General features: G+C 36.7%; 4 protein-coding genes, 1 long non-coding RNA gene and 1 pseudogene across 9 annotated transcripts; 2 read left to right on the top strand and 4 right to left on the bottom strand.

The window, feature by feature from the left end:
- Positions 1–8,441: 8,441 nt before the first annotated feature.
- LOC112283679 (uncharacterized) lies at positions 8,442–10,467 on the top strand. The gene is made up of 3 exons (NM_001381861.1): positions 8,442–8,699; positions 9,920–10,065; positions 10,346–10,467. The coding sequence occupies exons 1-3, from the start codon at positions 8,597–8,599 to the stop codon at positions 10,418–10,420; spliced, it is 324 nt and encodes a 107-aa protein (NP_001368790.1). The 5' UTR covers positions 8,442–8,596; the 3' UTR covers positions 10,421–10,467.
- Positions 10,468–14,271: 3,804 nt separating this feature from the next.
- On the top strand, positions 14,272–27,897 carry LOC112283513 (methyl-CpG-binding domain-containing protein 9). The gene is made up of 15 exons (XM_024522269.3): positions 14,272–14,438; positions 16,024–16,067; positions 16,196–16,659; positions 17,003–17,711; positions 17,944–18,019; positions 18,391–18,606; positions 19,040–19,939; positions 20,387–20,653; positions 20,897–21,211; positions 21,460–21,555; positions 21,972–22,481; positions 22,909–23,800; positions 24,039–24,638; positions 24,944–26,994; positions 27,113–27,897. The coding sequence occupies exons 2-15, from the start codon at positions 16,036–16,038 to the stop codon at positions 27,380–27,382; spliced, it is 7,398 nt and encodes a 2,465-aa protein (XP_024378037.1). The 5' UTR covers positions 14,272–14,438; positions 16,024–16,035; the 3' UTR covers positions 27,383–27,897.
- A 251-nt stretch (positions 27,898–28,148) lies between these two features.
- On the bottom strand, positions 28,149–29,662 carry LOC112283517 (uncharacterized). Of its 3 annotated transcripts, none has more exons than XM_073534972.2 (3): positions 29,151–29,662; positions 28,813–28,901; positions 28,149–28,424 (listed from the first exon to the last, which is right to left on the bottom strand). In XM_073534972.2, the coding sequence occupies exons 2-3, from the start codon at positions 28,876–28,878 to the stop codon at positions 28,272–28,274; spliced, it is 219 nt and encodes a 72-aa protein (XP_073391073.1). In that variant the 5' UTR covers positions 28,879–28,901; positions 29,151–29,662; the 3' UTR covers positions 28,149–28,271. The 3 variants fall into 3 exon arrangements, with proteins under 3 accessions (XP_073391073.1, XP_073391074.1, XP_024378048.1); XM_073534973.2 differs by having other exon boundaries at positions 28,813–28,892; positions 29,151–29,292; XM_024522280.3 differs by lacking the exon at positions 29,151–29,662 and having other exon boundaries at positions 28,813–29,124.
- A 1,491-nt stretch (positions 29,663–31,153) lies between these two features.
- LOC112283516 (uncharacterized) lies at positions 31,154–32,730 on the bottom strand (the record flags this gene model as incomplete). The annotated part of the gene is made up of 2 exons (XM_024522279.3): positions 31,154–32,114; positions 32,335–32,730. Coding segments are annotated over 2 exons (1,137 nt in total), but the record flags the coding sequence as incomplete, so codon positions are not given.
- A 2,105-nt stretch (positions 32,731–34,835) lies between these two features.
- Positions 34,836–38,236, bottom strand: LOC112283514 (uncharacterized). Of its 3 annotated transcripts, none has more exons than XR_016503251.1 (6): positions 38,102–38,236; positions 37,627–37,770; positions 36,400–37,428; positions 35,932–36,122; positions 35,615–35,684; positions 34,836–35,163 (listed from the first exon to the last, which is right to left on the bottom strand). It is a non-coding gene; the product is annotated as an uncharacterized LOC112283514 (long non-coding RNA). The 3 variants fall into 3 exon arrangements; XR_016503252.1 differs by lacking the exon at positions 34,836–35,163 and adding an exon at positions 35,232–35,362; XR_012217771.2 differs by lacking the exon at positions 34,836–35,163 and having other exon boundaries at positions 35,412–35,684.
- A 1,044-nt stretch (positions 38,237–39,280) lies between these two features.
- LOC149989125 (uncharacterized) lies at positions 39,281–40,879 on the bottom strand (annotated as a pseudogene).
- Positions 40,880–72,089: the final 31,210 nt, after the last annotated feature.

Consider the following 72,089-nt stretch of genomic DNA (forward strand, 5'->3'; position numbering starts at 1 on the left):
TTGACACAAATTGAGTTCCCCTATCCGATATATTATCTTTAGGTAATCCATGATAGCAATAGATATTATCAATGAAAAGCTTAGCTGTTTCTTCACCTGTGATAGATTTTGTACATGGCACAAAATGTGCCATCTTAGTGAAACGATCTACTATCACAAATATAGAATCATAAGATCTTGAGCTTGGAAGATCTGTGATGAAATCCATAGAAACAGAAGACCATTGTTGTTCTAGTATAGGTAATGGCTGAAGAAGTCCGTAAGGTCGATGACGAGGAATTTTTGATCTTGAACAAATATCACATGATTGTATAAAGTCTTTGACTGACTTCCACATTTGTGGCCACCAAAAATCTCTTAATATGAGTTCCAAAGTCTTATTATATCCAAAGTGCCCTGCTGCTGGAAAGTCATAACGTGCTTGAAGAACACGTAAACGTGCTTCTCCTTCTGGAACATATAGGCGTCCTTCAAAATATAATAGATTATTCTTGAACTCGAACTTAGAAGGATCATGAGACTTGAAAGAATTATTTTCGATATCATGAACAAGAGGGTCTGAGGACATACTGGAATGGATTTGCTTGAGAAAAGTTGAATCAACAGTCAATGTTGATTTCATTGCTCGGAGATGAAATTGCTCCGGTTTCAAGAGGACCGTTCTTTGTTGCTCAAAAGCTGCATCTCCTTCTTTTGGTGCAAAATAAGAACGTCTAGATAGGGCATCTGACAAACCTTGTTGTTTTCCTGGCCGATAAGTGATGATGAACTCGAATCTTGACAAAGACATACTCCAACAAGCTTGACGACGATTCAACATGCGTGTTGACATGAAATACTCGAGGTTCTTGTGATCTGTATACATAGTGACTGGACTAGAAGCGCGTTCTAGATAATGACGCCATTCTTGAAAGGAATCCACGATCGCAAGAAGTTCTTTATTGTGGATCTCATAATTGATCTCGGCTGCTGAGAATTTTCTTGAATGAAAAGCTATTGGATGAAGTTTGTCATCTGTTCCCATTTGTGATAAAACTGCACCCAAGACAAAATCTGATGCATCTGTTTCTATAAAAAATGCCTTGGAAAAGTCAACACGATATAAGACTGGTGCAGAGACAAACGATGTCTTCAAGGCTTGAAATGCTGCTTCCGCTTCTTGATTCCATTGAAATTTATCTTTACTAGTTAAGCGTGTAAGTGGAGCTGCAACTCGTGAGAAATCTTTGATGAAGATCCGATAATAATAGGCAAATCCCAAGAAACATTGGACATCTCTTACCGTCCTTGGAATCTTCCAATCCATGATTGTTTGGACTTTCTTAGAATCCATCATGAGACCATCATTTGAAATGATGTATCCTAAAAAGTCAACTTGAGTAGTGTGAAATACACACTTTTCCATCTTGGCGTACAATCCTGCATCTCTAAGTTTTTGTAATACTTGACGAACATGTATTTCATGTTCTTCGACGTTCTTAGAATAGATCAGGATATCGTTTAAATAGCAGACGACAAAATTGTCTAAGAATTCACGAAATACATCATTCATGAGATGTTGAAAAGCAGCTGGTGCATTCGTGAGTCCAAAGGGCATGACATTATATTCGAAATGTCTATACCTGGTTCGAAACGCAGTCTTCCATTCATCTCCTTCTTTGATCCGTACTAGATTATATGCTCCTCTTAGATCTATTTTTGTATAGATCTTAGCTTGATTCAACTGGTCAAGGAGTCCTGATATCAAAGGTAATGCATACCTGTTCTTGATTGTGATCTTGTTGAGTCCTCGATAATCAACACACATTTGTAAAGATCCATCTTTTTTCTTTACGAATAGAATTGGAGCTCCTGCTGGAGATTTTGAATGGCGTATGAAATTCTTCGCTAAATTCTCGTCAATATATGTCTTGAGTTCAGCCATCTCATCTTGCGATAAACTGTAAATTGGTCCAAATGGTGGCTGAGTTCCTTCCTTGAAGTCGATTGAACAATCATATGGACGATGCTCAGGAAGAATATCTGCATTTTTTTTCTCAAAAACGTCTTGATACTCCTGATATTGACTTGGAATGCCACTTGAAGTCTTTACATTTTCAGAAATAGGTGCAGCATAAATAGCAAAAGTTGATCCTTCTTTTGCTGCGTGTATAAATGCTTTTGTACCTATCAGTACGGGTTTTACTATACTAGACTTATAATTTTTTACTTGGTTAGTAGAACTATTAATAATGCTTTGGAAAAAGTCAAGTTTACGCAAATTCCAATCTATTCGAGGGTTATATTTTTCTAGCCAGGATAAACCTAAAATAACTGGATTGGACGGGGATTTAATTATGTTAAAAGCTATGTAGCTATCATGACCGTCTATTGTTACTTTTATAGGATGAGTTTCATGAGTGACATCTCCAGAAGACAAGGGATGACCATCTATGACTTCTACATGTACTGGTTTAGGTTTCTGTACAAAGGATATTTTATGACTTTTAACAAATTGTTCATCTAAAAAACATGCTGAGGCTCCCGAATCTAATAAAGCAGAGGCTTTGTAATTCTTAGGTCCTAAATATAAGTCTATTATAAAACAAGGAGAGGGTTCTGAGAAGAGGATAGGACCTTCATTAAGAATTGTACAAGGTTCCAGCTGCACGGTCTCTATTGTAGCTGGACGAATCCGTTTTTCGACATGTTGTCTTCTTTGACCGTCGTACCCCTCATTTTATAGTTGTGTCGTTTCTTTGGACAATGTTGAGCAGTGTACTTAGGTTCTCCGTATTGAAACATAGAAAGCATACTCCACACAAGTAAGTTAGGACCAGCAAGGTTGCACTATAACAAATAGAGTGTGGTATGAGATAATTCTTCCCATGCCAACCCTTTCTTTATATACTAGTACCAAGGTACCAAGTGCTACAATCCATATGGGATATCTCCTAGGACCAGCCCTCCCATTGTACTCTAATGTACTATAGACCAGCACCCTACCTTATGGGATGTCCTTAACAACACTTATACTCTATTGACCATTAGCAACTACTTAAAGAGTTCTTTTCTCAACACTCCCACTTTGCTATTGGCAATTAGCTATCAATCCTAATGCCTTACTCAACTTGTTGTGTCCTTCTCTAACTAAGGCTTTTGTCAACAAATCAGCAAACATGTCTTTGGTTTCACAATACATCATATCAATAACCTCCATCTCTATCTTCTCTCTTATGAAATGATGCTGAATATCAATGTACTTAGTTCTTGCATGATGCTTTGGATTCTTTCCAAAAGAAAGACATCCTTGATTGTCACACCTCAATGGAATAGCTTCAAATTGGACAAGTCCAATATCTTCCAATAACAACCTCAACCAAAATGCCTCCATTGCTTCATGACTTGCTGCCAAATACTCCGCCCCTATTGTGGACCTTGCAATGTTTGGTTGTCTATTGCTATTCAAAGATATGGCTCCCACTCAAACAAAGAATATATAGCCCATTGTTGACCTTCAATCGTTTGCATCTCTCTTAGTTCTAAGCACCCACTTACATCCAATTATTGTGGAAAGATGTGGTTCTTTCACCATTCACCTTGTGGTCTTCTCTCACGTGTTGGATATCTTCTTTCATGCAAAGAAGATGAGCCTTCTTGCACCTCTTGCTGCCTTGTATGACTCATGGAGTGCTTTCTCTTACTCATTTGTTGGTATTCTTCATCTTCATTCTCTTCATTGTCCTTGAAACAATTTCTAGCAAAATGGCCTGGTTTTCCACAAATGTAACAAGTTTTAGGAGGATAACGTTGAAAAGGGGAACTTGCCTTACTTGGTCTTGTAAATAGTGTTGATTGCTCCCCAATAGACTCCTTTTGCTTTCTTTTGGTCACTTCATGGGCTAGTCTTGCCGTGACATAGTCCAAAGTGAGGTCTTTCCTTGAAATGGACTCCAATGCCACAATGAGGGAGGAATAGGAGTCCAGAAGGCTTGAGAGCAATGTCATCACAACATCTTCTTCAAGTAAAGGCTTGTCAACAACAGCAAGTTGGTTTGTAAGTGCTTTTACTTTATTTACATGAGCCATGAGATCTTCACCTTCTTCCATCTTCACGGTGAAGAACTTTTGCCTTGACCATAGCACATTGGAAAGATTCCTACTCTCATAGACATTGCAAAGAGTCTTCCATGCATCTGCTGCTCCTTTGCAAGAAATGACATGAGCAAAGTTGGTTTCATCTAAGTTGGTGGCAATTATGCCAAAAGCCTTCTTCTCTCGTCTTTTGAAGTCCTTTTGCTCCTTCATGCTTGCCTCTAATCCAGGTGCCTCTTCCTCCTCACATACTATCTCCCAAAGATCCAATGACGCCAAAAGTAGCTCCATTTTGGCCTTCCAGTGGTGAAAGTTGTCACCTCTAAACTTTTCTACCATTCTTAAGCTATCACTCTCAAAAGATGCCATCTCAAGCTACAAGTAGGTCCAAAAATCTCTTGATTTGGAGTTGTAATGCAAAAGATATGACTACTCAAAGATTGCTGAACTACAAACTCAGAATTCGCTGTTTTGCAACTTTTTGCATACTTTGAGTCCAAATCACGTCTAAATGGTGGGAAATGCTATGTCATGTAATTCTATGGCTTTCAAACATCTCTCTCACATCACCTCACTCAAAATGACTCAATTTCTCATAAAACTCTCAAATACTAGTGTTACTTTAGCAAAGACACTATCAAGGTCTTGCACTAACCTCATACACTCACAAATCCAGGAGTAATGACTTCAACAAAACACTAGTAATACTATACCATAAGATCTCAACCACCAAACAAGCAACAAAGAAAATAAAATGCAAGAACAACTTACTTGGTAAGAGAATGTGGGCCCATAACCTATTGAAACATAGAAAGCATACTCCACACAAGTAAGTTAGGACCAGCAAGGTTGCACTATAACAAATAGAGTGTGGTATGAGATAATTCTTCCCATGCCAACCCTTTCCTTATATACTAGTACCAAGGTACCAAGTGCTACAATCCATATGGGATATCTCCTAGGACCAGCCCTCCCATTGTATTCTAATGTACTATAGACCAGCACCCTACCTTATGGGATGTCCTTAACAACACTTGTACTCTATTGACCATTAGCAACTACTTAAAGAGTTCTTTTCTCAACACTCCGCAATATAAACATAATCCTTCTTGACGACGACGAATCTTTTCTTGCTCAGTTAGGGGTTTAAAATGTACCGCGTCAATTTGCATGTCTTCTACTTCCGAATGTACGTTTGGCAAAGATGTTGATGTTGCCATTGAGTAATAATGTTGAGGTTCCCGTGAATGATTCTCAGATCGAAATTCGAAAAGTCGATTATCACATTTTACCGCAAAATCGATTGCTTGACTCAAAGTTTGAGGATCAGGTAAGTTGAGCATCAATTTCTTTACTTCGTATTGCAATCCATAAAGAAATTGACTAATGAGTGCAGCATCATCCCACTTGATGTCAATTGTAAGTTGTCGAAATTGTGAAGCATACATTGTTACTGAGCGATTTCCTTGTCGCAGAATTCGGATCTTATTTGTTGCAACACGAGTTGCATCGTGTTCACCATACATAGATCGAAACTCCGCCAAAAGAGCTTCCAAATTGTCCAATATTGGATTTCGTTGTTCAAGAAAAGACGAAAACCATGATAATGTAGAACCAGAAAGTAGAGTGCCAATAAACCTGACTTGTGATCCTGGAGTTGGATAGCTTTGCGGTTGAAGTTCAATTGCCAATTGTACTTGATTGATGAACCCTCGAAACTTAGATCTCGTACCATCAAATTTCTCGGGTAAGGCAATTCTTGGTTCTCTAGTGCTTACAGGGTGTTGTACAATTGGAGAAGGAATGTGATTTATTGTAGATGTTGAAGCAGCTCTGATCATCTCTATATCCCCACTTTCTGCTATTCTTGTTCTTTCATGTGTTGGTGAATTGAGTTGATGCATCGCAAGCATTAACTCCCTCATTTGCTCTTGCATTTGTGCCATTGCACTCTTCATTTCAACAAGCTCTGCCATAATGACACTAAGAAAAATTTCTTTGATACTGCTCAAGACAAAAGAAAAGAAAGACTTGATAACAAAGAAGATACTAAGAACAATATCAGTTTAGAAGTGGGTAATCCGCAAACTTCTAATACGCTTATGTCTTGTCAAGAGAAAGGGGTAATCCACTCTCACTCAAGAAAAACAAAGCTCTGATATTGTAAGTGTACTCTTATCAATCTGTCAAGGACAAAGACTCGATGAGGGAAAATATACACAAAAAGGCTATCTCGATATAATAAGTCAAAATATAAACAAGTAGGTATATTAAAAGGAAACTGGAATGGCTATTGCCACAAGACAAGAAACTAAAGACTCTTGAACCTGGACTAGAAGCAAGAAAGGAGTTGACAAGAGTGAAGAAGCCTTCACTCTTGTCTCTATATATACTATCTAAGTAGGGGCTACGTGGCGACGTTCTATAGGACCTCCAATATGTGTTGACTTTGTAGGACACATGCCTTGACTTACAAGGCAAGTTTTTCTACGTGTGGGCCACATAGTTAGCTTGATCTTCAAGCTAACAACATGTGTGGCACATGGCCAACTTTTTGACCACGTTTCTAATCCAAAAAGTCAATTAAAGACACCTATGAAGTCAAAGCAGCGTCTAGGAAGTTTCTAGGAAGCTTCTATATTAAATATTATAGAATTAACTTACTTTTATCTACTTTTACTTACTTCTACCTATTTCTATATGTAATTATTAGCTTACATGATTATGGCCGTGACATGTAGTGGCGATAAAGAGATTAACAATTTGGTAGGGTGAAATGACCAAGAATATGGAGATAATTCTAATAGACAGATTTAAAATTTTAGGCCATATTTGGCATTAGACTCATGTCAAAGTAATGGATTATTATTGTAGTTTCAACCTGAAGACATTGGTAATAGAGTATATGTCCAACAAAATGCTAAGCAACTTGATATATCCATTGAAGGATGTTGAAGTGATGAAAGAGTTTAACTAGACTCATCAAATTAATGTGGCTATCAAAATTGCTACAAGATTGAAATATCTTCACTATGATTGTCTAACCTCCACTATTCATAGAGATTTGAAGCTGAGTAACATTATATTCAATATCTTTATAGAAGTAAGAATAGCCAATTTTGGCATTGTAAAGGCTTTGAATAATATCGAAATTTGGCCTACCACTTCAATCATCACCACTACTAGTGGCTATTTGGCTCTAAATACAAAAATCCAAATCTATGATGGTTTTTTTAACATTGTAGATCTTGACATTGCGGAGGGATGTAGAGAGGAGCAGTTGAACAACTTGGATTGAGGAAGGCAAATTGCTGCCTAAAGTGCCACAACAAGCAATCACAATATAAAAGCATCTCTTGAGTTGTTTGATCCTATGCTTTTATAATCAAGACAAGGAAGAGGGATTGAGATGGGGGACAAAGGTGGGGAACATGGAAATGGATGCAACATGAGAATGAGGATGAAAGTACAACAATTCTTCATCTAGGGTGGATTGCTATAGTAAAAATTTGGATGGCTTTAACATTCTTATATAGATATATATATATATATATATATATATATATTTGACTATAAACTTAATACAAGTTTTTAGATTCAAGTATTTATTTGATACTTTATTGTAAAGTAATTAATTAAAATAATCTAAATTAATTTAGCTAAAATAGGATTTATTTTAAAATAATCATAGAAAATAGAAATTAAATTTATAGCTTATTTTATATATGTAATATTTTACCTTTGTATCTGATTTGAATTAATATACTAATTTCAGATGCTAGTTGCAATTGCAAATCAATGGATGCAAAAAGATGCACACATGCATATTTAAGAACATACAATATGCCCAAAATAGCCAATTTTCAACAAACATGTTCCTAATATTTTCCTTGCTTAAAAAACATGAAAAATGAAAAATATAATAATACATACAAACATACACACACACATATATATATATATATATTGTTTTGGCTTTTGAATGCAAAAGACTAAAACACATTACATGATGAACTTATGTAGATCAGTTGATGTTTTCATCCACAATCTCCATGCAATTTCCTGTTTCAAAAAGAATATTCCCTGGTTTTATGCTAACTCCACCATGCAATGATGCATCAGAACACGAGAAATTTTAAAGTATATGAACTACGCCAGAGGTAAAAAGAAAAAAAGAAAACTAGAGTAAAGCGAAGTAACTTTATTTCCAGCTCAGCGGCAGTCGTTTAACATAGAGGTGGGAAAAGCGGACCAGGAAGGGGCGGGGATCGGGGCTGGGGCTGGGGCAAAGCAAGGGGGGGTTGCACTCCCGCCGCTGCTATGGTGGGTGGACTCACGGCGAACAGTGTGTGTCTTGTCCCTAGAGCTCATTTTCGCTGCGCGACACAGAGCAGTTGGATTCGCGTCGCACAATCCCCACGCTCCAAAGCTCTCTCTCACCCACCATTTGGATCTCGCTTCAGCGTTGCATCGCATCGTCTGTGCCTCGCCCCGTCGCCTCGCCTCTGGACGGCAGCCGGCAATGGCCATGATGGGGTCTCGCAGGCTGGGCGCGTCTCTCTACAGCCGTTTCCTTAGCTCTGCGGCTTCCTCGTCGTCTGCTGCTCCCTCGGCTGCCTCGTCTGGTACCAATTCGCCCCCGCCCCCCGCTTTCGGTCTCTTGGTTTCCTGGCCTATGTTTTTTTGTTGAGAACCCGAGCCTGGGGTTTTGAAATGGGGTTTAGTGATGCGGTGCGTGTAGTGAGTTGAAAGGTTTGTTGGAATCTGATCTGTAGAGTTGGTGGGGGTGGAAGGGATGGATGCTAAATCTGGGTTGTGGGGTATGGCGAGTAAGGGGTTGGAATTTGTGTTTTGAGGAGGTTTGGGATAGTTTGATGATTTGATTGCATTGGGCCTGGGGAGATTGATGCTAGGTCTTAATGGTCACGGTCAGGTCTGGATGTGAGGTGAGAGTGATTATTCGGAATCCCTCTAGTTGTAAATCAGAGATGTTGATTTCGAAATGATTCCCGCATAGGAGCTTTTATCACGTTAACGAATTGAGTTTTGGGTTAGAAATGAGGCATGGATTTTTGAGTGGCTCATGTGATCAAGTAGGGATTTCGAACCTTTGAAGGTGGCGCGGAGGGTTTTCTGTACATTTGAAACAGCTCTTCTACTTTGGGTGACTCTTTGTTCAACGGGAATCTTTACTTAAAATAAGATTGGTATTTTGTCATTCGGAGAAAATGGTTGATACCCCTGCAGGATTTTCAAGTATTTTGGAATTTTCTGCAATTGTATGTTAAGAGACAAGGTTTGGCACTTAACATAGTCACTCTATTGTACTAGGGCAATGTGTTACACCTCCAGGGTTGTAGTTATATGTCCCAATCCATGCGATTCTGTCTAATCTGGACTGCTGCAGTCGTATCGAGGGTTTAGGGTTTAATGATTTTGGTACTTGAGGGATGTATATTACCTGAAAAATTGAATTCATAGGACTCGGGAATTTCATCCGAGGTAGACCTTTGTAGTAACTGTCTCGAATATTTATTAGCTTATCTTTTTTTTTGTACTTCGTCTGTTATGGCTTCAGGGGTAGTGTTTTTCGGTAATTAGCATGTATGACCAGTTGCCATCAGATGTTGCGCAAATTAGCCAACGTCATATTTCAGAACTGGTAACATGCGATAGTTTACTTGATGATCTTGAAGTCTTACGCATTTGGTGAATACCACATTGATTAAAGTGTTCCGTGATTGTCCCTCGTTTCGACATGGTCTTGTGCACATTTGATATCCAATTTGTCGCCCGAAACCATGCTTTCAATCTTGAAGTTGACCCTTTTCTTTTTGCATTTTAGGGGAGATTGGAGTCCAGGATTTTGTGAATTCGATCAAGGGCGCAGAGCCACATGCTGCCAAAATTGCACAAGCAATTTTCGGAGTGCCATCGTTATTGCAAACACGGAGCAGCAGATTGAAGAAAATGGGCATTCCCTGCAAGCAGGTCAGTGTCATTATCATGCTTCATTGTGCATTAATGTTGGATGCTTTTAGCACTATCATGAGAGAATCTTCTGTGAGCATAGTCATTATGTATTGAATTGATTCCATTAGAGGGATCGAACCTCTACCTCGATGGATAAGTTTTTTTTGACAAGGCCTTAAGAATCAGGTTGATTTGAATTTAAGTCCTACTAAGGTAGCCTTTGGTGAGGAATTGAAAATTGCTCAGGTTTTTGTTGTTACAAATTTTGACCAAACAAATATTTGTGGCTTCTCTGCAGAGGAAGATGATTTTGCGGTACACTGAGAAATATCGCCAGGGCATCTGGACACCCAGGATGAGTACTAAACAATGATTGTGAATTCGTGGATCCAAGTTTTGTCACATCATTTTTCTAAATGAGATGGGCTTTTGAATAACGAGTTGACTTATTTGAATCAGGATAGGGTGATACTCTACCAAAGTATGTGGAGGTTTTCTGTCCTTAAATGCCACAGAACCTCCTCCTGTGAAGTACTCCGTTGTCACTCCCGATGTACGTGCCTGCTTTGGACCTGAAGTGTTGCATACTTTGAGCATCTTATGTTTTTTTTCCTTTTCAAGTCATGACTTTATACATCCTCCAGCTGGTACAATTCCACGTCGTTTTAACTTTCCGAGTGGTGAAAACCCGAGTATTTCTGAGTTTTGTTCTACGAATCACGACCATGTGTTCCAGCATGAGTAGAGCTATTTCGATTGAGATGCTACTATCGTTGTTTTTTATTTTGTTATTTCATCGCCTGAGTGCTCTTGCACTCGTGGTATTCGATGTGGAATGTGCACACATGTGGTAACAATGTAACCGATTCTGGCAACTCGTCACTGAGAATTGAAACTTTCATTTTATTGCTAGAGCTCACAATGTAGTCTGTGATCTTCATGTGTCTAATATACTTGGCATATTCGCTCAGGTGAACCTTACAACTTCACCTACATAAGAATTTGGGCCAGTACGCTATTGTTTACTATGATCCTGTGGTGTCATTACATCGTAGAGTTTTAGTACCTTGAATATTACACTTGCTATGATACCGGAATGTCAGATACGTTACACATTTTAAACACATGAACTTGCTGCATGTGGATAAACACACCACATACTTGTGGTTATCCACCTACTAAAGGTTTTACAAACAACTTTAATTTTTTTTTATGAAAAACACATTCAACTAGCTTGAGACCTTATAATTCTCTGATGTCAGATATAATTTCTTGAACTACTGTAATAAGAAAAATTGTGTCGTTAAGTTTTATATGTAGATTTTTTAATCACTGGTTTAATACTCTAGCTTGAACGCTTTCAATTGTTACTGTAAAGTAGCAGGATGAATTGGTATTTATGTTCACAACAATCAATATATCTAGCAAGAATCAACATAAATGAAGCAATTTTAACGTGAATTTTTTTTATCAAAAAAAGAAAAAAAAAAAAAAAAAAAATTGTAATCACAGTTTCAAATTGAATCTTAGTATAAATCAGTTTCTAATTAAGTACGTCCAAGTATATTGTCTTCATACATTAATTTTTCGAGCTGTTTGATTTTTGAATTGCCATACATATCAAGTTTTCACAATTTATCACTTGGAAGCTTGTTTTTATTGTCTGCCTCATTTTCATGTGTAAAAAGTCTTTCAATTGTAATGACAAATTTTACATTTGAAGAATTTGTTGCGGTGAAGATAAAAATTTTATGTTATAATATATATATATATATATATATATATATATATTAAGAGCTATCATTGGTTTCTTAATTTGAACAAAAATAAGATAAACTACTTGAAATATAAACATAATTATGTTATGCATTAGTATAAAATATTTAGTATTTGTAATAAAATTTTAAATACAAAATATAATAAATTTTTTAAAAATATATTTTATTTAAGTAAATATAGAGTACTTTAGGTAGACACTCCCTTCCACCACATGGACATCCCTTGTCATGCACCCTTGCATACATACAATAATATAATTATTACACACACACCCTTGCATACACACAATAATATCATTATTACACACACACCTTTGCTTACACACATTAATATCATTATTATACATACACCCTTGCATACACACATTAATATCATTATTATACACACACCCTTGCATACACACAATAATATCATTATTACACATACATTGATATCATTATGTGAATTTGGACAAAATGTTAATCTAAAAACACATGCAACTTGATAATAAAAAAAATGCATTTTGGATATGTGGCTTTGGGATGTGCGGGCATTTAGGAAGGACTTGACTCCTTTACTACATATCATACTTTAAAGTATACTCTTTAAATAAGTTCCAACTTGCTTTTTCAATTTGCCTTATTAAATGCACAAAAGGGCAAATTTATTGTGATTGTGCAACTTGCAATGAGCTTTGGTGTGGATTTTTAAGAGATTTTTATAATTTTTTGCTCTGTTTGAGGTTATGAAAATTTGGCTATATTACAAGGAAAATATTAGTTGAGAGTTGGTGAAGTATTAAGGTTCCATGCATTGCGTAATACGATCACTTGAGAGGAGGGACTCCAAGGTCTATTGGCCAACATTGCACCTAACAATTTACACAATGGCACCAACTAAGTTGTTATATTTTTGGCAAAAAAGATTGGTCGATTGCAAATAAGGTCACAAGTCTTGAGAAGTGCATGCATTGACATTTTATTTTTTCTCTATACAATACAATCTTTGCTTTCAATACCTTTCATTCCAACAATCTTGCAATTTATGCATATTGCTATAACCCTGTAGATTCATTTTAATCTTATTTAGATATTAAATACAAAATACATGTTTGAACATCTCCAAAAGCAAATTAAAAGAGTGTATTGAAGCCTATTTAGAGAATATATTTCAATGTAAGATGTGTGGCAAACAGACTCAAGTCCATCTAGAATACGTGGACACTCTCTTATTCAATGCTCCAAAACCAAAGCTATTCATCTAAAATTCAAAATTTTTGTTCCCAAATTATTTGGATTTCTAAGTGGATGTCTTGTCAAAAACATCACAATGATATTATTGTTTATATAAGAATGTGTGACATAGGTGTCTATCCAACAAAAGAAAGTGTCCACTTAATGATTATCTAAAAAAAATATAAAAAGTTATTTTTATTTCTAGGTATTAAAATAAAACTATCACATCAATTCAAAAAGAATGTATAAGAACCTATTATTTATTTATAATAAAAAACAAAATTTGAACTAAGAATTAAATATACACATTGTACATAATTACTACAGAGATACATAATTTTTACTTGTGACATGGACATCATCTTATCCAATATACAAAAAATGTGAGTTAAATCATTAGTAACATATTGTATAAGTAAGATGTTGTCAAGTACTAACATTAAGCCTTATAATCAACATTAATGAAAAGAATGAAAGTCATAAATTGATTTTATTTAAGAACTGATACAGTGAGTTTTTAGTTTCTAATTTTTGATCTCAACACAAGTAACCTTGAAAGTTCACGAAGTTACTTACTTGTGAAAATTATGTTTCAAAATGCTATGCAAATAGTGTGAAAAGAGAGATAGAGACGTGATTGTAGACAAACCCTACAACAAATCGACGATTTTGTTTACAAACATACGCAATGTTTCCATCTCAGAATGTCGAATTTTTCACAGCTGAAAGAATACCGACACAAGAGTTTGCGGTGGCAGATTTCCAAGTCAGCTGACATTCCTTAAGGCTTTCTGGTATGGTGTTTGACATTACCTCCGCCAGTCAGTATGCATCAAGAATGTGGTGGAGTTCCTCAACATCTGACCCCGAAAGGAGGCGGCTTGTTCGCTGAAGAAGCTATCAACGAATCGGAAGGGGAAGGGGGGAGTGGGGGGGGGGTGACGGAAGAGCGTTGCGGCAGCAGCAAAGATCCGAAGCCCCGAAGCTCCGAAGCTCCGATAGGGTGGAAGTGGACCAAACAGTGCGTGCCAGGGTTCCTTGAAACCGTTGGAAGGGGATGCCTGGTTCCCGCGCTCGTGGGTTTTCGCGCTCAACGGGATTGCATATCCGCGTGGCGGGTGGTTGTTTCCTACAGACATGGTGCGCCACGTCGGACTGTGTTGGGTCTGGCCAATGATAGGCGAGTGTGGAGTGGTAATGTGAATTGGGGAGGGCAAGGCTGAGGATTAGGGTTTGGCGCTCCATCGTCTCCGTCGCGGTAGCGTCAATGGGCCTTTCGATTTTGTTACTTTTCATTGGATTTGTGTCGCGGCCACCGTTGTAGAGCACACCAACGCATCAGGCTGCCGGAGTTTCTTGTCTGGAATATTTTCCCGACGGAAATGGGAGAATTTAGAGGTCGTTTCAGCTCCCTTTTTTTATTTTTTTATTTTTAATAAATTTGTTTTTTGACCTGAGGGAGAGGGTCCGGGTGGTGTGCAATTCAGAAGGAGGAATGTTGGAAATGTAGTTCTGGTGATTAGTATTTCATCAATGTAGTATAGAGAAGTGTTTCATATGCAGCATTTGTTTAAGGATGCGAATTGGCGTCGTCGGACTCCGGTGGCTTGGGGTTTAAGTTTTGGCCACGCCTCAATGTTTGATATAATGTCCTTTAGTCAATGGTGGCGATGAGAGAGGTTGTTCAAGGGAGATTCATTTTTCGTTTTTTTGATTGTTTCTAGTCTCGACAGAAGTTTTTTTCCTCCCTAGTGATTGCGTATTGGGATGATTAGCTCGGGTGGCATTGCTGGGAGCAGACCTTTATCTGGGAGAAACTCAATTTCGCAATGTTGCAGATGCTCCATCAGTAGCAATTTGCAGACTGATCCAGTTGTTAGGGTAGTCCAGGGTAATTCTTGGATTTGTTTGTGAATTAATGGCAGGATCGCCTTCATTATGGACGAGAGGTCGGCTTCTAGGTTTTTTAAGTTTATTGAAGTTCGGAGTTCGCAGGTGATAGTTCTCAGGTTCGGATACTGTCATTATTGTAACACTTGTATTCATTTGTCTCTTGGAAACGGTAAAATGCTGTGCCTGAATTACTCTTCTACTAAGAAATTGGCATCTCCATTGAGCGCGAATAGACTGAAGTACTCTTGGTCTGACCGTGGAGGTTAGGGTTTTTGCGATCTGTAATCTTCGCAGATATCTAGAATTCCTTTATGAAGCTGGTTATGTAATCGGAAGCTCTAGTGTGGTCGAGGAAGCGCTTTTCTTTTTGCTGTTGATAGTCTAGTTCAATGTTCCCTTATCGTTACATCTCTTTTTGTATCTTTCAAGCATGCTCCAGTACAATTTTTCAAAGAGGTAGTTCAAGCAACCATTCTCGCCAATGCATTTGCAAGGGCTAGTGTGCCTGAAGCGTTGATCTTCTGGTAGAAAGGTTTCAAATCTTCATTTATTATTGGACTAGGTGGCATTATAGACGACTCCGTGTTAACTCTTGAATTTGTCTGTCTAACTCCGAGCTAATGATCCTCATGGACTGTTCATTACGGAATTTTGATAGCAAGAGATTTTGAGGGATTTGTGTTCAGTTCATAAGAGAATTGACTCAGTTTCGCGGTGTGCGATTCATTCCTTTTTTTGTGCCATACTCCTTCGATAGGTCACTGATTTTTCTATTCAACTGTTATCTCTATTCTCCTCTGTTTTCTGGTTATAGCTTTTTGTGGATTACTATAAGTCCGTATGCACTGAATAATGTGCATGCATGTAAGATCATGATAGTAATCTTCCTCTTTCGCCAACTTTTAGTTTCATTGCAAATGTTTTTTTCATGTGGCACCGAATACTTTTGTCACCAGCAGCGATTATTCTTTGCATAGAGTTTTTGTGCTCTTCATACGAGTAGCTTCGTACTCAGAAGCTTGCATTGATTCTTCCTCTGTTTCTAGATGTCCACGTTGTAATTGACTAACGTCATGTATTTGTTTAGCAGTGTCCGTGTGAGATGCGGCTGGACTGGAACGCTCTGATGCAAAGGTGTCCTTACCGCACTTTAGCTGTTATTACCTCCTCTAAAGATGAATGAAGTTCTTGCTTCTGGAAGTTTGCGTGACAAAAGTATTTGTGGACAAAGAAGTTGGTGACAAAGCAGCCTTTGGACACAGAAGTTGGGAAGTAGTGGAAATAAAGCAAGAAGGCGAAGCAATGACGGCCTTCGATGCCATGCATATTGCACGCGAGAGAGGGGACCATGATAGACTTATTGGGAGTACAAAATCTCGCGAGATTTCAACAACCGAGCTGATGCACGGTGCAGGTCATGAGGATAAGTTTCTAAAGGTAGAAATTTTCAATCTGGAAAGTGACAACAGTAGTCGATCTGATCAAGGATCCATAAGAAGTTCTCGAGGTGATGAAGTTGTAAAGCAGACAGGGAAACGACGTAGGCCGCGAAGAAGTGAATCAGAGGGTTTGGAAACACCACATCGAACAACGAGGTCATCCAAATGTAAAGAGGATTCAATTACAAAACCAGCGGGAAAAAGGATGACCGAAATCGGAAGCTCTAGGAGCAGTCCAATGTTCAAGCAGGTCAAATTCGAAAACGGCTGCTCAATAAATCAATCTGGTTAGTCGCATGATCTCTCAGGATACAATCAATATGTTTGTGATTATTATATTCGAGCCAATCTGTGACTACCAGGGGAAGCTTTATCATTTCATTCAGGATTTTCTGCTATGAATGACTTCTAGGTCAATACATAACATTTTAGATGTATAACTTGTGCATGTGACTTTGTCAATTCTGAATAGTCCTACAAATACCATTCAGCTTGCTTTGGCCTGGTAGTATAGAAATAAAATTTTAATGATTCGTGTTAAATCTTCCACATAGACCTGCTCGTTGATCTACATCATTCCACTAGTGTGATAATATTAATGATGCTTTGGTTTTTGGTTATGGGTGGCAGGATTAACTGATGCTGATGACCGCGCTGAGGCATGTGCAGCACTTGCATCTGTCATGGAAGTTCATGGTATTTCCAAGGTAGTGGTAGGGTCGGCAGCTGATTTTCCCGGAGAGGCAGGGGTAGACAGCGTGGAGCAATGTCGCATGTGCAAGAAACCTGAAACTGCAAAAAATACAATTGTTTGTGATGAGTGTCGGCAAAGTTATCATTTAAGCTGTGTAGTGCTTAAACCTAAGCAGGCCGTAGAGAAGGAGAACGAGCACTGGCAATGTGAATTCTGTGGTCCGGAGCTTAAGCGGCACGGCTGGACATTAGGCAGGATTACTTCACAGTGGGCCCGGAATCAGGCAGATTCAAAAAGGGACGGGTCTGAGTCACACCTTCAATATGGTGTTGTTTCATCACCTGATACTGATGTAGCTGTTGAAGATTATGATAATGGAGCACATATGCTGATAACACCTGCCAAAAAAATAGGAAGTGATAGTGGAAGGGCTGGTGATGTTGAGAACTTAAGTAGAGTGGCGATCAAAGACATGGAGCCTGCTATTTCTCTTTTTAAAGAAAATGTGATGCCTGTAAAACGAGGCAGAGGGCGTCCAAGGAAGGAGTCAACAGTTTTGAAGGATCAAAGCATTGCAAGTGCAGCGGTGGATTTGGGACCTCGAGACAATGGGTTCAGTGATCAGCAACCTACTCTTAACTTGGGGTAAATTCATCTTTCCCTGTTGATACGCTAATAATAGATTGTAAGTTAGATGTGTGGTTATTATTATTTGCACTATGTTTACTTAGTAATGCTGTTGCATGTAACCACTATGAGGTTCACGTAGTACAGATTATTAACGAATTGTTGGCCAATTTGTTAAGGGCTTCATCAACGTATAGCGTTCAATTTCCCTTGATAATCATAAGTTTAGGTCACTATGTAATGTGGCCAGATCTTTAGGGTCATCGGCTTGTCGGAAAGAACTGAAGAAAAGGATCGATTCAAATGCACAGAATGCAGGTCAAAAGGTATGTTGTGGTTGCCCTTAACTCAGTAACTTATCGTGAAACTTTTACTACCAGTTGTGATACTCGTCACACTTTTGCCTACTCTCCTGGAGTTTGAATGCTTAGAGAGAAGCTGTTTCGTAAAGAGTATTCTGATTGAGAATTCATTTTAAGATACCAACCAAACTTGCACGTCTGGATTCGGGGTTGTTGGTGGCTACTTGAAGACTCATTTCTCGATCATGTGTATGGACATTTAGGGAGTGCATCAATGCATTGAAAGGTTCTATGTTTGATGCTGCAATATGATGTAATCTGGGGCATCATTTTGTATCTGAAAAATTGATGCCTTGGTAGGGATTCGACTACTAACTATTCTCTGTTAATGGCAGCTGGATTTTCCAACAAATCCTGTAGATTCATTGGTTAAGAGCTTTAAAGCCGGTACAGAGACGTTACTAGATATCGGGCCTGATGCGCATATTGAGGCATCTGGGAAGCCCTTTGCGGAAGACATTCCAGCTGTTAAAGAAAATCGCAAGCTTCCGCCTACTGGTGAACTTTTCACGAAAAGAATTCCCGCCGAACTTGTTGGGGATACTCTTCAGGTATGATACATCTTATCTTGAATTTTATAGGATTTTCACCCCACCGTTTCTTCCTTCGTTTGCCAACCATAAGTTTCAATAATCTCTGTATCCTAACTCTTCGTCCATTAGTTGAGGATCGTGGTGAGTTCATTAGGAGACCATTCGTATTCTACTAATAAGTTTCGAACTGTGGCACAACTTTAGTTGCTTGATACAATAGAAGATGTTTTCTGAATTTCTATTCTTGTTTCGTGACCAAGGTTTGGTAAGCCTCTAGTAATGCCCATTTCAATTTCAAGATTCTGTTCACCGTCACTTGAATCATCCTACTCAATTTATATTTCTGTTATACACTTCTGCACTCTATGAAGCGTATTCATCAATTTTATTGTACAGGTCAATTTACTAAGAATCTATGATTTTTACGGTTGTCCTATATGTATGGTGACAGGTTTGGGAATTTCTGTGCCGCTTCTCCGACGTCCTTGGTTTGACATCTCCTCTAACTTACGAGGAATTGGAAACAGGTTTGATAAGATTAGGACCTCCTGTGGCAGACACAATTTCAGACGTGGAAGAATTAAATTCTGTCGACCCTAGGAACAGGGAATATACGGGAAAAGTATGTACCGAAGCAGATCATGATAGATGCGATGAGCGAGTTACAGCAACAGCTGGTATTTCGGGGAATTTTCATGTTCAAGAAACTGGTGTTTCGCCTGAAAGTCATATAAATTCTGTTGTTCAAGGTGATGATTTAAAAGCCAAGGGTTCAGGTTTTAACAAAACTGGTATGTTAGCCAGTGGGCATAGGCAGGATATGTCCATAGGTGTGGAAGCTGGGAATCTGCCACAAAGCACTACTGTACAGGAGATTAGAGATATGACACCTATTCTGTCTGAATCACTGGGAGAAGAGGTGTCTGCGACAGAGAGGGCAGTGGCATTTGCGGATGGCACGCTCAATGAGCACTTTGTCACGATTTCCAGCGTGCACATATTACTTCTAAAGTTACTGCTTGCTGATCTGCAGTTTCAAATAACTGGTAGTCCAAACGTGTACAAATCTGAAGAGCCAAAGAGAAAGGGACGTAAGCCCCTTTATGAGGTTCCACAAGTTTCACAGGACATAGTAGTCCCGGAGTTCCCAAATGATCTGCCCATAAATGATGTAACCTGGCCAGAACTTTTACGAAGGTATTTGATCACTCTTGTTGAGGTTGAGAAGTACGGAGATCTCACGGAATTGAGACCGGAAGAACGAAAATGGTTGCTGAGATGCCTTCAAGGTGATGGTGGTGTACCATGTGGTGCACTCTACACAGTTGTTGGTGTTGAGAGTGATGCACAGGTAGGGGAATAATATCTTCATCAGAGCTGTTGCATAATCGCAGTAGTCTCTTTACCTATCGCAAGTGCTTTCAGCTAATAACCTATCACATTTAATGATTCTATTTGAGTTATCTGGTACCATCCTGGTACTATATTTATGTGTTAAGCAGTCTGAAGTACGTATGTGCAAACACAATATGTATATGTGTATCTATATACCTTCTTTTTTGGGGGGATGCTAGAATCATGGTATATCGTCTGAAGAGTCCTGGTCTTCAGACTTTCTGAATCACAGCCGCAAGGTCCAAATCTCTTGCATGCTTTTGCAATTTTCGTGGATGGAAAACTTCTGGATTCTTTATAAGCGTAGCAGTTCATTGTTGCTTTCTGTTGGTGAAGCTCGGAAGTCAATTTCTGATGCGCAGGACATTCATGTTACTGAAGTCCCTGCCTGTATTTATTTCAGGTTCTAGCTGAGGCTGAGAAAGAACTGGCCACAAAGTCAGATGGAGTGAACGAGGAACTAAATGACCCCGTTGATGGTTCCGTCAAGCTCCCCCCATGGGTAGAAGTCTTAAAACCTGTAGCGAAAATGGCCACGAATGTGGGTTCTCGGATTAGAATCAAAGTGAAAGAAGCCCTGGAGTTGGGCCCTCCGGAGTGGGCTAGAGACACTTTGGAATGGTCGATAAGCAAAGATGTTTTTAAAGGCAACGCTTCTGGTCCAACCAAGGTATTTTTCAATATTCTATTTTGACTCAGAGAGTAGTGGTTGCACCGACTATCTGGAGCCTCGATGATGTACTTCTTATTAGCTGCTGTATCTGATCGCAATATTATTTTTAATAGTCAAAATGCAAAATCAGTTGATACATGTGAACCATTGCAAAGCTGTGTTTTCATTCATGAGTCTTGGAATATTTTCATCTTTTCACTTTTCATTGAATGACTAACAGGATACATTGTAATCCTACAGAAAGCTGTTATTGAGGTCTTGAAGCATTTTGATGTTTCTCCTTCTTGCGAATCCCCAACTTACAAGACAAGGACAAAGCGGACGATGCCCTCAGTGGATCAGCTCATGCAGCGCTGCCGGGTTGTTTTGCGGACAGTGGCAGATGCTGACAAAACTGATACCTTTTCCATACTTATAGGAGGCCCGGAAGGGCATGGTTCTAGAAGGCTGCGGGGAATGGTGGCACGCCCTCTCGATTTTCGAACTATTGATGCCCGCCTTGCTGCCGGGGCTTATGGTGGATCTGTTGATGCGTTTGCGGAGGATGTGAGACAGGTGTGGTGCTCAATTCTATCCTCTAGGTTTCTGATAGCCAGAGGTCATAAACCTTAAAAGTTCAATGAGCTGCGTTTCATGATCTTTTCTAAGATATTAATTTCTAAACCTTGGAAAAGAGGGGTTCGGATACGAAGATCAAACAAACTGCTGTTTTGGTCGGAATAGGATGTCTGTTCGACCTTCTGTTATTTCCATATTTGAAATCTTTGGAGCTTATGACTGATCCAGTGCCTTTACATGTTCAGATATGGAAGAATGTCGCGTCATTGCAAAAGGGAGGTGAAGTGATGGAGTTAGTATCTAATCTATCTCAGCTTTTCGAGGATCTGTTTCAGAAACAGGTATATTGCTTCGCCATTCAGTGATAAGTGGGAGGGAAAGCGCTTCTTTTTCTTACTGCAGAAGCTTATTACGTCGCTGCTCAATCTCTTGCCATGTTAAATGTCTATTTGCTGCATCATTAATGCCCAGATTTTCATTACTTGCTCTCTATCCTTGAGAATATAAATACGTCAATAGTACATTTATTGTCATGGTTGCAGTACATAGTACCTGTACCTCAAAATGCATGTAGTGAATTCGTTTGTGGTATTCTCAGTATCATCTTCATTTGTTCTGTTATTCATTATGTCACTCCTCTTTTCTTTTCTTTATTTAACCCTGGAGGCGAATTCCTGTGATACGCAATGATTTTCGTCCCAAATGTAGTTCTGTTGGTAGGAATTAATGTAGAAGAGTTTCATGCTATGTTGTGCAGGTCTTAAACTTTTTGAGTGGCATCTCAGAAGTGAAAGCGGAGGAGTCCAAGATTAATGTAACCAATGCTGTAGAGGAGGGTAAAGAGAATGCTCCATTGACGAGATCAGCTACAGCTGAGAAGCCGGACGAGAATAAGCTGCAGGCGGCTCCTTGGCAAGACACTGATACTTGCAGAGTGTGTGGGGTAGACGAAGACTACGAGAGCATCATGTTGTGTGACAAATGTGATGCAGAATATCACACCTACTGTCTGAACCCACCTCTTGAGAAGGTTCCGGAAGGTACTTGGTTCTGTCCCGAGTGTGTTGCACTTGATAAGGGTTTCCCAGGCAGACCATCTGGAAAGGACGGGGAAGTAGTTGAGCCTGAATCTCTGGAAGGGGAGGAAGAGCGCTTTTCTGCAGACCGAAATACGGAGGATGCACTGCAAACTAAAGGAGAGAGTATTGCGGAGAGCCTTTTGAAGCAAGTTGAGCTGAAAGAATATTGGCAACTTGAACTTTCAGAGGTGAGCATTTCTTTTCACCTTGAACATCATTTCTTATTTTTGACATTGATGAAGATGATTCTTGCTACATTTGGCTTCGAGTTTTACGGAAGTAAGTACAGTTTCTTGCGAAGTTATTTCATTCTGTGTTTTTAATTTTAAAAAATTAAACTTTGTTAAAAAATAATTTGAACAAACTAGTTTATAATAAGAGGTGAGTACTATTCTGTAATAGAAAGTTTAGCAAAGTTGTTCCCCACAAACATTTTGGATTTCTGTAATGTTTATTGATACTAGAATCTTTGCAGATTTTAGCTTAATTATCTCTATTTTTAACTTCATGCCTTTCTTGCTCTTTCTTTTGCCTGGATATTGGCTGAAGTCTCAGTAATCCGGCACTGTGGTCTACTTTAATTAAATTGAACTGACTGTTGGACACAATCATCAGAGACTTCACATGTTGAAATTTTTATGTGACGAGTCGCTGAAAACTATTGAAGTCCGTACGCACTTGGAGAAGAGCGTTGATCTGGCCTATGATCTTCAGCATCAACTTAGTAGTTTACACGCACAACGGGACGGTACTGTGATTACTGTTGAAGAACAAGGAGGGCAAAAGAAGGAGACTGCTGAAAGCTTGAAATCGCGATCACACAGTGTGAAAGGTGCAGAAGCGAGTAGTGTCGATTCCTGGTCTAACCGGTTAAGACATCATTCTTCTGGCGTCAGAGCTGCTGAAGATATCACTCCAGCTTTGCCACGACTTCTCAATTTTGATGCTGATAGTAAAGAGGATGAGAATTCATCTGAGGAGGACACCACGACGAGAAGAGTTCCCAAGTCTGAGCAAGACAGCAAGCATGATGTTGCAACTATTAATGTTGCCATCCATGTTAATCATAGATTGGATGAGGTGATCAAGGTTGCAGATGCAAGCCCATGTGCGATTATTTCTGACAAACTAATTACTGATGTTCCTCCTTCATCTGATCTCGCTATTTCAGTTAGTGCCACTGTCACTCCGAAGAGGAAAAATAATGATGTACATGAAGGTGAAAAATTGATGGAAATTGAACTGAGGGACGCGAATGCACCAGAGAGGATAACGACCAGAAACAGCAAACGTGCAAAATTAGAAGAGCACAATGAAGATGGTCAGCCTGAGGTTGAGGTCACGAAAGTCTCAGCAACTTTAAATCAAAGAGAAAACTCTGCTGTGAAAAAGAACAAGGAGACCGAGGACAATCACATGACTGATCAAGGTGGCATGGAAGCTGAACGAGTCGCTGGAACGAGTGTTGGAGTGGACGCTGAAAGATTGCATATAAGTGACAGTCCAGGTGAATGGATTATGTAGTTTTGGTCATTTCTTCTTTTGATTCTTGCTGGCGGGCACGCAATAATTTTTACATAATGGACTTTTTGAGAATATGCTATGCATACAATAAAATCTTTGATCCTCCTTATTTAGCTCATCAAGATTTTATTGGTATTACTAATTTTGGTTACTACTTTTAGCTTCGTGGGATTTGCCAGTGTGCACTCAACCTGTTGTAATTTTGTGATCTATGTGATTAGGTGCAAAGAACACTGCTGTTGATAAGGCAACAGATCTGTTAGCTGAATCGGGACGGGGAATATCACTACGATCTAACCGCTGGATTCCTGCACTTTCCAGCTCATCCGATGGTAGTGTCAAGACTGGGATACCTGGTGGTGGCCTTCCACCACGGATACCAAAACGGAAGCTTGAAATGCTTTCGAGTTTGGAGACTCAAAAGAAATTTAGGACAGATGGTCAAAGTATTCCTACTCTTGGCGAAGTTATTGATGATCCGCAGCGTAGTGAAGATTTCTCTGACCTCCCGAGACCGGGACCCTTGCAGTCACCAACAATTATGGGCTTGGTTCCCTCGAATGATCTCGTTAAGGTGGACGCAGAAAGTATCAAGTTAGAATGGAAGCTGCACAACACGACTTTGCGGCGTGACCACCTTGGCACTGACGATATTGGCAGGCATTATTGGGCACTTTCTGGACCAAATCAGACACCTGTACTTGTGGTTTCGGAATGTGATGTGAAAGATAGAGTCGAATTTGAATGGGAAGAGGAAAGTGCTTTCTTATATGTAGAGCAAAGTGCAAAAGGGAATGACCATGTACATAACACATCGAGTGGTACGATTTTTGCTCACTCTGTTCATTATTTGGTGAAAGTAATGCATCTTAGAGCATAATAACGTTACATAGAATCTGTGTAACTGCACGGTTTTCTAGAGCATCTTGGAGATAGAAGCTACTAAATCAGTTGCTTATGCAATATTATTAACCTGAGCATTTACTAGGATATATTGAGAGTAGAAAGTTATGAGGCTGCAACACTGGAGGAAGACAAAGGTATTAATTTTAGCAATTAGTCCAATATTAAGCCACAATTATCGTTTACTTCTATTTGATGCTAATGTTCGTGCTCATTTGTGCAGATCATACTGCGGATAGAACTAAGGTGAGGACGCGTTGGTGGGTGTACAATACGGAGGCATCCATCGACTCTCTCTTGGCGTGGTTGAATCCTTGTGTCAAAGTGGAGCAAGCTTTGAAGAAATCCATTTGCCATTGGCGGGAGTCTGTGCTTGCTAGATTTCGTGATGTGTTTCATAAGCCAAATGAGGAGGAAGTGAGTAAAAGCCTTGTAGGACACTGCACCAATGAATCTTTTAAAAAAGGATGGGATGCTGCTCATAACTATAAGGCTGCTTCCAAAAGGTTTCCTGTTTTAAAAGCAACCTCTATTCTTCAGATGAGGTACGGTTCGGGTAGTTTCTCCGATGGAATTGTGCAAAAGAGAGCTGCGCTGGCTGTGGAGGGAAGAGTAATCCGATGCAGCTGCCTAGAGCCTCTGTGGAAGTTCAAGTGGCACTGCCAAGCGTGCCATGAGACTTACGAATCTTCAGCAGCGCTTGAAAGTCACATGAACGCTTGTCCTGTAGCTACCGAATCCCTTGGTTTGAAGAAAGGAACTGGAAAGGGAAGCAAGAGTCTCACACCGGAGAAAGGAAAGAAGAAGACTGGTTCCTCTGAGAAAGGAAAGAAGGACAAATCTGCTACACCAAAGAAGGAAGGAACCAAACGATTGTTAGGAGAGGATACTTGCGTGCGCAGTTACGAAGAAAATTCTTTGATGTCATGGGAATCTTCAGAGCCATCACTTCACAGGCATGCAACTAGAAATGTAGCGGAGGTTTCTCATTCAGGTGAAGCAGATGGTGACGGCAATTTCGGTTTCACGGACGATGGTGTTGATGATGCTTTCTTTCTTTCTGACTTCCAAGATGATGCCCACAACCCAGCCGTTGATGACATCGAGACTGAAGATTTTAGTACGGGATTTGGATCTTTTTCATCTGTTCTTCAAGATGATGAATGGGAGGCTAATCTGCGGCCGGATAGGTCACAATTTAAAAAGAAGAAACATAGCTTCGGCAAGAAGTCTTCTAAGCTACTTCTCACTCCTGATACCAGTGAAACGGCTCTTGCAAATTTCGACTATGCTTCTTTGCCAATGACTTTTGCTACACCAGACTCGACCCGGGACAGAATACTTCAGATTGGGTGTATAGCAGATCAAGGGCCAACATTTGCTCCGGCTCTGCATTTTGCGCCAGCATTTGATCCCTCTCTTATGATTCAGCCATGCTACCCCGATCCAAAAGATAGTGCTACAAATGTAGTTGAATTTATAGGCTCATATCCACTTCCATCTTCGCAGAATAACAGTCTAGCGGAAGAATCAAACACTAAGGATTTTTGTGAGGGAGGCCTGGATGCTGTGTCGTGGTATGACCCTCAAACTTCAGGAGAGGCTCCTCCTGACGTCGTCTTTGCGCCAGACCTAGAAGACGCTGAGGCTGTTGTGCATCCAGGACCAGAGGTTGCCTGGGATTTTAAATGGACCGAATTAATAGGTCTCCCGAAAATGGAACCTGAAGGGAAATATGTTTCTCGCCTGGACGATGGGTGCGGCCTCGATGAAAATGTAGCAAAGAACGCCATTTCAAATGATGACCTGCAGCCTATTTGTACCCGCAATACCAACAAAGATGAAAACGATTCTTTGAATGGCGAGCTGGAACCAAGCCGTACAGTTAATGTCTCCAGTGTGGAAACAGATCTTCCTAAAGATGAGCTGCGACCAAGCTCTGATTTAGAACTTCCAGACTTGGCTCCTGTCAGTTTACCTGAGTCAATGCCCCCTCAGAATTTTGAAGCGCCTCTCGAAACTGTTGCAACTGAAGCACCAGCGGTTGTTCCAAGTTCTGTAACCATGAAGAAACCTTCTAAGAAATTTGCTGCGCCAGAGCCTTCACTTCGTCCTCTGGTTGGAGAACAGTATGGTGTTTTAACAGGATTAAAAATGAGGCTGTTGGATATGGAGGCAGCTTTGGGAGCGGACGCCCTGATACCCTCGAAATCTGCTCCAGCTAGGTGTCGAGCGTGGCGTTCTCTTGTTAAATCTGCTCAATGTATATACGAGGTAATGTCTTTTTACTTAACCGGAGTGCGAAGTTAGTGATACCTGATATCTGTCGACTCTCATCAAAAATATCCTTAAATTGCATTTGTAGCTCATAGATTTGTTTTGTTCTTTGCAGATGACCAAAGCCTTCATCATCCTCGAGCAAATGGTACGGGCAGACTGTGTGAAGAGAAGCTGGTGTCATTGGTCGTCGCTTTCAGTTGCTGCTAGATCTGCTACCCTCTCCACCTTGGCTTTGAGGATTTTTGCTTTCGATTCTGCTGTCACTTACAAGAAGGATCAAGTGATTGCTGACGATTTACGACGGCCAACTACGGTGAAGAAGTTCAACAAGAAGAATCATGTGCAAGTGCCCTTATCCTCCAAGAAGAAGAAAGTCAACTAGGTCAGCTGAGCATGGCCTGATGTTATTGAGATATTTGTACTTCAATTTGCCTAAACATTTCTGGTTGTGCGATTCTCAGTTCGTCTCAAGATTGGAAGGCTTTTTTGTGGGATCCTTAGTGTGTAAATATAGTTGCCACATTCCAGTGACATCATTTTTTGCAATGAATGCTGGCTGTACCAGCTATTCTTACTGCTTGCGCCAAGTTATAGGGCTTCTTACTGCTGTCGTTAAGCTATATCAGTGACAGCTAGAAAACCAGCCGTTTTGAAGCCAGCAGGTCACTTGCATCCAATTAACCCCTATCAATTAATCGACGTGATATGGAGGTGCTAGTTCAGTAACCAGAGTTGTGTATCTCACCTTCATAAATTTTTTGGTGCTAGTTTCTCGTACCTGATTAACTGTAAGGCTTCGTTGTAGGAAAACACTCTGGTTTTGTCATGACGATCGTTCATGTATCAAAGAGAATTGATGCCAAAAAAATTAACCTGATTGTTAATATTTCTAACTGAGATTCTAGTCCTGCTTGTCAACTACCTCTTCAACTTCCATCTATATTAGTCCATCTATATCAACTTCTAGTTCTTAGACATACTCCATGTTTTGATGGTTTGCATTTGTAATCCTCGGCTACTTGTGACTCTTGTTACGCTTGCATCTCAGAATTGTTGTCTCTACGTTGATTAGGATAGTACAAACGACTGTGAAATTTCGTCTTCTCCAGTTCAAATGATGTGACTTGTGAGTAAACGGTGAATAAGTCTCACCATGAAATGAATAAATTTCACCAACACGATTGATAACAATGGTCATTTTCCAGCTCTTCTTCTCAAGTGTGCATCGATACAAAACATGTCCCTACTTTTTTGGATAAGTGGTGTCTGGACTAAGAAAATGCATACCGCAGAGTATCAACTGTCGAAGCTTTTACCAGGATTCTCCTTCTAGTCTTATTTACCGATGAACCATATAGTAGCCTTGAGTTCGAGCTTGGGTTCTTCCTCGAGCTCTTCTCTAGTTTGAACGTTGTTGCGGAATTCTGCACGAAACTTCCCAAATAGTCAGGATTCTGTTTCAAACAATGATCCAAATAAACCTGGTCATCAAAACAATGCAGCTCATTTGAAATAGACCCCTCACTGCGTCAACTCCAAGTCATATTTCACGACACTCAAGCAGATAGAATATATATATATATATATATATATATATATGAGCAAAGCATATTGTTTGTGCATTGAAATTGGCGGGATTATCAGAAAGCACTAGTTTAAAGACTAAGGGGCTTAAAAGTTGAGGAGTTCCTAATTTTGCACAGCATCAAACATGGATGCACAAAAATAGTCTCGGTAAGAATCGTAACATCTCCGCTGCTCCTTTCTATCCCACTTCCTCGTCACTATCTGAAACTCACAAGGGAAACATACCCGACTCAGTTCCTCAGCTATATTGAAGAGACTCGCTGCAAGCGGACATGCTTCCTCTGCATACATGCCACTGTTCGGGTCTGCGGTATCTATCAAGAAGAGCATTTCGTGAGTCAACAAAATCTGACCAGGAATAGTGAACACATTCAGTACATCCAGGAGATAGGTTAAGATTTTCATCTGGATAGTGAAGGTCTTTAATTCCACCGCGCTATATGGTAGTTGAAAAATTGTTATGATAATTCAATATGACACAATACGCCGGAGTAATTCTTCATATTCGACCACTGTTGGGTTGCATCCTTACATCTCCTTCTCTTTGGATTCCCAGAGCTTACCAATTTGAGCAACAGCTTTGCTGGAGTAGGACTCCTAGGCCCTTCCTCTACCTTTCCATTCTTCGGTTCCAATGTGGCGCTCTTCTTCCTACATGCTTACTTCCCCTCCACGCACGCTCCAACAGATTCAGCACATTTGTAACACACGATCAGGGCCTTCCTCCTAATCAGAATTGCAGTCCATGAATCACAACTCCGTCCGTCTCCTACGCTTCTGCAACATAAAGCTCGTTGACGCCAACACCTGACCACGATGCATCAAACTTTGTCTCCTAGTCGAGTCTGAATGCCTCTACAACTCCAGGATAGGCAATTTAGAGGTCACAAAGCGCCGCACACATCGGCCATTCCACGATGCACGATGAGCATATGAATTCCACGATGCAAGCACAGTCCGAATTAAAAGTAAAAGTAAAATAAAATACGAAACAATGTACAACCAAAACTTTCTAGAGCACAATTGCAGTACAAACCGAAATTCGTGTGAACTAAACACAAACACAAACACAATCACCTTCGACCATGAACAGATCGGCGTTGCGAAATATACATATGAAGAACAATTCAGCGAAGGTGACGACGTTCTTTCGTCGGATTCCCTGACGTCACTGAAAATGACCGACCGACCGACGAACGAGCATCGTCTTCTCAACTGTCGTCGTGAAACTCCTTCCTTCTGAGTTCTGGCGATAAGAGACTGCGGAGCTGGATCATCTTGAAATCTTTTAATTTCCTAGATGGGCGGAAGTCAGGCCTAATGTTTAGAATTTAGGGCTCGGTGCAATGGGCTTGAGCCCGTTCTCCCGAATGGGCTCATTCTTACTAAATCATATTGAAGCACACAAGTTTAAAATTTCAGTGTTAGGCTCTTCACAAATTTTATATCCTTAAGACATGAAAAATAAAATAAAGAAAAACATTGTGAATTTCTATACCAAAAATATATCTTCTAAAAGTATCATTCAAAACTAAAATTAAGCAAACATCATACTCTAGTTATAAAGCACAGCCTAATTCATACTTCATATGAAGTAGACCATTTATTTCTAATTCTTATTTTGATACTAAATTCTTCTTCTTTCTTCTTTTTCTATCTTTTTCTTTTTCCTTCCTAGAGTTTTGAGTTAAAAGTCTAACTCCATTTTTTATAATATAGTACTTTGTTATGGCATCCAAGCATCAAACTTTGGTGTGTACTTAATAAAAGGATCATTGGCTCTAACATCTAATTTTGGTGCATATCATCAACAAATAATTACTAATCCAATGTGGTGGAGTAGAATAAGATTTTCTTAAGATAATGTACACATGTTATGTAGAATAATATTCTATAAGAATGTGATTGTGATTAAGAAATGCCATCCCATTGCACTTTTTGATTCCCATCATACAAGTGCCCATGTTCTTAATAAAGTACAAATTTCAAGGCATTCAAAACTAGAATCACATTATTGAATTAAATTCCCACATGATATCATGATTATATAACTCTTTGGTATCCACAAAGAGAAAATCAAACTCTTATTCTATATCAATTGTGGTCTATTTTATCTGTTGAATTTACATTTAAAAATAACAACCAATTGCTATGCCACCATGCTCATTTTGTACAATGTAAAAAGATGGGTTGTCTTTTTAGTGCATCATTCATCTTTCTATTTGTACAAAATGCTTTTATTTGTTACACATGTCTTTAATAAATAAACCCTGCTCACTAAACTAATTACTTTAGTTTGAAAAAAGCTTAAAATGAGTATGCTTTCAAAAATAAATAAAAAATTATTTTATTGTATTCTAATGTGATGGGAAATACTTGATTCTGTATGTGTTTCTATTTTCTTTTCTTGTTTTTAATTTTTTTAATTTAATGAGAAACAAACGTGTGTAGGTAATTTTAATGGTATTTGAAGGGGAAAAAATACTAAAATAAGGACTGCATATGCAAAAAAAGAAATAAACAAAGAAAGAAAGAAAGAAAGAAAGAAAAATGTTCAAAATGGCAAGAAATTTAAATGTTTTTATAAAAGTGTGTATATGCAAATCAAGGATATTTTACATCTGATAAACAATTATATACATAGATATTGTTTTCTTGCACATAAATCATATATAATAATAATTTTTAAATTTTAAACTAAAATTTCATGCTTAAAAATTACTGTATGTATATATAACGCACATTGAAAGTTTGAAAACATCTTAAGAACTTACATAAAATACATTTTATCTTGAACAACCACTCAAATCAAGGCTTTCCAATGAAGAAAGATTTGTCAATTCATTTGGTAAGCTTGTCAAGCTTGAGCAATATCTTAAATCAAGCTTTCTTAAATAAGAGAGATTTGCAAATTCATTTGGCAAGTTTTTCAAACCTGAGCAACCATTCAAATTAAGTCTTATCAAAGAAGAAAGTTTTGCTAATTCATTTGGCAAGCTTGTCAAGTTTGAGCATCCACTCATATCAAGTATTTTTAGAGATTTTAATTTTGTCCACTCTTTTGATATTATATTTAAAGTTTTGTTATTAAGTAATCTCATGTTTGTTAAATTTTTAAGGTTCTTAAAGCCTATTTGTACTATATTAAGTTCAATAAATCCATCTAAATCAAGTCTCATCAATGTACTAGTTGTAAACAATGTTCTAGGTAGAATTTTACCAAATGTAAATCCTATTAGACTCAATATTGTCAATTCTTCAAATACATTCCAAAACTCTTCATTGCACATTACAGAGGACAATTTTACTTTGCTGCTATACAGATGATGATAATGATTATTTCTTAGTAACAAAAATTTTAACTTGTTTGCATTTTCTACCAATAACATAAGTATTTCAAAGACATCTTTACTTTGCTTTGCATCAATATTACATGTAAGAAATCGTAAAGAGCAAAAGTGTAATCCTTTCATAATAAACTTTCTCAAAATATCTTTCATATTATAATCAAGAATTATATCCTCCAACTAATCAACATGACAAGAGAATAATTAGAAATCACAATCCATAGCTTTATCAAGTACTTCAACCATGTACAAATTTCTAAGTTTTTTATATTGCAACACACAAGTTTTGTAATATTGTTCTTAATAAAAATTCAAATGTCTTCTATTCTATTTTTTTTAAATATTTATTTTATGTCAATAATTATATTCAAGTTATTCTACCACTATTTGAAAGTCTTACCTTAGTTGTTATTCCATGCATTGGCACCATATTTGCATTCCAAATTCGTGTGTCTTTGTATTCTTTTTCTTCTTCAACAATCTTTCGTCCCATATCTTGTAATTGATCATGTACTTTTACTACTCTATCTTTTTCTATTTTTATCATTGATTGATGAACCAACATATCCAATACATTACTTACATCTTGCTCTTCAACTCCACTTTTCTTATTGGTCCATATTTGTATTATAGTCTCTTTCATTGTACCACCCCATTTCACATTGTTACAAAAGAAGCAACATATGTCTAAAAATATGTTCTTTTCCTCAACTTTCATGGCATCAAAACTTATCTTCAAAATAGTCCATAGCTTATATTCACTATCTATTTCATCTCTATCCAAAGGTCTTCCTCTTCATAACTTTTGCAAAGCTCTTTCGCAACATCTCAACCTCTTTTGTCCTCCTAAAAATGATCCCAAAACCTTCAAACTCAAGGGTAGACCATTACAAGATCTTACAATCTCTTTGCCAATTTCAGCAAGTTCTTTAGGTAATTCATCACCATCCCTACAAGAATAAGTTGTAAACAACTTCAAACTTGCATCTTTGTCAAGTTCTCCAATATCAAATTTATGAATCTTTGTAGGGTAGCTTTTTACCACCTCCCAATTTTGAGTTGTCACAATTAACATCCTACCTTTGTTAGACCATAGAACATCCATAGGTACTACATCATTAATTTGACTCTTGTCCTTCACATCATCTAAGATCAATATGAACTTTTTGCTCATCAATACTTCTTTTATCATAGCTTGTGCTTCTTCTAAACTCTTTGGTTTTGATTCAAAGTTTAGTTGGTTCAAAACTTTGCAAATTATTGAAAGAGCACTATACTTCTTTTGAATACCTTCAACAAAGCATGATACCTTGTACATGTGTTGCATGGTATCAAATGTAATCTTTGCTAATGTAGTCTTTTCAATTCCACCCATACCAACAAAACACAATGCATTTATTCCATTCTTGCATAGATGTTTGATGTTTGACAAACGTTGTTCTATACCTATTACATTATCTTTACAATCATGTACTTGTGCAAATAATCAAATCAAGATGTTAACAAAATATACAATTCATGCCATAGTCTCTAAATAAATAATCTAACCACATATTCATATTTTGACAAAACAACTTCATTAAATTAATTTACACATATTTGAATGTGTAGATCTTGAAATCAAACAAACCAATGCAAGGTTCATATCACACCAAATCTCGAATATAAAACTTATCAATGTATCACCAATATGAACATCCTTTGATTTACTCCTTTCATGATCTTCTTTCTTAAATGCTCCAAAATGAGGTGTTTTGGCTACATCAATTCCGACCAAGTATTTTTTCTTCAATGTTGTGAGTCTCTTACAAATGTCCCCAAAACTTGGTCTTCTAGAAGGATTCAAAGTCCAACATTCTTCAATCAATTTACTCAAATCATCACAATTTGAAGGCAACTTTGGTCTTTCACCTTTCTCAATCTTTTTCAATAATTCTTTTATAGTGTTGATACCATCAAATGGATCTTCACCTGAAAGAATCTTAGAATATGTCATTGCAAAAGAATACACATCTGCTTCAAAAGCACACATCTTTGTTGATTCCATTGTACTTTTCAATATCTCTAGAGCTGTGTATCTTAAAGTCCCATATATGTATTTATTTTCTTTAACTTTTTGATTCCTACCCACATTGATCTTTGAACAACCAAAATCAATCAACTTCACAATAGCATAATGTAAACCATTACCAGATTTACCACCATCTATAACATTAAGTAGTACATTCTCCAGCTTTAAATCTTGATGTGTAATTTGCATGTCATGTAAATAACACATTCCACTTACAATTTGATAAATAACATCAATATGAAAGTAGTATGGCATTGCTCTTTTTGCCTCCAATATGTTGCTCAAACTTGTTTGCATCAATTCCATCACCAAATATACGTTTTCTCTTGAATTATTTATCTTTGAAGTCTCTTCATTCTCATTTGTATCACTTTTAGCAGCATAATAATATTTGATCAAGTTTGGATGGCTTGTGATAGCTAAGATACTCATTTCTTTCATGAACATATTATTCAAACTAGCATCCATTATTTTTGTTGCAGTTGCAAGTCCAAACGACTTTGATTCATAAACTTCTCCAAATAAACCTTTATTTATGTTTCTCCCAAGCTCTAAACTTTTGATATTACTTGATACTTCCAAAAAATCCATCTCTCCACCATCTACACGCCACAAGTTCCTCAATCTTGTTGATAGATACTTTACTAATTCACAATCTTTAAATTGAACATCTTTACTTCTATGGTCCAATCATTTGAAAAGTTCTTCACCATCATATTTAACTTCTTCACGAGTTGAAACATCAAACAATACAAGTATAATATCTTTTTTGGACACTTCTTTGATAATAGATTAATTCCCACATCATAACAAGTCTTCAAGTCCCATAATAACTCTCTAAACATTTCTTTGTTTTCCATTTGAAAGATACTTGCTTCACACCATTGTTCTTGTGCACAAGCTTTTATCAACTTGTATATCCTTAATGTCATATACTGAAATTTCTAAAATAGAATTTTATATTCACTCCTTCCATTGCAACAAGCTCTCAAGTCTTCAAATACTTTGATAACACTGCCAAGTGGTTGGCAAATATTTGCATATTGTTTTTTATTTAATACAACTTTTGTCTTCAATAACACCTCCATTTCTTGATTGTAATTATAGCATTCAATAAGCACATCTCCAATATCAACTTCTCTTGCTTTGAGTACAACTCTAATATCCTCCACAAATTTGTTACAAAAATCCATAGTAAGTGCAAATCCCAATGTACAACAACCAAATAAAAACCTCCACATGATTGAGACAAGCTCCATGAACATCTTTACAAGATAGGCCATTGCAAATATTTGGGAAATATGTATAATTTACTTGTATAATAATATGTATAATTTACCAATCACATGAATAAAACCTTAGTGCACAATTTACAACATTTCAATAAATTATAATCACCAAAAAAATATGTGTAAAGTTTGTATGTATTTAAACTATTACACATGCTTCATACTAATAAACTTTATATAGACTAAATAAATCTCTAATTACATTTGTGATTCTTTTTCATAACTTTATTTATTAAGTAATCAATCAATGAAAAGTCCACCCTATGTAACAAATGGCTCAATAGACATTCCTAAACAAATAAGTTTGAAGATGTTCTCACCATACTCCAACTTGAAGATCTCTTCCGTCCTTTAAAGCACTCCTATCTCACAATCCGATGGCACAGAAGCCTAGCCAAGATACAATTGTAATATGTTGTTCAACGCATCTTCTTGCCAATATTTACAATATTCAATCTTCTTAAAAAACCCAAAACCTCTCAATAGTTCACTGGCTTGCATTGGATACACCAAACATGAGCTTATGATCAACCCTATTGTGTGGCTTCCGATCATCACCTCGAGCACCATACTCGAAACACACAGAAAATCATCATAACAATCTAGGAACCAAAAACAAATCCACATCACTACCTACCATCCACGGCTCCTCGCTCTCACGTTGTTTGCATGCGGCACAAAGATGTCACAGCGTCATGTATTTTAGCGCAGATTTGAGCAATTTGAAGCGAGAAGACAGGACACTACAGCGAGGGTTTTACTGCAAGAGGGCGAAAGGAAGTATACAAAGGGACGCAAGGGGCGAAGCTGTAAGGATTGCTTGAAACCCTGAACAGAATGAACACAACACTGATGGGTTGTATCATCCAAGGGACAAGAATGAGCCTACTAACAAACAACGGTGTACCAAAGACAAACATCCAAATTAAGTATAAATGAAGATAATTTACAATAGTTCACTCAAATGTGAATATCAAATCACGACTAGATTCTTGACTGAATTAGTTTTAAAAATAAACCAGATTCTGTGACATATAGTAACTGGTAAAACCAATCGGGATAACGGAATTTATGTAAACAAAGGAAAAGTAACGCGCTTTCTCACCTTAGACTGCGACACCAACTGCTGGAACAATCCTTCGCTTGTTGCTGAAGTTTAACAACACCAGTATTTGTAGCAATCCAATATTTCACAGTTCATCATTGCTTCTCTCATAAGTTGGTTGGATAATCTAAGGTGCGAAGGGCCAGTTTACCACTTCAATTGTTGTCAAAAAGTTTCATTCTAACTCCAATTTGACTGATTCTAGGGTCGTCCCAAAGCGAAGATGGAGAGGCTCCAACACGACGATTTCCACCTCAAAATTCAAAATTCAACAATGAATGCAAGAGACTAGTTCAAGTAAGTCCGAGGTGACCCAATATCGAACCTACTAACAAACACTGGTGTACCTCACTGTATTCAGCACTACACACACACATGCACACAGGGCTTACAATATCTACTCAACATTGGTATCAGAAGTAAGATAAAAAAAAAAAAAAAAACAACAAAGGATTCGCCCGACTTCGGTGACCAACTGCATGAAATAGAAGATGGTGAGATAGAAGCGGAAAAAAATACGAGAAGAAAGTATAAAATAGAAAAAACTAGTATCCAGGATCGCCTTTCCTCGTTCTTCTGTCTATCACATACTCGCCCAGGACGACGTTATCTGATAAGTGTCGTTCCAAACTGGACTTGTTGTCCATGGTGAAAGACGTGGTCTTTCAGAAAGTGTTACAAGTGAATGGAAGCTTCTACTCGTTGGTTGGTTTGGACAACCGCAGTTATGCTTCAGGTGTTCCTCTTCAAAGGTGAAAGTGCTGTTTTTTGCTACTTATCTCGGATATTTGTGACACTTTGCTCTTACGAAAGAGATTCCTACAGTCGATCCCGTGTCATCCTTCTTGCTGTAATTGATCGGTGACACTGGAGAAATTTCTTATCTCAAGGCAGCTGATGCGTTGACTCTGACAACAAGCCCGGTGAAGCTCGTCGGGAGGTTACCAAATCTGAGTACGATGTTCTTTTGACAGTTCAATCAACAGCATTGTAAGCGTAATGTAATCTCCGACTAAAGTTCAATATTACCTGTAGTGGAAGAGTCCCACGTCAGAACTTCTGTTGAGAACACTGAGTCATTCAAAATATATGACACAAACAGATTGAGCACATTTAGTCTTTTAAGACATATGACACAGAGAGATTGCAACTGTGAGTCAAAGAAAGCTCAATCCTCAAAATGGACTAAAAATCTTTGTAGATGAACAAGTTTGAAGATGATCTCACCATATTCCAGGTTATAGAAGTCTTCCGTCCTATACATCATTCGGATCCGCTCCTGCCTCGCAATTCGATTGCGTACAAGTCTAGCCAGGATACGATTGTGATATGCTGTTCAATGCCCCGTCATCTTTTTGCCAATCCTCATCCCTGAAGTCGGAATCACAAAATTAACAAGCAGACAAACAAATATTGAGTACACATCATGCAAGAATGCAAGACAGCCCAAGTCAATAGCAAAAGATTCAGACTTCCGCTAGATTAACATCATAACTTACAGTATCCACAATATTCAATCTTCTTAAAAAACCCAAAACTTCTTGATTGTTCACGCGCTTGCATAGGGTACACCAAACATGAGCTTACGATCAATCCTATTGTCTGGCTTCCGGGCATCACCTCGAGCACCACACTCGAAACAATGAAAGCCATCATAACAATCTCGGAACCAAAAAAAAGAGAAAACCACAGGATTACCTACCATCCACGGCTCCTCGCTCTCACGTTGTTTACGTGCGGTAAAGAGGTGTCACTTTGTTTGCATGCGTCATGTATGTTAGTGCAGATTCAAGCAATTCGATGGGAGAGCACACGCCAGGGTTTCGCAGCGAGAGGGCAAAGGGAAGTGATTAAAGGGTTGACAGGGGTCGAGGATCTGTGGTGCGCTTGAAACCCTGCACGGCTCGGATGAAAAGAACATTGATGGATTGTATCATCCAAGGGACGATAATGAGCCTACTAACAAATAATGGTGTACCCAACTGCATTGAGCACAACACGCACACAGGGCTTACAACATCTACTCAACATCGGTATCAGAAGTAAGATAAAAAAAAAAAAAAAAAAAAAAACAACAAAGGATTTGATTGGCTTGGGTGACCAACAGCAAGTGATAGAACAGAAAGAAAGAAAAACAAACAAACAAAGTAGTATCCTTGATCGCCTTATTCCAAACGATTCGAGTGATTTGATATAGTATGGTTGGATGTTGAGTTGGAACCCTGTTTTCATTGCTGAGGCTTAACTATTTGCAAAGTATAAATGTGTCGTTTTGCCATCATTATCCTCTATTAGAAATATGAATGTATATGTTTCTACTTTGAAATTGTATCGACAATACTTAGGATGTCATGTTAAACTACAACAAGTTGAAAAACCAGAATGAATAGGGACAAGCGTTCTGGTGTTTCAAAGTTTGTCTAGTGAATCACTTTATGCAAGTACAAAATATAATCTCAATACGATCAGATTTTCATTTCTTTTATCATTTCTCTTTGAATAATAACCACTTTTTGTTTATAGGTCGAACAAGAAAAAGATGGGTCATTATTTGCACCTTCCAAAATACACAATTGGAAGACTTGCCACATTAGAATAGGCTAGTATGTTCATCAATGAGAGTACTTATGTGATTGAATCAAGTGTTTAATGTTCCGCTCATCTAACAAGGAAATTTTTCACTATGTGGAATCTTTGTTAAATATGTTTATACAAGCTATGTCAAAATTGAAGAATATATTCTTTTTGTAAAAAAATGTCATACTTAAATCTCATAAAATCTACTATCTTTCTTATATTAATGAAGTATTTCTTATAAGGATGAAGCCTTCTTTTAACCTAAGTGTAGCAATTCCTATTATTAATAGGAATGGAAAATCAGTCATTGCTCTATGCAAAGTTCTATTAAGATAATAGCATGTCTTCTTTGAATGTGATCGGTAATTTTTTACTTCTCAACCACAACATTTTTAAGTGAATTACAGCTGGCAGATACTATGGCCACATTAACTGAGGTTATACATGGATAGTACATCATATGATTTGATTCTATAGTTTGGCAATTTTATATCAATTGGCCTAAGCCTACATTGTTTATTTTTTAGTAGTGTGAAAGAATGACCTCCTTAAGAAGAGGGCAACCCATTTCCAAAGCCGCAAGGCCTATATCTCCCACATTCTACACCAAAGGAGGCACCATTTCAAGAGTTGCAATGCATTTCAAGAAATCATGGAGATGATAACAACATCAAATATTGTTCTATTGTGACAATAAAGTTGATGAAAATTCAAGAAGTATTATCATGCCATGATATATTTAAGTCTATTAGTAAATATATCTGACAAACATTGACATCTAGGTGCATGAAAAGAACGTATCCTTGAGCAATGTTGGTTAATCATACATCATCCACTCGATGGCATCCTTTCACATTAAACAGCCACAGTTAGTAACACCTTTGACCTATTGCAATTAAGACATTGTTCCCTATTTTTCTAAGTTAGCATCCAATGGCACAAACAAGATAAGTAAACTAATTGAATATGAACTCTTTTGTGATGGGATGAAGCTTCACAAACAAACACATTCACCAAGTCAAATAAAATCACAAATGTCTACAACAAATTAAAAGATATCTATTACAAAAATAAAGATTAAAATTTATCACCTTCTCTCAATGGGTTCTAAATTCTCCTATAGCTTGATCGCCAATATGGATATTATAAATGGGCAAAGAAGTCATACAAGTGCAATGTATAAAATAATATCACACAAATTCAAAACTTGTAATTTCTAAGTGTTGGAAGTAAGAATGACAATATCCACCTTGTAATAGTGTCAAATGTATAACCATCGTAGTAGATGATAACCAAAAGCAATACTGCAAATTGAAAAATCACCAATCAATGAACAATCAACCAAATGTAGGGCTTGGAGCTGATTGCAGCCTTTTCCAACTTCCATAAGTTTTTCATTGTCTATTCTTTGATAATACTTTAGCACAAGCTCTTGAAGTTCTTTGCAAAAAAGTACATCAAGTTGGAAAAGAAAATCCCTCAGAAAGAAAATAACAAATCAAAGTGTCTATTTAAGTACAAAACGCGACCGACAAGTAAAAAAGACCCTTCATCAACTGCAAAACATCTTCTAGGAGTATCAAAGTTTAATAATCATTACTTCACTTCAAATTGATATAAGCCTAAACCTCAACATATGACATGAAGAACTGTAAAATATTGATGTTTCATTATGCTATAAAAGAAGTTTTTTCTATCGACAAAAATGGCTTACAACTTGAAGCCTTTTAGTTCGAATGTTATGACAACGATTTATTTCCAATGCTTCAAGTTGGAAATACCACCCGGCAATGGCAACTAGGCTGCAGTCATCCACGTAGTATGAGTCACTCAATGTGACTTTTCTTAATTTTTTGCATCCTCTCTTTATAGCCACTAGACTTCTGTAGATAGAAAATGTGTGAGTTAATAAATGATATTATGACTGCATAAATAGACCACTTTGTACTTCTTTTTTTAAATTTAGGTTTTTATACAGAGATGGTATGTTCACAAAAAAAAATATGCATAGTAGGCATTTTTGTAATAGTTTGTAATTTTTTTAAATTGAGAGATTTAATATCATGGATAAACAAACTTTTGTTCATAATGATATTGTCCACAGAGAAACAAGTCTTGGAAGAAAGCATCAATACATGATTCACCAAAATAAAATTATATAAACTATAAAAAAAAAATGGTTGATGTAATTTGTTAATTATATAATAAATTATATAAATAAGAAACTTGCTAGTCTATAAATTTTTGAAAGCTGTATAAAGGTAAAGTTTACAATAAAGAATAATTATGGCCAACAACTTGCAAAGCTTTGTTACACATATTCACACATTGTAGTCAAAGCATTTACTGTTGTGCACAACCCCAACCAATCACCAATACACCATTCTTCTCAATACACTCGGAGTCCAAAGTAAACTTCCTGAAGATGTTACAATTGGTATCCACAGCCTGCAACTGAAGGCAAATTATGAAGAGGTGGTCAACTGTCAAAACCAAACAATGTACTTGAGGAATATTTGTATCATCAACATGTAATCCAAGACTTAATACATCTGGACTTATATAGACTCTATAGTTTTAAGGCTATGCCAGACAACTTATCAATTGTAGTTAATTAGATTGAGAAAGCATGATATATATAAAAAATGATTTATGTGAAGAATTAAATGACCTTCAATGCCATATTTGTTATACGAGCAAATGTCAGAATTATGAGCAACTAAAGTAATTTTTCACATCCTTCAGCAATTCTTTTTCTAAATATTACTCCACTTCTCATTGTCACCTCTTCAATTAGTTAGCTTGGAGATGGTTGAAGCTCAAATGATCTCAATGTGGCACCTACATTGCAAGAAAAGTGGAGAAGGTCGTACTAGAAGCTCAAAAGTTAGTAAGCATGAGAACTATAGGATATTTTGCAAAGAGCTGGGGTGTTGCAAAAACCTTTGTTTTGAAGTGTTTTGCTCTATGAGCTCCTATTCTATACAATTATAAAAAGAAATTATTAATAATAGAAATTTATTTATATTATGTATACAGAACGACATGGTGTTGTTTATAACTAAGCTTGTTGTAGGTACTGTAGTTCTACAAATGAGCTCAAATATGGGGTGTCAAATTCAATTATTTTTTCTTGATCTTATAACAAACTATTTAAGCTGAACACAATTGTTGTTGGCAAGGTTTTTCAAAATACTTTCATGGATCTTCTATGATATGGAATCTTTTTCTTTAGAGTGGTAGCCATTGTATGTCATCAGCTTATGAGTTAAGAAATCAGATAGGCTTACTTTGTTAACATAGTTAGGTCTTGCAACAATGCATGCCAAGCTTTAGAGGATGAGTAGAGCATATGAAGAGTGACAGATGGAGATGATGCAATCTAAGACATCATTGTAATCTTATACTTCTTCAACACTGCATTGCATTTCCTATTGCTAGTCAAAGTTGAGTTCTAAACTCTGGATAAATATTCTCACATAAAATATTTAATATTATTTGTATAGAATCTAGATCTCAAGAAAGTTTGTCTATAAAAACAATCACTTCAGGGATTGGTATGTTTTTGGATTTGATTCTTGATAATAGACCAAATCTTCTGAAATGTACTACTTTTTTTAGGCATTTGTGGCATTGTGCTCTTACAAGAAGATTTCTTACAGTGGTTCTTATATCATCTTTGTTATTATGATTGATCAATGATATTAGAAAAATTTCTTATCTTGAGGCAACTAGTGGATTGAATCTAAATAATAAGCCTAGTGACATTAATAGGAGGTTTTCAAATTTGATAATAATGTTCTTTTGACAATTCAATTAAGAGCATTGCAAGTGAAGTTGAATGAGGTTTGAGGACTTGAACTCATGCAAGCCATATAAGATCCTTGATAAGTAGATTAGAATTGTAGTATACTCAAAATTTATCTCAAATGATTCTAGTAATTTATTAAAGTATTATTGGATAGGATTGGATGTGATATGTCTTTTTGAAATATGTGATTATATGCGCTATGATTTTGAGCGTGTGCAAATCATTGATTTCTTGCAGCAAAGATGTGAAGTATTGAATTGGTCTAATAACAGTGATCAACTTGACTCAACCGTAACTTTTTTGAAATTATAAACGACATGCGGTAATAAAGTGAAAAGACTATCTTAAAATGCCAAAAATCAACAACTTAGCAATTCAGTAAAGAGGGCAATAGAATGGATCAATGTGAGCAAACCAACAAGGATGACGAGGAAAGATCAAGTAAAAATAAGTGAATAAGATCAAACTAAAATTATACAAGTGAGGCACTAAGGCAAATTAAAATCAAAGGTGAAATGTAATCAAAAGGCAAACAGCAAGTAAACTAGAAAACTAAACAAGGATTTTTTCTTGTGCTTATTAAACAACAAGTTGTGTTACAATCGATTTGAGTTAGAAGCATATTGGAGGCATTACATACTTTACAAGTTTTGATTGAAAATGTGAAAGTAGTGACAATAAGAGCTACAAATAGAATACAATGATGAAGAATCTGACAACAAGGAATTTGAGTGATACTATAGAAGACATCCAAAAGTGTGATTAAAGAATGGTGGAATTTGTAAGAGAACTATGATTAAAAAAGAAGAAGTAAAAAATATGATGTGTAGGATTTTAATTGTTTGCAAAAGAACTAGACTGAAGAGATTATCAATAAGAACAACATTTCATCAATATAAAAGTTTGATAAGTAGACAAGTACAATATAGTGTATATTATAATTGTAGTGTATTAATTTTGAAACAAAAATTACAATTGATACATACTAACAACCTAGTGAGAAAAGGATAATAATATTAGTTGATAAATCAAAAGACTTGCCAAATAGATTTGAACAAAAGAGATGTTTATTGTATATTTATGTGCAAAACTGAGTAGTGTGCTACATAAAAGCTTGATAGGTGGATAAGAATAAATATACATGATTTAAAGATGTATAAGATGCAACAATATAGATATTTTGAGGTAAAATTAAGAAGCCTAAAACTAATTTAAAATATATTAGAATGTATAGGATAATGATTTTTTTTTCAAATGTATTAGATTTCTTTGAATTTTGTTATAAGATCCTCCTTTGAATAAACAAGTGTTTTATTATTGGAAACAATTTATATTTTTTGTTTTGTTGATTTTACTTATTTATTTTTTATTTTTTTATTTTGAAAAATTATAAGTTGTAGCAAATAGTTTTGTATTAGTCAAAGAGGACAAATATAAAACCATCATACAATCATTAGTATTTGTCAAATATTTTTTTTAAACTATCATGTTTATTTAAGTTTCTACTTTTTCTATTATATCATTATAATCTATTATTAGACTCAAGAAGTGAATCAAAATTGTAATTTTTTTATATATGTAATTTTTATCAAAAAAATAAAATTTCTATATTAAATCCAAACAAATATTTTTCTTAAACTTAATATTATATTATGAAAGTAAAATAAGTAAATATATAAATAAATAAACAATATTTAAGTTATATATTTTTCTTCAAACACTTGTCTAAAACTCTTAAAATTTTTATTTCTATTTCTATTGTATTTTTGATACCATTCAAGACTATATCATCCTTATGAATAAATATTTTTATGAATTGGTTATACTTAGAATTTAAATCTTAGTAGATATATATATATATATATATATATATATATATATATATTAGTCAAGATATATTAGTAGATACTTTAATTTTTTTTATTTGCACTTATCCTTATTCTTAATCTAATTCTAAGTTTAAGATAATATATGAATAAAAAATTTAAAATTATAATCTTGTCAAAATTTATTATATTTTTATGAGATCTATTTTTATGATATATTTTTAAATAATTTAATTCTTTATTACAAGGCTTGGAATTATTAAAAATAATTATTTAAGAAAATAAATAAATAAATACATAAAATAATTTAAAATTATAAGTTTAAATATTTATTAATTAAATTTTATTTATATTTATATTTTATAATTATTTTAACCAATTAATTAAGGATTCTATATTCAATTATATTTTTCTAAATTAGAATCTACTTGATTTTAATAAATATTATTGTCTTTGTACCCCTTAGTAACTTTTTCAAGTATAATAAGAAGAAATTGATTAAGGCTATTATTTGTAAATTTGGAAAAAGAAGATAAAATGTTGTGCCAAAGATGATGAATCATATTAATTATTATATAAGATTAGTTATTGTTATTATTAATTTTCGAATCTTATACTTTACTTCTAATTCTTTAAATATCATAATTATTTTTTATATTATAATTACTCTTAGTATAATAATTATACAAAATAAGATAAGATTCATATAGATTTAAAATGATAAAATAACTAGAGATTTATAAAAATCCCATAATTATAATAATATATCAAATAGTAAATCAAGCTTAATTTTTAACTTTTGAATAAATATTTCAGCTACTTCTTTGACAATTTGAAGGAAATAACTCTCATTAAAGAATTATATTATTATAATTCCAATCAAATAGCAAGTAATAATATGCTAATTAAAATATGCATAGAGATTAAAGGTATTGAATTGAAAACAATAATCTAAAACCAAGATAACTATAATATTATAGATAAATAATATAATTAATGAGATTTTTTATAGTAATAGTTAAAAAATAACATAAAATATTATATTTAAAATAATATATCATTTTAATTTAATGACTTCACTTTCTTCTAACCTTACAAAAATAAATTATTGATGCATGTTGTTACAAATTTTTTAGATTTAAGTACATTATAAATCTTTAAATCTTTATTTGATTTATAATTTTTTTATATATTTCTTGCTTATAAAGTAGCTATGATACCTTTCTATTCTTTAGATACATATTTAGATTAAATTTGTAAAGAATTACAAAACATGCAATCTTTAATATAATATCATATCTAATGCTTTAATTATTATATTTGTTTCAATTACAACATATAAATTTGGAATAATTCTAAATTTTTTATATATATTATAATTCAAATAGATTTATTTGATTACTTATTAGATATCTTCTCTATACATCTATGGTTTAAGTAATTTTTAAAATTGTCTTTCATTTATTATTCAATTTTAGTTTTAAATCAATGATGGATTGTTTTATATTCAAGCTTTATATATCTTTGAGACCTTTTCAAATCATAGTAAAGAAACTTATTTTTTTATATAGCAACATCCATTTATGATGTCAAAGAAACCAACTATTTATTATAAATCTAGATATCTAGTTGATTACTATGTGTACTCTTAGACATTGACATTGACTAATAACAATCTTTTGAGAGATTAGTTGAAGCTAATAGTTGAGTCATGTGAAGTAGTTGTCACACTAATAAGAGATTATTATTGTTGACAACTACTTCTAATTGCCATAGAATTTAATTCTAGTTGTCATAGAATTTAATTGTGTATAATTTTAAATGTTAAAAGCTTCATATAATATGAGCATTACTATGAAAGAGAAATCATATTAATCAATGAATATGACTAGGAGTCTTTTCCATAGATTTGTAAGCATGTTATGACAATGAAGAGATTAGATGGTATTGAAGGATTTAATTGAGAATTTGGATTCCTTAAACGATTTCACAACAAAATCAAATGCCCATCATTCACAACATTTTAGAATTTTGATTGATTATTTTTGGAAGTTATGTAATATTGTGAGATCTTTTGATAAAAGAAATTTTAAGATATTCAAATACGTGGAGTTGTGGGATGTAGAATAATTCAAAGATTTGAATTTATGTTACATTATCAACCATTATTCATAAACAAATTTAAACTTCAAGGATAAAAAGTTGATAAAAGAATCCAACTTTTAGAAAGACAACATCATTGAAGAGAAGTGCAGATTGCAATAGTTTGAAGACATAGTAGAGTATTAGTGTATTGATGTAATGGTACATTATATCATGATAGATGAGTTGTAAGGTAGGAAATAACTTCTAAAAAACATATTGCTGAAATAATCCAAAAATATGGAGTTTGTAGAAACAAAGTTTTGCTAGAATAGAATTATCTCTAACAAGAGATTGAATTGATGCATTAGAATGTAGATTGTATTGTTTTTGTATTACTTTGTATTGAAATTCATACATCAATTAATATTTTATTATTATTTTTTGAACATATGTAACAAACTTATTAGATATGGCAAATTGAGGAAAAAAGAAAGATCAAGACAAGAAAGAAAGAAAACATGAAAGCAAATAGACAAATTAGTTTTGTCGCAGAATTGTTTCAAGATTTCTTTGGTTTTGAGCAGTACTATTCAAAGCTATCTATGATAATATTGCAAAGAATGTGGCTAGTATCTCTTCAAGGAGGAGCCACATGGAATTTTCTTACTCTCCACTTTTTCTTTTTCTTTTCCTTGCCACTTTGTTTTGAATGTTGAAAGTTTCATAATTTGTTTTTGGAAGTTAAGCTCTATTTTTTATTCCACCTACTTATGTGATTGTGCTATGGTACTATCAATACCATATTCATATACTAGTTTTTGATTCTTATGTCCAATTTCTTCTTGCTCACTTTGATTGATCCGCATGTTGGCTTCCAAGTTGACTAATGTCTAGGAATGATATGTAGAATGGAGCTTCTCTAAAAATCCAATATATTTGGTAGATTGATTTTCGCTTAGACTCTTTGATTTTATGAAAGGTGTGATGTGATAAGAAAGTAATGCATTTCAATGGCGTGGCAAATTCAAGTAGATTTTTTTTTGTTTGTCTTCTTTTCTTTTTGTGCTTGTTGTTTTTTGTGGCATTTAGATAATTCTCATATAAGAAAATAGTTTGACTAATATTTTATTAGTCAATAAATGCATTCAAGTTCTTTACAATATATAAAATATATTCCTAAAAGAACAAAATCAATAAGAGAGAGTATGAAGATTTGATAAGATTTGGTAAAGAATTCAAGTATAATGATTCACCTATCAAATTATGCAGTTAAAACAATGAGCTCATTAATTTGAAGAACCTCTTGAATTTTTAATTGGATGTTTAAAAATTCTTTAATATTTATAAAAGAGAAGAAACTTGTCAACTTTAATGTCTTGAAACTTCTTCTATAAGAACCTCACATATGGCTTTGATTTTCCATGAATAAGAATGATGTTGATTGCCATTATTATATATCTTTTTTAATTTTTTGATTTACATAAAGCTCAAATGTTATTACAAATTAGTTATATTACTTATTTTTTTGATTTTCTAAAGGACAACATGAAGGCGCCATTGTATTTAAGCATTTGATTCATCACTAGTGATCACTTGTTTGAAGAAGTGCAATAATATCCTATGTAATACAAAACTTTAAAAGCATGAACTTAGAAATGTCAAATATTCAACAACTACAATTTAGCAAAAATATCTTTTATTAAGCTTATTTTATTGATGACTCATCCTAAAAATGAGACTAAATTCTCTCTAAGATCTAAAACCCTTCCAATCTATAATAATATGAATTCCATCACAATGTAGGACAGAGCAGTTAAAAAAAAACTGAACGAAACTGAATAGAATGAAACAATGAAAGCCAAAACAAAGAAAAAGATAATAGAACAAAATTAAAAAAAAAATAAATGCAAACCAAATGTTATTGAGAGAAAGAGATCAAAGCCATATCTGATCAAGTATCCAAATGATCTTATCCAATCTTATTTATATTATTTTCAACTATCTTAGAATTTTTTTAGAATATTTTTAATAGTAAGCTCTACCAAGATAACTGCTCCTTTTAGAAGGTCTAGGCATGGATTCTATTTACATTACCACCATAAGTCCTTCTAAAATATTCTATAGTAGATCCTACATAGGCCACCAATCTAGCCCCAATTCTAAAAAAATTCTAAAAATGACTCCAACTACCTATCTCTATACATCAATAATATGAATATCTTATCCCTTCCTCATTATAATTAATTTTCTTCCACTTATATAGAATATCATAGTTTTTCTTCTAATAATATCTCCAAATTATTTCTTAATAATGGAGGAAGTTCTATGCACGTTTCTATATTCCATCATGGATGGGATAATCTTTCTACAAGACTTTATATTGAAGTTGCAGACATCTATTGCCATGGTAAAGGTAGCAATGTTTCAAAATGTTATCCAATTCATACTCTTATTAATCATCAATTACAACTGGTGGTGGTAGTGGTGGTTGGTGTTGGTCTAAGAAGCACTTTAGTTCAATATGAAACTTCTTGAGCTGCAAAATATAAAAAACCAAATAGATCCAAATATGTGGGAGAAGCTTGAGGCAGTATACAACATCAAAAATCACTACAAAAATATAGAAAAGTGCAAGCCATTGAGGTGCCAAGTCACGGACTTGAGTTGATGTAGCAAGTGGAAGGTTGGCATTAGAAAGTAATACCTGGTCATCCTTTTGAAAGATCTTGTATTATGGGTGGTTATCCACATATTCCTTTTATTGATTCTATGCGGTAAGGAGGCAATGTCGTGCCTCTTTTAAAGCCATTATAAATTATTGTATAAACCCATCTATTGTCAAATTATTAGTATTAATGGAATGATAGAAAGTTGTTGGTATAATCAAATATAGACCAATATTAAAGAAGAATGGTAAATAATTAGTACTTGCTTAAATATTATCATTGTAAATAAATCCTAAAGGCATCAAATATTCATCCTAGTTATTATGGTGAATCGCCACAAATGTCCATAGTATATCTTCCAAAGTCCAATTTGCATACTTTGTTTGTCCATTTATTTGAAGATAAAAGGTTGTGGACATGGCAAGTTATGTGCCTAGTAGGTTGAACAAAGCTTACAAATTCTACTCAATATTGGTATTAGGAGTAAGATAAAAAAACAACAAAAGATTCGATTGGCTTGGGTGACCAACTGCAAGTGATAGAAATTGGTCATAGAAGAAGCCAAAAATAACATAAATAGAAATAAAGATAAAAAAACTAACAAACAAACAAAATAGTATCTTGGATAGCCTTATCTCAAATGATTTGAGAAACTTAATATAATATCATTGAATATTGACTTAAAACACTATTTTCATTGTCGAGGCTTAACTATTTGTAGAGTATAAATGCATTGTTTTGCCATTGTAGAATATATAAATAAATTTTGTGATAAGTTACTGGTTGGTTATTGACAACCTTGACAATTAGACTTATGGTTAGGTAGTTTAGTTAGTAACAGTAGGTTGTTAGTGGAACAAATGGTTAAGAATTCAAAGGGTCATAATCTTTGGAATATGCTGGCCGACGGTCCATCTTTTTGGTAGGATAAAGAGGTTGAAGAAAGAGAGATCAGGATCAAACTGTGAGAGTCGTAAGCCGGGGTAAGCTTGGTACTACCTCAGTTTACTAAAGAGACTTTTGAAGAATTGAAGATTGGTTCTCATGGTTCTTTATTGCTGGAAGAAATTACTTGCTTCAAAAAGATGTTGGCTAAACAAGGTAGATCATTTGCCTTCGAATCTCATGAAATTGGGTGTGTGGATCCAAATATTATAACACCTATGGTTATCTTCACTGTACCACATGTACCTTGGAATCTAAGACCGATTCCAGTACCGAGGGCACATTTACCTAAATTGGTTGAACTATTAAAAGAAAAGATAAAGATGAAAATATTGGAACCTTCATTTGTGCCGTATTCTAGACAATAGTTTACGGTACCTAAGAAGAATGGGTCACTACGGTTTATTCAAGATATGCAACTGGTGAATGGAGTAACTGTCAGAAATGCAGGAATTAGGCCTATTGTGGATGAATTTGCTGAGGCGTTTGCTGGAAGGGCGATCTATTCAATGGGTGACTTGTATTCAGGTTATGATCAATTTCAGCTTACCGAAGGAAGTAGAGATATGACAACAATGAGGACACCACTTGGATTGGTTAGAATGTGCACTCTTCCTCAAGGCGCGACCAACTCAGTTGCGCATATGATGAATGGAATGAATAAGGTATTGAGAGATTTTATTCCAGAAAAGACTATGCCTTTTCTGGATGATGTTCCTATAAAAGGGTGCAGAGAAGGAGACAAGGATGAAACTTTAGATACGAGGGGGTGTCGCAGATATGTTGTTGATCATATACAAGATTGTGAAAAGATTTTAACTCGGCTTGGAGAAGTTCATCTTACATTATCGGGTATGAAGTCCGTATTTGGAGTGCGAGAGGTTGTAATTGTTGGACATTTATGTGGATCTTACGGAAGAAAACCAGATCCGACTAAAGTTGATGTAATTGGAAGGATGAAAGAGGATTGTGATTCTTTAACAGAGGTTCGCAGGTTTTTGGGTGCATGTGTATTTTATCGAATCTGGATCCCTCATTTTGCTCACATAGCGGATCCATTATATGAACTGTTACGCAAGGATTACCGATTTAAATGGGAAGAAAGGCATATTCAGGCAATGCAAAGATTGAAGAAATTATTGATGTCACCTCCAATATTGAGGAAGGTTGATTATAAGTGCAATAGACCACTGATTCTTACTATGGACGCTAGTCCAATTGCCATTGGATGGGCTGTGGGTCAAGATGATTCAAATGGGAGTAGATTTGTAGTTCGATTTGGGGCTAAAGTTTTAAGTATTCATCAGCGTGCATATTCGCAAGTCAAAAGAGAACTTTGGGGAGTTGTTTCGGCTATGAAAGCTGAAAAGTACTATTTGATTAGGGCAGTAGTAGTAATTGAAACAGATTGCTTGCCATTGCTTGGAATGATTATTAAGTGTTCAACGCCAGATATTGCAATGTTGAGATGGATTGCTTATATTAAGTCACTAAATCTAGAATTTAAGCATATTACTGGGAAGGACAATTTAGTAACAGACATGCTATCTCGAGCAAGATACGAGAGGGAGGATGAAATGGTTGAAGACATTGATGACGTTGGATTGAAATTCTATTCAATATCAAATCTCAACAAAGAAGACAAGCTATTTCTTGAAGAATCTTATGAAGGAGAATTATTGGATATTGGTCATTATTTGAATACCTTGACTAAGCAGGGAAATTGGTCTACAAAAAAATTCAAACAAATAAGAAAAAAAACATATGGATTTTTACTTCGAGATGGATTCTTATGGAAGAGACCGAAGAAAGGAATTGGGATGCCACAACGAGTGATAGGCAAGAAGGATGAAAAACTAAAATTATTAAAGGAGTTCCATGATAGTTTATGGGCAGGGCATAGAAGAATCTGAGCTACTTTTGCTAAACTCAAGGAACGATATTGGTGGAAAAATATGTATCGAGATGTGCTCTCATTTGTAGAGTCATATGAAATCTGTCAATCGTATTCTAATATCCGACATTGAGATGGTCTTCATCCTACGTATCCTTTGGCTATTCATTTTAAATGGATTGTTGATTTGGTTATTATGTCGGTTGGGTTATGGCAGATGAGATATTTGGTTTTAGCTCGTGAAGATTTATCAAATCAAGTAGAAGGAAGAGCATTGAGGACAAAATCTACAGAGGGGATTTGTAGGTTTTTGCTCGAAGATGTCATTTGCCATTACGGATGCGTAGGAAAAATCACTGCAGATCGTGGAAAATTAAATGCACAAGAAGCTCGTAAGTTCTTTGAAAGATGTGGAGTTAAACTATCACTGACTACTGCTTATAATCCAGAAGGGAATACAAAAAGCAAACGCGGTCACCCACCGATTGTAAAAGCCTTAGTTAAAGCTTGTAATGGGAAAGTTAAAGAGTGGCCACGACTTTTGTCATTTGTATTATGGGCTGATCGAACAACACATAGTTCGGTGACAAGATATATGCCAATAGAACTTATGACAAGTCGAAAACCAATTATGCCGATTGAAGAAAAGGTACTTACTTGGAGTATGCTACTATGGGAAGATGGATTGACAAGAGAAGAACTTCTGGCTATTAGGATTCGACAATTGGAGCAGAGAATGGAAGATGTGCAGATAGCATTGGAAAGGTTAAAAAGAGCTAGGTTACAAAACAAGGCGCGATTCGATAAGCAACATCGATTGAGACCAAAGCAATCGAGGAAGGTGACTGGGTACTTGTTTATGACAATAGTCTGGATAATCAACATAGTACTTTGCAAAAATTTTCAAAACGTTGGTTTGGACCATATGTGGTAACAACAGTTCATGATAATGCGACTTACTCATTACGGGAGTTAGATGGTACAAAATTGAAAATACCAATTGCAGGAAAGCGAATAAAAATATTTAAACGAACCCACATAGAGATGAATATGGAAGACCTTAATAAAGGTATAGAGATTCAACAGCAAGAAGATGAAAGTGATTTGGATAATGAAGGTGACGAAGACGAACAAGACAAAGACGTAGAGGATATATTCTGAATCAAACAGCAATTGGGTAAATTAGTGCATACCGGAGGATGCACAGGTTCAGAGGGGGTGGATGTCGTGTTGTAACACGAGTATACCGTGAAAATATAAAGAAAGGGGACTTTTATTAATGTTCAGTTACCTCGAATATTGGGAGCAATGACCAACTCCAGTGCAAATACTAAGTGGCCAGGTTCAGTCACCCCGTTACAGTCAGGCGAGGCATACTGAAATGCTTCGTTCGATTCCAATAACAGGAGTGAGCAGGAAGAGAAAGGACCAATTCACGTGATGGGTGAGCCTTGTTCGAAGAACCAATTGGATCCAATTTTGAGAATCCAATCGGGGTCTTAATACTGGACTCTTATCCAATATGAGACCTGAATTGGTTGGGCAATCCAATACAGTCTAATTATGGGAAAATCCAGGTCTTACTACGGGCCTTAGCCAATCTGATGCTGTCATATTACGTACTTTCCTGCTCGAGAATGCGCCGGGCGTCTGGCTGTAGAAGGTAGTATGGAGATTCATTGATAGTCAAGCAGTCTATCAGTTTTTGACTGCTGGAATATAAACGACTGCAACAATGTACCGTAAATCTATACGGATGCTCTTCAACTGCTTGTCGAAGTTTTTTTTTTTTTTCCCAGCCGATAGGTCTCTAGACGTTACAGAGAACCCCGAACAATCCAAACTGTTAATCTTCAATACCCCTTTGTACTTACGATCTTGTATCCACTGACTGTCCTGTTAGATTAACCCAATAAATTTCATTCACTCCGCATACTCAATCCTATAGACACCCCTTTAATCCTTCAATCACAGACGTAACTCGATTTTACAAAACAGTCAAGAGTATTCGAACCCACTTCATTTAAAAATCTCGATTCACCATTACAACACTGACTTCAGCAGCGATTGCCTCAGTCTTCCCAAAACTCTACGAAGAACAAAAATCCAAATTCTATGTCTTTCCTTCCCCGACCCGAAGCATGAAGCTCCTCCCTCTAATTCCCTTGATCTTCAAAAACCTCCAATGAAACCGAACTGGTAACCTTGTAAAAGCTTGAAAACTAGCTCCCCCCCCCGATTCCCCCCGAAAGGAAAAACCTTCTCCCTCAAAACTATCTCTTCCCCTAACCTTATCCTCTGAATTTCTTCAACCTTCCATCTTAGATCCGGAATTGGCTCCCGCCATCAGAGCTTAGATCCGAAATTGGCTCACGTCATCAAGGCCTTCTCCTCCGTTTTTACCTTTAAGAGATCCATTTACCATAAACAACGTTCCCTGAAACGGCACAGAGAACAAGACAGCTTGAAACAGAATCGAACCCCGTAATCGGGACCACATTGAGTCGCCCGACCAATTCAGGTCCTATATTGGGAAAGATGCCTGTAGTAACCTGGATGTTCCCGTAATTGGGTCAAATTGGTCGTCGCGTCAGATTGGCTAAGACCCGTAGTAAGACCTGGATTTCTCGTAATTAGATTGCATTGGGTTGACCGGCCAATTCAGGTCTCATATTGGAATAGAGGACCCGGATTGGATTATCGAAATTGGATCCAATTGGCTCCTCGAACCCGTCGTGTGAATTGGTCCTTCTCTTCCTGCTGACTCCCGTTATTGGAATCGAATGGAGCATTTCAGTATGCCCCGGCTGACTGTAACGGAGTGACTGAACCTGACCACTGAGTATTTGTACTGGAGTTGGTTGATGCTCCCAATATTCGAGGTAACTGAATATTAATAAAATTCCCCTTTCTTTTTATTTTCACTGTATACTCGTGTTACAACACGACATCCACCCCCTCTGAACCTGTGCATCCTCCAGTATGCACTAATTTATCCAATTGCTGTTTGATTCAGAATATATCCCCTACGTCTTTGTCCAGTTCGTCTTCGTCACCTTCATTATCCATATCACTTTCATCTTCTTGCTGCGGAATCTCTATATCTTCATTAAGGTCTTCCATATTCATCCCTGCGTGTCTTCGTTTAAATATTTTTACTCGCTTCCCTACAATTGGTATTTTCAATTTTGTACCATCTAACTCCCGTAATGAGTAAGTCGCATTATGATGAACAGTTGTTACAACATATGGTCCAAACCAACGTTTTAAAAATTTCCGCAAAGTACTATGTTGATTATCCAGACTATTGTCATAAACAAGTACCCAGTCACCTTCCTCGATTGCATTTGGTCTCAATCGATGTTGCTTATCGAATCGCACCTTGTTTTGTAACCTAGCTCTTTTTAACCTTTCCAATGCTATCTGGACATCTTCCGTTTTTTGCTCCAATTGTCGAATCCTAATAGCCAGAAGTTCTTCTCTTGTCAATCCATCTTCCCATGGTAGCATACTCCAAGTAAGTACCTTTTCTTCAATCGGCATAATTGGTTTTTGACCTGTCATAAGTTCTAGTGGCATATATCCAGTCATCGAACTATGTGTTGTTCGATCAGCCCATAATACAAATGACAAAAGTCGTGGCCACTCTTTAACCTTCCCATTACAAGCTTTAACCAATGCTTTCACAATCGGCGGGTGACCGCGTTCGCTTTTCGCATTCCCTTCCGGATTATAAGCTGTAGTCAGTGATAGTTTAACTCCACATCTTTCAAAGAACTTACGAGCTTCTTGTGCATTTAATTCTCTACGATTTGCAGTGATTTTTTCTACGCATTCGTAGCGGCAAATGACATCTTCAAGCAAAAACCTACAAATCCTTTCTGTAGATTTTGTCCTCAATGCTCTTCCTTCTACTTGATTTGATAAATCTTCACGAGCTAAAATCAAATATCTCATCTGCCATAACCCAGCTGGCATAATAATCAAATCAACAACCCATTTAAAATGAATAGCCAGAGGATACGTAGGATAAAGACCATCTCGATGTCGGATATTAGAATACGATTGACAGATTTCACATGACTCTACAAATGAGAGCACATCTCGATACATATTTTTCCACCAATATCGTTCCTTGAGTTTAGCAAAAGTAGCCCAGATTCCTCTATGCCCTGCCCATGAACTATGATGAAACTACTTTAATAATTTTAGTTTTTCTTCCTTTTTGCCTATCACTCGTTGTGGCATTCTAATTCCTTTCTTTGGTCTCTTCCATAAGAATCCATCTCGAAGTAAAAATCCACATGCTTTTTTTTCTTCTTTGTTTGAATTTTTCTGTAGACCAATTCCCCAACTTAGACAAGGTATTCAAATAATGACCAATATCCAATAATTCTCCTTCATAAGATTCTTCAAGAAATAGCTTGTCTTCTCTGTTGAGATTTGATATTGAATAGAATTTCAATCCGACATCATCAATGTCTTCAACCATTTTGTCCTCCTTCTCGTATCTTGCTCGAGATAGCATGTCTGCTACTAAATTGTCCTATCCAGTGATATGCTTAAATTCTGGATTTAGTGACTTAATATAAGCAATCCATCTCAACATTGCAATATCTGGCATTGAACAGTTAATAATCATTCCAAGCAATGGCAAGCAATCTGTTTCAATTACTACTACTGCCCCAATCAAATAGTCCTTTTCAGCTTTCATAGCCGAAATGACTCCCCAAAGTTCTCTTTTGACTTGCGAATATGCACGCTGACAAATACTTAAAACTTTAGTTCCAAATCGAACTGCAAATCTACTCCCATTCAAATCATCTTGACCCACAGCCCATGCAACGGCAATTGGACTACCTTCTACAGTAAGAATCACTGGTCTATTGCACTTATAATCAACCTTCCTCAATATTGGAGGTGACATCAATAATTTCTTCAATCTTTGCATTGCCTGAATATGCCTTTCTTTCCATTCAAATCGGTAACCCTTGCGTAACAGTTCATATAATGGATCCGCTATGTGAGCAAAATGAGGGATCCAGATTCGATAAAATACACATGCACCCAAAAACCTGCGAACCTCTGTTAAAGAATCACAATCCTCTTTCATCCTTCCAATTGCATCAACTTTAGTCGGATCTGGTTTTCTTCCGTAAGATCCGCATAAATGTCCAACAATTACAACCTCTCGCACTCCAAATACGGACTTCATACCCGATAATGTAAGATGAACTTCTCCAAGCCGAGTTAAAATCTTTTCACAATCTTGTATATGATCAACAACTTATTTGCGACATCCCCTCGTATCTAAAGTTTCATCCTTGTCTCCTTCTCTGCACCCTTTTATAGGAACATCATCCAGAAAAGGCATAGTCTTTTCTGGAATAAAATCTCTCAATACCTTATTCATTCCATTCATCATATGCGCAACTGAGTTGGTCGCGCCTTGAGGAAGAGTGGACATTCTAACCAATCCAAGTGGTGTCCTCATTGTTGTCATATCTCTACTTCCTTCGGTAAGCTGAAATTGATCATAACCTGAATACAAGTCACCCATTGAATAGATCGCCCTTCCAGCAAACGCCTCAGCAAATTCATCCACAATAGGTCCAATTCCTGCATTCTTGACAGTTACAGCATTCACCGGCTGCATTTCTTGAATAAACCGTAGTGACCCATTCTTCTTAGGTACCGTAAACCATCGACTAGAATACGGCGCAAATGAAGGTTCTAATATTTTCATCTTTATCTTTTCTTTCAATAGTTCCACCAATTTAGGTAAATGTGCCCTCGGTACTGGAATCGGTCTTAGATTCCAAGGTACATGCAGTAGAGTGAAGATAACCATAGGTGTTATAATATTTGGATCCACACACCTAATTTCATGAGATTCGAAGGCAAACGATCTACCTTGTTTAGCCAACATCTTTTTGAAGCAAGTAATTTCCTCCGGCAATAAAGAACCATCAGAACCAATCTTCAATTCTTCAAAAGTCTCTTCAGTAAACTGATGTCCAATACTCATTGGATCTCTTAAACTTGCTTCTTTTGATGCTTCTCCCATTTGTTCTTTAGAATCCTCTGGTAATGGGCCGGCAACAGGCTTTACCTTCTTATCTGCCGTTTTATATCTCGTCTCTACTGTGACTTCTGGTGCTTGAAAAGATTCAAGCATGGTATAAACCTCTCTCGAATGAATCTCAACAATCTTATCATTATCTCCTAACCCAATAGATGTAATCAATTCCAATGAATCTTCCAGTCCATTTTCTTCATAAACACCCAAAATCCTCTCATCATCTTGCAATGTACCTATCTTGCATAATTGTCCTTCAATATCATATAATCTTTTTCTTTCTTTTCTTTTAAAATCATCAACTTTCTTATACATAATATTTCCATTCTCCAATATACCAATAAAACTCGCATCAAAGGCACCTTCATCTCGCGAGAGTACCTCCTCTTTTGTACCTCTATAATCTCGCTTTACAGTGGTACCTCCCCAAAATCTTTAAATCCTTCAACAATCTTTGGCAATGGTTTCTCCCTCAACCTATCTCGATTTTGTTCATGGTTAGGAGATACTGTTAGAAACTGTATAGGTTTCCTCCCATCTTCGCTCCGTACCCTTGCATAAGCAGAACCATCGTCAAGTACTTTTGTTTCCATCCGTGTTGCCGTGATATAAGGTTGTCCTAAAATCAACGGATAAGACGTTGTATCTTGAACAAAGAAATGTTGCTCCGTCGCAACATCCCCAATCCGAATTTTGACATCTGGACAAGCTCCATGTAATTCGCCTCATGTGTTATTAGCTGTTCGTATTGCCCATCCATGTTCCATATCAATTGGCCATTTTTGCTTCTTATAAAGATCTTTAGACATGAGATTTATTTCAGAACCATGGTCCACCAAAGCAACTATTGGTTCTTCTATATCTCCTACCTTCACCAATACCTCAGTAGTTGCCCTTGCCCAATGCTTTCGAGTATAATGGCTCAAAGTTTCCATTTCCTTGTCACTAGAATCTTCGTAACGTACTCGCTGATTATATCCATTCTTTTCATTTGTTGGTTGCTTGTAACCAATATCAACCTCTTCTTCATCTCTACATATTCTTGCATCAATAGCATGACTCATTCCAGTTTCGCTCATTAATTGCCTCTTTCGCTTAATGCTGTCAATGATAACATCATGAAACTCCTTCTTTGCAATTCCCAAGACTTCTTTCAATGTGAATTCTACCTGAGCGTTTAATATACGTTCTTCCAACACCCCTTTCAAATTTGTTGCCGCTTCAATGTCAAAAAGTAGCTTATAAGTAATTGATTTGCCCTTATCTTTTGTCTCCATTGTTTTTTCTCCCAATGATGCTGAGGTATCCTTTACAGGCAATTTTTGTGAAGCTGCCTCCCGAGCCTTGTTTCCTCGAGTTTGTCTCTTAAAAGAATTTTCTTCTCTAGTATCATCAAAATTTCCTCGTCTTTTTTCTTCCATCAAAGCTTCATGTTGGCTCTTAGCAATATATGCATGAACTGAAAGAGACTCAATAGGATCCTCCCAACCTGTTCTTCCTCGTATTGTAGCTGCAGTTCTCAATAACGCTTCTCGAGGTAATTTCCCTTCTTGCATTGTAGAAACGGCAGAAGCCCAAAACTCACTAGTTTCCGTACTTCCACCAATTTCATCATCTACTCTAGCACCATAACTTGCACTTTCTCGTACTACTGTTTCATGCTCTTTTAAGTAATCTTGAACCAATGCTCTCATTTCTCCCTTGCCAAAATTGGTTTGAAGAAGATCCTCCCTATCTTTCAATGCTATCTTCCCATCTTTCCAGCAAATAATTCCCTGCCATATCATATTATTAAATTCATTGCAATCTTTTCTAGTGTGTGAAGCATCATCACACCAAATGCATCTTTGTACATATCCTTGTTTTGAAACATTCTTCGAATTGTTTATAGAAGTATTCTCTTCAAGTCTTGCCAATTTGATTTGAAGATCTCGCATTCCTCGTATAATTTCTTCCATACCCATATCTACTTTCTTTGACAAGGATGTCGAAGGTTGAACTGCAGGCATTGTCGGTGGTGTTGTACGTACTGGAGCTTTGGGTGCTTGTACTGTTTTTGGAATATTGCTCCTATCCTTCCTCCTTTCTTTTTTTGTAAGCAACCCCACCGCATCTTCAACATTCTTCTACTTCGTTGTCAATCCTTCATCTTCTTCTTTGTCTTCAAGAAGGGGTTCTAATTTCTCTTGCAATTCTCCATCAGCAGCTTGAAGAAATAGAACAACTTTGTTCGGCTCTAATGTCAATTTTTCTACCTTCGATAATTGAGAGTACTCCCTCTCAAATTCCCTTAGTAGCTCTGTTGCTTGCAAATTCTTATTGGGCCGTTCAATCCATCCCAAAAACAGCTGCTTAGTAACGCGATCAGCATCTTCCAAGAAATATTCGTCTTTCAATGCATGTGAAAAATCCTCCCTTGAATTCCCACAACAATCCGTAATCGATGTAATGTGGTCCCTTATCTCCGGTATCGTGGCAAGTCCAAATAGTGCAACCATTTTCTTCTCAGAAACCCGATTTAATTCCATTTCACGAACATAACATCTTAAATACCTTGAAATATTCCTCCCATCAAATTGATCAATTTTATTGACCACTGCTTGCAATGCTTTGGTTGCCAAAGCTTCCTTTCGATCATTGCTTTGCTGTTGCTGCATTGACAATGAGAAGGCTTGAAACAAACTAGCAATAGACGGATCCATGTGCATACCTTGTCCTGTAGAAGACTCTCCACCAGAAACTTCTCCCAAAAATCCTTCAAAATTTTTATTTTTGTTTTCCATAAAAATAAAGATAAAATCAACCGAAATCCAATACCTTCCACCTCAAGCTTTCATGTCGGGTTCACCACTTATGTCGTATTACGTGCTTTCCTGCTCGAGAACGCGCAGGGCGTCTGGCTGTAGAAGGTAGTATGGAGATTCGCCGATAGTCAAGCAGTCTATTAGTTTTTGACTGCTGGAATATAAACGACTGCAACTATGTACCGTAAATCTATACGGATGCTCTTCAACTGCTTGTCGAAGTTTTTTTTTTTTTCCCAGCCGATAGGTCTCTAGACGTTAGAAAGAACCCCAAACAACCCAAACTGTTAATCTTCAATACCCCTTTGTACTTACGATCTTGTATCCACTGACTGTCCTGTTAGATTAACCCAATAAATTTCATTCACTCCGCATACTCAATCCTATAGACACCCCTTTAATCCTTCAATCACAAACGTAACTCGATTTTACAAAACAGTCAAGAGTATTCGAACCCACTTCATTTAAAAATCCCGATTCACCATTACAACACTGACTTGAGCAGCGATTGCCTCAGTCTTCCCAAAACTCTACGAAGAACAAAAATCCAAATTCTATGTCTTTCCTTCCTCGACCCGAAGCATGAAGCTCCTCTCTCTAATTCCCTTGATCTTCAAAAACCTCCAATGAAACCGAACTGGTAACCTTGCAAAAGCTTGAAAACTAGCTCCCCCCCCAGATTCCCCCCGAAAGAAAAAACCTTCTCCCTCAAAACTATCTCTTCCCCTAACCTTATCCTCTGAATTTCTTCAATCTTCCATCTTAGATCCGGAATTGGCTTCCGTCGTCAGAGCTTAGATCCGAAATTGGCTCACGTCATCAAGGCCTTCTCCTCCGTTTTTACCTTTAAGAGATCCATTTACCATAAACAACGTTCCCTGAAACGGCACAGAGAACAGGATAGCTTGAAACAGAATCGAACCCCGTAATCGGGACCACATTGATTCGCCCGACCAATTCAGGTCCTATATTGGGAAAGATGCTCGTAGTAACCTGGATGTTCCCGTTATTGGGTCAAATTGGTCGTCGCGTCAGATTGGCTAAGACCCGTAGTAAGACCTGGATTTCCCGTAATTAGATTGCATTGAGTTGACCAGCCAATTCAGGTCTCATATTGGATAAGAAGACCCGGATTGGATTATCGAAATTGGATCCAATTGGCTCCTCGAACCCGTCGTGTGAATTGGTCCTTCTCTTCCTGCTGACTCCCATTATTGGAATCGAATGGAGCATTTCAGTATGCCCCGGCTGACTGTAACGGAGTGACTGAACCTGACCACTGAGTATTTGTACTGGAGTTGGTCGATGCTCCCAATATTCGAGGTAACTGAATATTAATAAAATTCCCCTTTCTTTTTATTTTCACTATATACTCGTATTACAACACGACAACGTGAAGACCAATTGGACCCAATTACACAAACATCCAGGTTAGTACTGGCATCTTACCCAATATGAAACCTGAATTGGTCGGGCGACTCAATGTGGACCCGAGTACGGGGTTTCGATTCTGTTTCAGGCTGTCCTATTCTCTGTGCCGTTTCAGGGAATGTTGTTTTCGGTAAATGGATCTCTTAAAGGTAAAAATGAAGGAGAAAGCTTTGATGGCGAGAGCCAATTTTGGATCTAAGCTCTGACGGTGGGAGCCAATTCCGGATCCAAGACGGAAGATTGAAGAAATTCAGAGGATAAGGTTAGGGAGAGAATAAGTTTTGGGGAGGGTTTTTTTTTTTTCAGATCAGAAGGGGGGATTTTTTGGATCGAAGAGCTAGCTTCAAGTTTTTTTCAAGGTTACTAGTTCGATTTTATTAGAGGTTTTTGGAGATCAGGGGAATTGGAGAGGGGCTTCATGCTTCAGGGTCGGGGAAGAAAAGACAGAAAATTGGATTTTTTTTCTTCATAGAGTTTTGGGAAGACAGAGGCAATCGTTGCTGAAGTCAGTGTTGTAATGGTGAATCGGGATTTTTAATGAAGTGGGTTTGATTACTCTGACTGTTTTATGAAATCAAATTACGTCTTTGATTGAAGGATTAAAAAGATGTCTATAGGATTGAGTATGCGGAGTGAATGAAATTTATTGGATTAATCCAACAAGACAGTCAGTGGATACAAGATCGTAAGTACAAAGCGGTATCGGAGATTAGCAGATTGGGTTGTTCGGGGTTCTTTGTAACGTCTAGAGACCTATCGACTGGGATAAAAAGGACTTCGACAAGCAGTCGAAGGACATCCGTATAGATTTACGGTATATTCTTACAGTCATTTATATTCCAGCAGTCAAAAACTGATAGACTGCTTGACTATTGGTGAATCTCCATACTACCTTCTATAGCCAGACGCCTGGCGCATTCTCGAGCAGAAAAGCACGTAATACGACAATGATTGAGACATTCACTAGCATAATGACCAATCTATCTGCAATGGAAACAATGAAGTGGTCTTCTTGCACTCTCATCAAGCATATTGGTTTTCTCCACCGGTATATACCTACTAGGCTTGTTCCATGTAGGATTAGAAAATTATCCTAATTGTCTCGTTGGTATGAAGGATATTTGATTCGATGACGCCAGTGGAGTATATTACTGATGTCATGTACGGTGGTATAGCTTGCAATGAGATGACACTAACTAGCTCCTAAATATTGGCATTGGAATTGGCCACTATTTCTTACATCCAAGATGACTAAATATTAATAAAATCTTTTTCATTTATATTTTCACCATATAGTCATGTTTCAACACGATAGCAGTATGATATGCCCACTAAGCTGCAAAGAGTTTGGTCTCCCAATTGGTACTTGCCCCTGAATATGTCTTAATCAAGACCTTGCACAAAATTTTGTTGGTCTTTTCCATTTGTCCATTTACGCTGTCGTATTACGTGCTTTCCTGCTCGAGAATGCACTGAATATCTAGCTGTAGAAGGTAGTATGGAGATTTGCTAATATTCAAGCAATCTATCAATTTTTGACTGTTGGAATATAAACAATTGTAAGAATATATCGTAAATCTATATGGATGTCCCTCGACTGCTCGTCAAAATCCTTTTTGTCCCAACCGGTAGGTCTGTAGACGTTACAAAGAACCTCGAACAACCCAATCTGTTAATCTCTGATACCGCTTTATACTCATGACCTTGTATCCACTGAATGTCTTATTAGATTAACCCAAAAATTTTCATTCACTATGCATACTCAATCCTATAGACATCCTTTTAATTCTTCAATCACAGACGTAACTTTGATTTCACAAAATAGTCAAGAGTAATCACACCCACTTCATTAAAACCTCGATTCACTAGTACAACACTGACTTTCAGCAACGATTACCTCAATTTTCCTAAAACCCTATGAAGAAAAAAAAAAAAAAAAAAAAAAAAAAAAAAAAAAAATCCTAATTCTTTGTCTTTTTTTTTCCCCCCCCCGAAGCATGAAGCTAGCTCTCTTCTTTAACCCTAATTCTCCCCTCTTTCAAACCTTAGCCTCAGAATTTCTTCAATCTTCCATCTTGGATCCAAAATTGACTCCACCGTTATCGTATTACGTACTTTCCTGCTCGAGAACGCGTCGAGCGTCTGGCTGTAGAAGGTAGTATGGAGATTCGCCAATATCCAAGCAGTTTATCAGTTTTTGACTGTTGGAATATAAACAACTGCAAGAATACACCATAAATCTATACGGATGTCCTTTGACTGCTTGTCGAAGTCCTTTTTGCCCCAGCCGGTAGGTCTCTAGACGTTATAGAGAACCTCGAACAACCCAAATTGCTAATCTTCGATACCGCTTTATACTCACGATCTTGTATCCACTGACTGTCTTGTTAGATTAACCCAATAAATTTCATTCACTCCGCATACTCAATCCTATAGACAACCTTTTAACTCTTCATCACAGTCATAACTCGATTTCACAAAATAATCAAGAGTAATCAAACCCACTTCATTAAAAATCCTGATTCACCATTACAACACTGACTTCAGCAATGATTGCCTCAGTCTTTCCAAAACCCTGTGAAGAAAAAAAACCCAATTCTCTGTCTTCTTTCCCTGCCCGAAGCATGAAGCTAGCTCTCCCCTATCATTCAAAACTCCCCCCAAAATTTATTCTCTCCCCTAACCTTATCCTCTGAATTTCTTCAATCTTTCGTCTTGGATCCAGAATTGGCTCCCACCATCAGAGCTTGGATCCAAAATTGGCACTCGTTGTCAGAGCCTTCTCTCCCATTTTTACCTTTAAGAGATCTTTTTATTGAAAACAACATTCCCTGAAATGGCACAGAGAACAGGACAGTCTGAAACAGAATCGAAACCCCGTAATCAGGACCACATTGAGTCGCTCGACCAATTCAAGTCTCATATTAACTAAGAGTCCAGTAGTAAGACCCAAATGTTTCTGAAATTGAATCAAATTGGTCCTTCGTGTCAGATTGGCTGAGGCCCGTAGTAAGACCTGGATTTTCCCGTAATTAGACTGCATTGGGTTGCCCGACCAATTCAGGTCTCATATTGGGTAAGAGGACCTGGATTGGATTCTTGAAATTGGATCCAATTGGCTCTTCGAACCAAGTTCACCCGTCGTGTGAATTGGTCCTTTCCCTTCCTGCTAGCTCCCATTATTGGAATCGAATGGAGCATTTCAGTATGCCTCGGCTGACTGTAACGGGCTGACTGATCTGGCCTCTCAGTATTTGCACTGGAGTTGGTTGTTGCTCCCAATATTCAAGGTAACTGAACATTAATAAAATTCCCCTTTCTTTATATTTTCACGGTATACTCATGTTACAACACGACATCTACCCCCTCTGAACCTGTGCATCCTCCGGTATGCACCAATTTACCCAATTGCTGTTTGATTCAGAATATATCTTCTACGTCTTTGTCTAGTTCATCTTTGTCACCTTCATTATCCAAATCACTTTCATCTTCTTGCTGCGGAATCTCTATACCTTCATTAAGGTCTTCCATATTCATCTCCGCATGTTTTCGTTTAAATATTTTTATTTGCTTCCCTGCAATTGGTATTTTCAATTTTGTACCATCTAACTCCCGTAATGAGTAAGTCGCATTATGATGAACAGTTGTTACTACATATGGTCCAAACCAACGTTTTGAAAATTTCCGCAAAGTACTATGTTGATTATCCAGGCTATTTTCATAAACAAGTACCCAGTCACCTTCTTCGATTGCTTTAGGTCTCAATCGATGTTGCTTATCGAATCGCGCCTTATTTTGTAACCTTGCTCTTTTTAACCTTTCCAATGCTATTTGCACATCTATCGATCTTTGCTCCAATTGCCGAATCCTAGTAGCCAGAAGTTCTTCTCTTGTCAATCCATCTTCCCATGGTAGCATACTCCAAGTAAGTACCTTTTCTTCAATCGGCATAATTGGTTTTTGACCTGTCATAAGTTCTATTGGCATATATCCTGTCACCGAACTATGTGTTGTTTCATCAGCCCATAATATAAATGACAAAAGCCGTGGCCACTCTCTAACTTTCCCATTACAAGCTTTAACTAATGCTTTCACAATCGGTGGGTGACCGCGTTCGCTTTTTGCATTCCCTTCTGGATTATAAGCAGTAGCCAGTGATAGTTTAACTCCACATCTTTCAAAGAACTTACGAGCTTCTTGTGCATTTAATTCTCTACGATTTGCAGTGATTTTTTCTACGCATTCGTAGCGGCAAATGACATCTTCAAGCAAAAACCTACAAATCCTTTCTGTAGATTTTGTCCTCAATGCTCTTCCTTCTACTTGATTTGATAAATCTTCACGAGCTAAAATCAAATATCTCATCTGCCATAACCCAGCTGGCATAATAATCAAATCAACAACCCATTTAAAATGAATAGCCAGAGGATACATAGGATGAAGACCATCTCGATGTCGGATATTAGAATACGATTGACAGATTTCATATGACTCTACAAATGAGAGCACATCTTGATGCATATTTTTCCATCAATATCGTTCTTTGAGTTTAGCAAAAGTAGCCTAGATTCTTCTATGCCCTACCCATAAACTATGATGAAACTTCTTTAATAATTTTAGTTTTTCTTCCTTTTTGCCTATCACTCGATGTGGCATTCCAATTCCTTTCTTCAGTCTCTTCCATAAGAATCCACCTCGAAGCAAAAATCCATATGCTTTTTTTCTTATTTGTTTGAAATTTCTTATAGACCAATTTCCCTTCTTAGTCAAGGTATTCAAGTAATGACCAATATCCAATAATTCTCCTTCATAAGATTCTTCAAGAAATAACTTCTCTTCTCTGTTGAGATTTGATATTAAATAGAATTTCAATCCGACGTCATCAATGTCTTCAACCATTTCGTCCTCCCTCTCGTATCTTGCTTGAAATAGCATATCTGCTACTAAATTATCCTTCCCAGTAACACGCTTAAATTCTAGATTTAGTGACTTAATATAAGCAATCCAACTCAATATTGTAATATCTGGCGTTGAAGAGTTAGTAATCATTCTGAGCAATGGCAGGCAATCTGTTTCAATTACTACTACTGCCCTAATCAAATAGTGCTTTTCAGCTTTCATAGCCGAAACAACTCCCCAAAGTTCTCTTTTGACTTGCGAATATGCACGCTGACGAATACTTAAAACTTTAGCCCCAAATCGAACTACAAATCTATTCCCACTGGAATCATCTTGATCCACAGCCCATCCAATCGCAATTGGACTAGCGTCCACAGTAAGAATCACTGGTCTATTACACTTATAATCAACCTTCCTCAATATTCGAGGTGACATCAATAATTTCTTCAATCTTTGCATTGCCTGAATATGCCTTTCTTCCCATTTAAATCGGTAGCCCTTGCATAACAGTTCATATAATGGATCTGCTATGTGAGCATAATGAGGGATCTAGATTCGATAAAATACACATGCACCTAAAAACTTGCGAACCTCTATTAAAGAATCACAATCCTCTTTCATCCTTCCAATTGCATCAACTTTAGTCGGATCTGGTTTTCTTCCGTAAGATCCACATAAATATCCAACAATCACAACCTCTTGTACTCCAAATATGGACTTCATACCCGATAATGTAAGATGAACTTCTCCAAGCTGAGTTAAAATCTTTTCACAATCTTGTATATGATCAACGACATATTTGCGACACCCCCTCGTATCTAAAGTTTCATCCTTGTCTCTTTCTCCGCACCCTTTTATAGGAACATCATCCAAAAAAGGCATAGTCTTCTCTGGAATAAAATCTCTCAATACCTTATTCATCCCATTCATCATATGCGCAACTGAGTTGGTCGCGCCTTGAGGAAGAGTGCACATTCTAACCAATCCAAGTGGTGTCCTCATTGTTGTCATATCTCTACTTACTTCGGCAAGTTGAAATTGATCATAACCTGAATACAAATCACCCATTGAATAGATCGCCCTTCCAGCAAATGCCTCAGCAAATTCATCCACAATAGGTCCAATTCTTGCATTCCTGACAGTTACTCCATTCACCGGTTGCATATCTTGAATAAACCATAGTGACCCATTCTTCTTAGGTACCATAAACCATCCACTAGAATACGGCACAAATGAAGGTTCTAATATTTTCATCTTTATCTTTTCTTTTAATAGCTCAACCAATTTAGAAAAATGTGCCCTCGATACTGAAATCGGTCTTAGATTCCAAGGTACATGCAGTACAGTGAAGATAACCATAGGTGTTATAATATTTGGATCCACACACCCAATTTCATAAAATTTGAAGGCAAACGATCTACCTTGTTTAGCCAACATCTTTTTGAAGCAAGTAATTTCCTCTAGCAATAAAGAACCATCAGAACTAATCTTCAATTCTTCAAAAGTCTCTTTAGTAAACTGATGTCCAATTCTCATTGAATCTCTTAAACTTGCTTCTTTTGATGCTTCTCCTATTTGTTCCTTAGAATCTTCTGGTAATGGTCCGGCAACAGGCTTTACTTTCTTATCTACCATTTTATATCTCATCTCTACAGTGACTTCTGGTGCTTGAAAAGATTCAAGTATGGTATAAACCTCTCTTGAATGAATCTCAACAATCTTATCATTATCCCCTAATCCAATAGATGTAATCAATTCCAATGAATCTTCCAGTCCATTTTCTTCATAAACACCTAAAATCCTCTCATCATCTTGCAATGTATCTAACTTGCATAATTGTCCTTCAATATCATATAATCTTTTTCTTTTCTTTTCTTTTAAAATCATCAACTTTCTTATACATAATATTTCCATTCTCCAATATACCAATAAAATTCGCATCAAAGGCACCTTCATCTCGCGAGAGTACCTCCTCTTTTGTACCTCTATAATCTCGCTTTACAGTGGTACCTCCCCAAAATCCTTAAATCCTTCAACAATCTTTGGCAATGGTTTCTCCCTCAACCTATCTCGATTTTGTTCATGGTTAGGAGGTACTGTTAGAAATTGTACAGCTTTCCTCCCATCTTCGCTCCGTACCCTTGCATAAGCAAAACCATTGTCAAGTACTTTTGTTTCCATCTGTATTGCCGTAATATAAGGTTGTCCTAAAATCAACGGATAAGACGTTGTATCTTGAACAAAGAAATTTTGCTCCGTCGCAACATCCCCAATCCGAATTTTGACATCTGGACAAGCTCCATATAATTTGCCCCGTGTGTTTTTAGTTGCTCGTATTGCCCATCCACGTTCTATATCAATTGGCCATTTTTGCTTCTTATAAAGATTATTAGACATAAGATTTATTTCAGAACCATGGTCGATTAAAGCAACAATTGGTTCTTCTATATCTCCTAATTTCACCAATACCTCAGTAGTTGCCCTTATCCAATGCTTTCGAATATAATGGCTTAAAGTTTCCAATTCCTTATCACTATAATCTTCAAAACATACTCGTTGATTATACCTATTCTTTTCATTTGTTGGTTACTTGTAACCAATATCAATCTCTTCTTCATCTTTATATATTCTTGCATCAATAGCATGACTCATTCCAGTTTCGCCCATTAATTGCCTCTTTCGCTTAATGCTATCAATGATAACATCATGAAACTCCTTCTTTGCAATTTCAAAGACTTCTTTCAATGTGAATTCCACCTTAGCATTTAATATACGTTCTTGCAACACCCCTTTCAAATTTGTTGCCGCTTCAATGTCAGAAAGTAGCTTATAAGCAATTGATTTGCCTTTATCTTTTGTCTCCTTTGTTTTTTCTCCCAATGTTGCTGAGGTATCCTTTACAGGCAATTTTTGTGAAGCTGCCTCCCAAGCCTTGTTTCCTCGAGTTTGCCTCTTAAAAGAATTTCCTTCTCTAGTATCATCAAAATTTCCTCGTCTTTTTTCTTCCATCAAAGCTTCATGTTGGCTCTTAGCAATATATGTATGAACTGAAAGAAACTCAACAGGATCCCCCCAACCTGTTCTACCTCGTATTGTAGCTGCAGTCCTCAATAACGCTTCTCGAGGTAATTTCCCTTCTTGCATTGTAGAAACGGCAGAAGCCCAAAACTTACTAGTTTCCGTACTTCCACCAATTTCATCATCTACTATAGCTCCATAACTTGCACTTTCTCGTGCTGCTGTTTCATGCTCTTTTAAGTAATCTTGAACCAATGCTCTCATTCCTCCCTTGCCAAAATTGATTTGAAGAAGATCCTCTCTATCTTTCAATTCTATCTTCCCATCTTTCCAGCAAATAATTCCCTGCCGTATCATATTATTAAATTCATTGCAATCTTTTCTAGTGTGTGAAGCGTCATCACACCAAATGCATCTTTGTACATATCCTCGTTTTGAAACATTCTTCGAATTATTTGTAGAAGTATTCTATTCAAGTCATGCCAATTTGATTTGAAGATCTCGCATTCTTCGTATAATTTCTTCCATCCCCATATCTACTTTCTTTGATAAGGATGTGGAAGGTTGAACTGTAGGCATTGTTGGTGGTGTTGTACGTACTGGAGCTTTGGATGCTTGTACTGTTTTCGGAATATTGCTCCTATCCTTCCTTCTTTCTCTTTTTGTAAGCAACCCCACCGCATCTTCCACATTCTTCCCCTTTGTTGTTAATCCTTCATCTTCTTTTTTGTCTTCAAGAAGGTGTTCTAATTTCTCTTGCAATTTTCCATTAGCAGCTTGAAGAAATAGATCAACTTTGTTCGGCTCCAATGTCAATTTTTCTACCTTCGATAATTGAGAGTACTGCCTCTCAAATTCCCTTAGTAGCTCTGTTGCTTGCAAATTCTTATTGGGCCGTTCAATCCATTCCAGAAACAGCTTCTTAGTAACGCGATCAGCATCTTTCAAGAAATATTCGTCTTTCAATGCATGTGAAAAAACCTCCCATGAATTCCCATAAGAATCCGTAATCGATGTAATATGATCTCTTATCTCCGGTATCATGGCAAGTCCAAATAATTCAACCATTTTCTTCTCAGAAACCCGATTTAATTCCATTTCACGAACATAATATCTTAAATACCTTGAAATATTTCGCCCATCAAATTGATCAATTTTATTGACCACTGCTTGCAATGCTTTGGTAGCCAAAGCTTCCTTTCGATCATTGCTTTGCTGTTACTACATTGATAATGAGAAGGCTTGAAACATACTAGCAATAGACAGATCCATGTGCATACCTTGTCTTTTAGAAGAATTTCTACCAGAAACTCCTCCCAAAAATCCTTCAAAATTTTTATTTTTGTTTTCCATAAAATAAAGATTAAATCAACCGAAATCCAATACCTTCCATCTCAAGCTGTCACGTCAAGTTCACCACTTATATCGTATTACGTGCTTTCTTGCTCGAGAACACGCCGAGCATTTGGCTCTAGAAGGTAGTATAGAGATTCGCCAATATTCAAGCAGTTTATCGATTTTTGACTGTTAGAATATAAACAACTGCAAGAATATACCATAAATCTAAACAGATGCCCTTCGACTGCTCATCGAAATTTTTTTTGTCCCAGCCGATAGGTCTTTAGACGTTACAGAGAACCCCGAACAATCCAATC

Source organism: Physcomitrium patens, chromosome 6 (assembly GCF_059467195.1).
Source record: "Physcomitrium patens ecotype Gransden chromosome 6, ASM5946719v1, whole genome shotgun sequence".
Lineage (NCBI taxonomy): Eukaryota > Viridiplantae > Streptophyta > Bryopsida > Funariales > Funariaceae > Physcomitrium > Physcomitrium patens.

Coding starts and splice junctions, on each gene's coding strand:
- LOC112283679 (NM_001381861.1), top strand. CDS start 8,597: ATGGCCATGATGGGGTCTCGCAGGCTGGGCGCGTCTCTCTACAGCCGT. Junction 8,700..9,919: donor TCCCTCGGCTGCCTCGTCTG/GTACCAATTCGC, acceptor TTTGCATTTTAG/GGGAGATTGGAGTCCAGGAT. Junction 10,066..10,345: donor TGGGCATTCCCTGCAAGCAG/GTCAGTGTCATT, acceptor GCTTCTCTGCAG/AGGAAGATGATTTTGCGGTA.
- LOC112283513 (XM_024522269.3), top strand. CDS start 16,036: ATGCGGCTGGACTGGAACGCTCTGATGCAAAG. Junction 18,607..19,039: donor TTGTTGGGGATACTCTTCAG/GTATGATACATC, acceptor GTATGGTGACAG/GTTTGGGAATTTCTGTGCCG. Junction 19,940..20,386: donor GTGTTGAGAGTGATGCACAG/GTAGGGGAATAA, acceptor TATTTATTTCAG/GTTCTAGCTGAGGCTGAGAA.
- LOC112283517 (XM_024522280.3), bottom strand. CDS start 28,992: ATGAAAATCTTAACCTATCTCCTGGATGTACTGAATGTGTTCACTATT. Junction 28,425..28,812: donor TAGCTGAGGAACTGAGTCGG/GTATGTTTCCCT, acceptor AGTTTCGTGCAG/AATTCCGCAACAACGTTCAA.